The following is a 63,339-nucleotide window of genomic DNA, read 5'->3' as shown; positions in this document are numbered from 1 at the left end:
TAATAATTTATCACTAATTTAATAATAATTTTAAAAAGACAAAAAAAAAAAAAAAAAAAAAAAAAAAAAAAAAAGAATATTCTTTAAAATAATATTTAAATCCTCCAACCGACAAGGCAAGAAGAAGCCAGATTCATTGTAAAGTGCCAAAAACTATCAAGAATTGAATTGGATATTAGTTTCTGTTGATGAGTAAATGCGGAGGAGATGCAGATGCCCGTAACTTGTCTAAAGAAAAGACAGCTTGAGGGTGGGAAGGAAGTGGGAAAGGCTGCCATCCACAGCTCCCATCTTTCCATTTGTTTGTATCAACCTCACATTCAAAGTGCATTTAATTCTGTCTTTTCTTCTTCTTCTTTTTTCTACTTTTTTTTTTCTTTTTCTTTTCTTTTTTTTTTTTTTTTAATTTATAAGTACAATGAGAAAACAAAAGTAAATTATTATATGATGGACATAAAAATTTTCGCTTTGATTAATTTACGAGCTATCAAACTAGTAAAAGATTGAATAATAGAATGTATAACGAAAATATTGATACGTGAATTTTTTATGATAAATTTATAATTATTTGCAATAGGACGAATTTTTACAGAATAGAACTATATAGAGAGGGTGTCGAAGCTCAATAACGGTAGTGGTTGTTTGCTTATTAAATATTTAAGACTTCGTCTAATTCAACTCAAAAAAGATATTGTTTTGTTTTGAATTTAAAACTAAAGTATAAACTAATGACAAATAAAATGAAGATAAAGGTAAAAGGAGAAGTATATAGAATTGATTTCACCCAAACCTCTTGCCAATGGCGAATTGTGTCTAACATGGATTCTCATTATATGAATAATATGGGCGCGTAATGGTTGTCAACCATACGATGACCTCAATACGCAAATACTTTTGTTAAAAGATAACTTATCTTAGTTTTGCACTAATCGTCCACCTAACATTTAATTGTGAAACGATTCGTGTTCTCTAGCATAGCCTATAAAATCTCTTAATAAGTATATATATTTCAAGTAATAACCATAAGTCATCTTAGTTTCGAACTAATCTTCCACATATACTATACTACACTAAGATGTGGATTAATTCGTGTTCCCTAGCATGGCTCATCAAGTTCACATGAATTTATGTAAAAAAGAATCATTGCATAGCCATCGTTCTCATAATTACAGAAAATTGAAATGTTTGAATTCATTAAAGATAAAAAGCTTTATTATAGACAAGATAAACGTTTCTTCATGAATGAATATAAGCTTTAAGAACGATTTACAAATGTTTTGCAATTGCAATCCTTTAGGCTATACAATCATTATACATGTGCAGAAAATCCCAAGAAAAACACAATCCAACTATGACACTTGGAAATAATTACATCAAAATCCTATAAAATGTTTAGTTATTCATGAAGGATTTGGGAATCTCTATTGAATAAGATAAACCATTTCCTAGAGTTTAATTGAGCTATGGGCCGTGATCCTCCTTCTACCATAACACTAATATATGAAAACAAAGCTGTAGAATTAACTAAAAACCAAAAACTTTCCCTCACTCTCACGGGTGTTCTCTTGTATAGGAAAAATGAGTGTCGATTATTATTACAAGATAAGGAAATGGAAGATCTTTAGTCAAGTTGACTAGCTAGTATATCTCTGAAGTGATAAGTCGGCGTCTACAATCGTAATCTTTGATTAATTTATCAACTTTTTGTCATTTGCTGTCTGCAGATATTTTGACGTTCTAGAAGAACCGGGGGCGATCGATCCACAACTTTGGGCGCTCGATCGCCTTCTGTTTCTACAGTGATCGAGTACCAGTGTTGGGGGGCTCGATCCACTTGATACTCTTTAGTTTTCCTAAATGTATCTTAAGCCTAATTTAATTGGTTTTACTTGTGTTTTTCATTAGGACTCAAAAATAAGATAAAACACTAAAACACAACAAAATATTATATTACAATACAAACTAAGGTTTAACATATGTGAATTAAGGGGCTTGAATGCGTAACATTCAACGCTTATCGGAAATAGTGGAAGCAATTCTCCAGTTTTGACTAATGGCGGGCAATTGAAGAGATTTTTTTACAACATAAAGATCAAAAACCTGATGAAACTATACTAAATTCTTAACTGTAACATGCCACCTTTTTAATAGGTTGCATTTTTTCAAGCGTTTTTATGCTTAAAAACGGTCAAAATTACGTAATTTGAGACTTCTTTGAAATTATAGAGGATCATACTCCTTAGAAAATATTATAAATTCTCAAATTATATGAGTTCATGACGTGTCTTGTATCGAATAGCTTGAAAAATACTATACATTAAAAATGTGGCATGTTACCGACACAGCCACATAAATTTTTTCTTTCGAAAATGTTTTTTTTAACTTCTTTATTTTTGAAGATATGCTTATTCTTTAATAAACCAAAAAACAATTTTTTATTCAAAGTTTTTTCCCAACATAAAGCACAATAACTTAATGAAAATATACTCAATTCTTATTGGTAACACGTGACATTTTTAATAGGTAGCAAAACATTTTTCACTCCGTTCGATGCAAGAAATGCCGAAATTCACATAATTTGTGAATCTATAATTTCAAAGAAATTGTAGTGGTGGATCTTTTTTCATTACATATATACATAAAAGGAAGCGCATAATTTTTAATTATATATATATATATATATATATATGCTTAAAAATTAAGCCTCGTTCCTATCAATTGTGAAAGTGCTCGCTCCCCATTTCTCTTTATATTCTCCGCTCCTATCCACCTCCTATTATGGTTTTTTCTTTTGTTTGTAAGTCTTCTCTAACCAGATCAGTAATTTTGACATCTCCGCTATACATCCGTCCATCTACTCCTTGCTGTGTCGATCATTTCCTCCATGGCCGCTGCTGTTGTTTGTTAATTGTGTTTTTACTTTGATTAAGAGTTTCATTCTATTTAAATCTGTCATCATGAGCGATCTATATGATGAATGTTAGTCAGGTTTGAAGGGTTATTTTTCACGACCTGGATAGTTCACGGTTAAAATAAATTTTCATAATATTTGGCTATGACTAGCACTTTATTGTAAGAATTTCATTTGTATTTATAACAATGTAACATCATAGTATTTTACTATGATTTTGCAGAACTTTATACTTTGTGATGTAAGAACTCTATACTTGTGATCTTTGATCAATGAAATATTCAGATATTCTGTTCAAAAAATAAAAAAATAAAAAAATCCAAAATTTAGAGAATTAGTTAGCCATGCATATTGATATTAGTTATATTATATTTTGTTGAATTATGAGTGAGCAATAATTAAAAGCAGCTACCGATTCCATATCAACCCATGAATAAATCAACGTTACTATCATAGACACGTGTGACTCATTGGCGGTACTGTACGTTGCAATCAAATAATTGCAGTAAAACATATATAAATAATTAAAAAGACCAAATTCAGGTGGACTCTTTTTTAAGAATATAATTTGATGAAAACCCTAAAAAATCACTTTCAGCAGCCTCATCACTTTAACAAAAAAGTTTTGGTGAGTGAAAATACTCACCAATTTTGATGAGTAAGAGCATTTCTAGTAGCCACATCAAATTTTGACTCACCAAAGTAGCTAAAAATCACTTTTTTCTATTATAGTGAGCCACTTTTTTCAAATTCTTTCAGCCTCACCATTTTAACTACTCACTATCACTATTCCATTTAAATAATTTTTGTTTTTTTTTCATATTTCTTTATTTTATCTCTATTTAATATTTTCATACAACAAATTATTATATATCTTCATCTTGAGATTAGATCATTGCTAAGAAATTCACAGAAGTTTTTATTTGCTTCTCAACTAAATTCAAGAAATAAAGAAATAAAAGATAAATGAAAGAACCACAAAGTTTCCATGAAATAAGGGCATAGTGTGTGAAAGATGGGAGATGAGAGAAGAAAAGGAAAAAAAATGTGTTGATCATGTGAGAGAGAAATGTGAAACAAAATTGGTGAGTGAGTTGGCGAGTGAATATTACTCATCAAAATTGGTGAGTATTTTCACTCACCAAAACTTTTTGGTTAAAGTGGTGAGGCTGCTGGGAGTGATTTTTTAGTGTTTTTATCAAATTGGCTCACTAAAATAACTAAAAAACTATTTTGGTGAGGCTACTAGGAATGCTTTACTCACCAAAATAACTAAAAATCACTTTTTTCTATTTTGATGAGCCACTTTATTAAAATTCCCCCAGCAGCCTCACCATTTTAACTAGTCAATATTCACTATTCCATTTAAATAATATTTTTTTTCATATTTATTTATTTTTTCTCTATATAATATTTTTACAAAAAATCATTAATATCCATGAAATAAGGACATTATAGTGTGAGATATGAGAGATGGGAGAAGAAAATCAGAGAAAAAAGGAAAAAAATGTGCTAATCATATGAGAGAGAAATGTGAAACAAAATTTGGTGAGTGGGTTGTTGAGTGAAAATGCCTCATCTAATTTGGTTAGTAATTTTAGTCATCAAATTTTTTTGGTTAAAATGGTGAGACTGCTGGGAGTGGTTTTTCAGAATTTTCATCAAATTGACTCACCAAAATAGCTAAAAAACTATTTTGGTGAGGCTACTAGGAATGCTCTTACTCATCAAAATTGGTGAGTGAAATTTTTTTGGTTAAAGTAGTGAGGCTGCTGTGAGTGGTTTTTTTAGTGTTTTTATCAAATTGGCTCACCAAAATAACTAAAAAACTATTTTAGTGAGGCTACTAGGAATGCTCTAATATTTACTCACCAACTCTCTCACCAATTTTGTTTATATTTTCTCTCTCACATAATTAGCACACTTATTTCATTTTTTTTCTCCCATTTTCCATCTCTTTCATACGATGATGTCCTTATTTTATGGAAATCAAGGTTTATTTGTTCATGACATAAATTTTGTGGTTCTTTTATTTATCTTTTATTTATTTAATTATTTGGAATAATTTCTTTTTTGAATTTGATTGAGAAGCAAATGAAAACTTATGTGAATTTCTTAGCAATGATCTAATCTCAAGATGGAGGTGTATGGTAACTTATTGTATAAAAATATTAAATAAAAAAATATAAAAAATATTATTTAAATAAAACAGTTAAAACTGTGAAGCTGCTGAAATTTTTTTAAAAAAGTAGTTCATCGTAATAGAAAAAAAGTGATTTTTATCCGAGTAAAATTTGATTAGCCTTCATGCTCTTTAGTAGGTTAATTAGGTCACGTAACTGATAAATGAATTAAGTAATTGAAAATACATTTCAATTGAATGGCCTTCCACATTTACAGATGGTTGGTGTACGGATAACCGAAAGTAGAAGCTCCATTTGTAAAAGAGAGTAGAAGTCGTTAAAAACTCGTAGGTCACCCCACCCCCAAAAAAAAAAAAAAAAAAAAAATTGGAGGGACTCCAATGTCCAAATGTGATAAAATGTGTAGAAAAAAGAGTGTGGATTATTATTATTATTATTATTATTATTATTATTTTTTTAATTTTTAATTTTTTTTTTTTTTAAGTACGTTTCAAAATTACAAAATAACCAAAGTCAAAAGACATTGGAATCAAACTACTAAGGAGGATCCGGAGATAGAACAACATTGCACAAGGGTAAAGTGCCACCGACCAAAGTCAAGATAAGGAAATGGAAGATCTTTAGTCAAGTTCACTGGGATATCTTTGAAGTGATAAGTCGGCGCCTACAATCGCCTACTTAGCCGTCATCTTTGATTAATTTATCAACTTTTCGTCATTTGTTGTTTGCAAATATTTTGACGTTCTGGAAGAACTAGGAGCGATCGATCCACAACTTTAGACGCTCGATCGTCATCTACATATTATGGTGCTTGATTACTTTTTGTTTATGCAGTGATCGAGTGCCAATGTTGGGGGCTCGATCCACTTGATAGTCTTTAGTTTTTCTGGATGTATCTTAAGCCTAATTTCAATGGTTTTGCTTGTGCTTTTCATTAGGACTTAAAAGTAAGATAAAACACAACAAAATATTATAGTACAATACAAACTAAAGTTTAATATATGTAAATTAAGAGGCTTGAATATATAACATTCAACAATTATTATAAATAGTGGAAGCAATTCTCCGGTCTTGAGTAATGACGAGCAATTGAAGAGCTTTTTTTACAACATAATGATTAAGAACATGATGAAAATATACTAAATTCTTAACTGTAACATGCTACCATTTTAATAAGAGGCATTTTCCAAGCGTTTTTATGCTTTAAAAGGTCAAAATTACGTAATTCTTAACTTAGTCATGCGGTGGCTTTCGGCTAATCCGATGTTTACCGGAGCTTTTATTGTAAAGATAGGCTTTTATTTATCCATGCAATCCTTGTTATTGTTTAGGCAGCTACTCCCAAGTCAAGACTTAGTTTCTGATTTTGTTTTTTCTCCTTGTTATTGTTTAGGTAGCTACTCCCAAGTCAAGGCTTAGTTTTTTATTTTGTTTTTAAGGAGTCTTTGGACCCCTAATCACTGTAATTGGCCATTTGGGGTCTCTATTTTTGTTGTGAATTGATGGTTTATGTGTTAAAAAATAAAAAAATAAAAAAAAAAATAAATTTTTTTACCTCTTTTGTACATCTCTTTTTTTAAATTAGCGATTGGATTCGTTCATTTGTGAATCCTACGGAGCTAATGATTAATTTTAAAAAATATATATATAAAAAATATTAAAAAGTAACATGTCTCAAAGGGAATGAACCACCGACAGCTTGATCTAAGAAAATATCTTCTTTCTCTTGAAAATATATATATATATATATATATATATATATATATATATATATATATATATATATATATATATATATATATATATATATATATCTTTTTAAGAGAAGTTGACAAGGCAATAGGTTAGGTCATCTTGTCGATTTGTCGTTTGATTATGGTTACGTCTTATGACACCTCTCGTGTCAAAAAATTATTATTGTGGGGCCAAACTAAAAATTTGAAAGTAATTTATCACATATTATGTGTTTAACAAAAAGTATATCTCTAAAAGTTCATAAATATGTGTCAAAATTGATATATTAACAACGTAATATGTTGGCACTAGTACAAATTTAAAAAATACAAAAATACAAATGTTTAAAATTACATCATGCGGTCTTTTAGTGAAACAAAATCGTAAAAAAATTCAAAAAAAAAAATTGTGTCTAGCAGTCTTTTAGAATTCTAAAAAATATCTTGTCGTTTCACTTTGCTCTGAGTAAATTAACTTCTCGGCACAGATAGTGTAGGCACAATGAAAACGCCAAAAAAAAGTTCTCGGTGTTTTTTTCTATGCTTAGCACTTAGTGGTGTTTAACAAACGCCTATAAATAGCTTTTTTCTTTGTAAACCCTAGACAAAATAGGAAAAAAGGGGCTCAAAAAAGTTAGACTCTTTGTTATTTACTCCCTGTTTTAGTGTTTTATATTTTGAATTAAAAAAAAAAAAAGAAAAGAAAAAGAAAAAATGAAACGAAGTGGGCTAATGGAACATGATTTTACTCTTTGTTTCATCAATTTAATGAAAAATGTGGATCCAATTATATATATATATATATATATATATATATAGCTTTTGAATCAAACAAAGACTTGCGAATTTTCTTTTTAAAACAAAAAAAAAAAACTTAAGCAACGACCTCTGTTGGCCTTTTAATAGATCTACCAATAGTTGAAAGTGTGCAGTTGAAAATACATGTAACATTTTTTTAAAAAAACTTAAATAAAATAAATAATACTATTTATTAGACTGTTATGCAATTGCTAGAGGCAATGAAAACTAGTATTTACTTTTTTTTTTTTTGACAAATATTAGTTTAAAGGCTAATTTTCATTTCTCCGTTATGAAATTGTGTCTACTAAATAAAATTTATCCTTCTAAAATGAAAAATGAAAAGCCCCCTCCCTCACATGGGTTTGCGGGTACACCTTTTTTCAATTTTTTTTTTTCTTTTTTTTTTTCGGTTCAATCGGAACTTTTGACTTCAACTATTTTATTCTTTTTATTTAATTATTATTTGTACTCGGGTAGAACAAAATTCAACTCAAACAAATTTTAGTTCAACAAGAGACCGACTCCAATCATAATAATGCTATAGGGATTTGATCTTTTATCACTTTAAGATATAATTTTTTGATTACTTAGCACATGTGGTAAAGTGGTCATTTAGCTAGATTTAAAATTTTTTCTAAAAATAAAAAGAAAAAATTAAAGGTGATTAAGAATTGTATCTTGAGAGATAAGTGATTCATATTACACAACTATTTCACATCGAAGACACGTGTGAGATTCATGCATGTGGGTCTCACATGGCATGTAGGTCCCGTCCAATGTGTCTTGAGGTTGTGAAATAGTTATGCACATGTTATAATTTTATTATTTCTCATCTTAGGATGATAATATATCATAACTCAATGCTATAAGAAAATCCAGGCATTCTTTTGAGCCCTAAAATTACTATTACTATTTCAAGTAATATTCTTTATATTATTTTAATCCTCCAACCGACAAGGCAAGAAGCCAAATTCATTGTAAAGTGCCAAAAACAATCAAGAATGAGTAGTACATTGTCACTCCAAGATATAACTTCTTATTATTTTTATCTACGTGACAACTTTTACTTTTATTTATTATTATTATTATTATTTAAAAAAAAATTCCTAAAATTAGGAGGTCACCTTATCATATAAAAAGTGATCAACAATTGTGTCTAGAGGGTGACAAAACATCATTTCTCATCGATTGGGCTTGTTTGATAAGGGAGAGAAAATTTTCTTTCTCCCTCTTCACTTTTTTAAAAAATAATCAACTTCAAAACATTCTATCTTTATATCACATCAATAATTTTTTTTATTACTATTTAAATAAAAAAATTACTATAATACAAAATTTGTTCACTTTTTCATATAAATTTTGTTTACTTTATATCACATCTCTCACAACTTACTACATCACCCAAGTTACAATCCCATACCAAACAACTGGATCAAGAATTGATATTAGTTTCTTCTGTTGATGAGTAAATGTGGAGGAGATGCAGATGCCCATAACTTGTCTAAAGAAAAGATAGGCCATTTTGAAGAGATATACTATATTCAGCTTCAGCTTGTAAGACTGTCTGCGTCTATCTCTTTCTCTCAAATTATTATGATGTGTGAGACTTCGTCAATTCCTGATTCCTCCTTCTCCTTCGCTCTCAAAAATAAAAAAAAAAAAAAAAAAAAAAAAAAAAAAAAAAAAAAAAACTTGTCTAAAGAAAAGAAGTGGCAAAGGCTGCCATCCACAGCTCCCATCTTTCCATTTGTTTTGTATTATTATCCTCTCATTCAATGTGCATTTAATTCTGTCCTTTCTTCTTCTTTTACCTCTACTTTAATGACAGTTGTCTACACAGTTTCGAATTTACTATAATTATTTTTTTAATAGGATCTTTTTATTTTAAAAAAGTTGAAAAATAATATTTATAAAAAATAAAAAGTATGACATGTTATAAAGGCAGTCAAAAAGGATTTTATTTTTAAAAGTCTTCTTTTTTTCACTTTTGTAGAAACATTTTTTCTTTTCAAAAAATCCCCATTAGAGAATCGATTATCCATACATGTTGAAATTAGTTATATTATTATATATTTTGTTGAATTATTAGTAAGCAATAATTAAAAGCAGCCACCAATTCCAGATCAATCCATGAATAAATAATTCAACGTTACCATCATGGACACGTGTGACCCATTGGGGGGTACGGTTGCAATCAATGAGTCACATCGCCCGTTCGCTAGCTAAGACTCGGGGAAGTTTCGGACCGATGTAATTGGTCGGGCGTGTCTCAACAGGTGGGTTTGGGTAACCAAAGTTGATTTGGCCCGCTAATAAAAAGTCAATAGAGATTGATTGGACTTTCTTTAGGGAGGATGAACCTTATTTTTTTTTTTTTTTTTTTTTTTTTTTTGGGTTAAATACATGTTTACCTTGGGTACTTTATGATTTTTATTTTTTGTTCTATCAGTTTCATTTTTTATCAAATTTGGTACCTGTGGTATATGAAAAGACGGAAATGGTACTTCTGTCTGATTTCCCATCTAAAACTAACGTCCACCCATGTCATTTTCTGTTATGTTGTTGTCTGAATGTTTTTGGAAACGATGTGTAAAGAATTGAGTTCTGGGCTTCAAATTTTTAGGTACCCAATGACGTGGGTGGACGTTAGTTTTGGACGGAAAATCAGACGGAGGTACCATTTCCATCTTTTCATATACTACATGTACCAAATTTGATAAAAAGTGAAACTGCAAGAGCAAAAAATAAAGGTCGTAAAGCACATAGGGCAAATATGTATTTAACCCTCTCTTTTTTAAGTAGATAATACTTCTTGGGCCCTACACCAAATATTTTGGAGAAAAATAGGGCTTTCTCAGCCGAATAATGAGAGTGAACCTCATGAAAAAGGAAAAAAAGAAAAGAAAAAAGGAAAATATATCTTCACAAAAAGTTATTGAATTATATATCATTTTGAACTTTTGAGATAAGGATATTAAATTAGCAAACGTTTTAAATTGGGGTATCCAAGTTTTCAAACGTCTCACTTTTCACTTAAAGGTAACTTGGATGCCCTAGTTTGATATGTTTGCTAGTTCAGTATCTTTATCACCGTATAATTCGATACACTTTTGTGAAGTTATTCAAAAAAAAAAAGTAGGAAAAAATACACATATCCCCTCAAATTACTACTCAATTGTTAATGTCCTCTTCAAACTACCAATTGTATTAATGTCCATTTTCAAACTACTAAAATATGTCAATGTTTCTTCTAAGACCAACAAAAATACAAAAATGACCCTAATTTCTTTTCAATAGGCAAAAATGTCTTTATAATTTCGAAAAAAAATTCTAAAAAAAAAAAACTAAAGAAATAATTTTTTTTAAATAAAAATAAAATTAAAAAAATTATATTTTTTTTAAAACAAAAATTAGAAAAACGAAAAAAGAAAAAAAAATGAAAATTATATTTTTTTTTTTGAAAAAAAAAACGAAAAAAGAACCCGTTTTTTTTTTTAGTTTTTTTTTTTTTGTATAACTTTTTGGTATTTTAGATTTTTAATTTGTTTAAAAATTAATAATTTTATGAAGGGTATTTTTTGTTATTAGGGGGGAAATTGACATTTTTTGATAATTTAAAAGGAAGATTGACACAATTGGTAGTTTTGAAAATATTAATAATGAAGTAGTAATTTAAGAGAATTATGTGTACTTTTTTTTTAAAAAATAAAAATAAATAAATCATGCGCGGTGAGTAGTAGACTTAGAGAAAGCCCAGCCCATGGAGGATAGATTTTCACGCAAAGCCTTGCATGCAGCTCCTCCGGCCCAGGCCATTTCATCGAAATTGGATCAGGCCACGCTGCTTATAACTTGCATTGGAATGAAATGAGAAAAGGCTTCGAGCACATTTTGTAAAATATCTAATAAAAATGTTTTTTTTTTTCAAATTTTTTTTTATACATATATATATATATATATATATATATATATATATATATATATATATATATATATATATATATTTTTATCAAAGGTTTATTAAAGAATTAATTCATACTGTCATATCTGTGTTTTTTTTTTTTGAACGAAAAAAACCTTCTTCATTGCCGGAACAAACGCCCGAAAACCACTCAAAAGGTTACAAAGATCAGAACAAATACACAGATCAAAGAAAAGAAGGCATTTACATACGCCTGAAGGCGAAGCTAAACCAAGCCCGAAGGCCGAAGGTAGCGACTAGAGGTAAAGAACCTTTAACCACAAAGCCAGGGGAAACCCTAGCTTAAAGCAGCTACCGAAAACCGGTAGACTGTGAGACAAGTGAAGAATTTACAACCAAAACAAGTAGAAGCTCAGGAATACAAGCACAGGAAACAAACAGCCGAAAACACCAGCGAGTACAGAACACACATCGTCTCCGGGAACCCCCCCATCAACGGGCGACCTTCAAAAGTCCAGATCGGCACCTTGCGAAGCCGAAAAAACAAGCCATAACCCGCACGCGCGAGGGCATGAAGGAAGACTCCCGACGTGTGCTGATCACGCGCCGAACAGGAGAGAGCTACACGGTCCCGCCAGGTGACCATCGAGACCGTAGAGGGCCGAAGACCGCAACAGGAAGATTCTTGTCGAAAGAGAGCCAACCGAGGTTAATAGATCTAGCTTTGAACAACATCTCCACCGACCATTCTCCAACACCCGTCTATCTTCCCCCTGGGTCGTCCTTCCAATGGTGGATGTTGTCTCCAAGCCATTAGGGCTGTTGGAGTTTTCTTCCTCCCAGTGCTGCACTGGTGGAGGTTGTTTTGTCTTTGTTTTTCTTTGTCTTTGATTGGAGCAAGTAGAGGCTTTTGGTTTCTGGTTCGTGGAGATAATCCTTATTCATCTAATCTAAAAGTTAATGTTAATTTTTTTTCTTCTTATTTTTTTATTTTGAGTTGGCAGTGAAAGAACAACTTCCTTCCGTTCACTAAAAGAGAATCAATGTCGTGATTACATTAGCTAACTTAAAGGTATTGTATAAAAATCCAAAAAATGTTTAGATTAAAATTTTTTAAATTATTTGTCCAAATTTTATAAAATTCAAATAGATGATAATTTAACTTTTATTTAATCAAATAAATCTTGTAATCGGTCTCTTACCTGATTGAATTATTTCAAGTCCAAACAAATAATTTAAGAAATTATTTATGATTCGCATTTTTTTCCCAACTTTAACAAAGCTGCGGAAAGCGGTGACGGACAACTGGAGGCCGACAAGGTTCACTTTGTGCCGTCAAACATTCTATTTCAACTCAAGAAATCATGTGACCGCTCAATTATGTACTGAAAAATGATTCCAGTTCACGTGATATCTCACGGTGTCGGATTTTATAAATAAAACTTGGTTAAACAAAGAGATCTGAATATACATTTTAATTTTTATTGCAGCTGCTTGGAGAGAATAAAATAGAATCCAAAGTGTTATATTGCATATAGATCTGGCGATATATATGGTCTTATTTTTGTAAAAGATCAACAGGAATCATCCCATTTAATTAGGCTTAGACTTTAAATGAATAAATTATTTATCATATATAGATCGTTTTATTTGTTCACTTTTTCTTATAAATTCTTTTTACTTTATATCACATTTATATCACATCTCTCACAACTTACTACATCACCCAAGTTACAATCCCATACCAAACAACTGGATCAAGAATTGATATTAGTTTCTTCTGTTGATGAGTAAATGTGGAGGAGATGCAGATGCCCATAACTTGTCTAAAGAAAAGATAGGCCATTTTAAAGAGATGTGCTGGATTCAGCTTGTAAGACTATCTGCGTCTACTTTCTTCTCTCAAATTATCCCGATGTGCATGACTTGTCCCATTTCGCCTTCCCCTTTACTCTAAAAAAAAAAAAAAAAAAAAAAAACTTGTCTAAAGAAAAGAAGTGGCAAAGGCTGCCATCCACAGCTCCCATCTTTCCATTTGTTTTGTATTATTAACCTCTCATTCAATGTGCATTTAATTCTGTCCTTTTCAAACTATTTGTAAACATTAAAAAGCTTGAAAAATAATATTTATAAAAAATAAAAAGTATGACATGTTATAAAGGATTTTATTTTTAAGTCTTTTCTTTTTTTCACTTTTGTAGAAACATTTTTTCTTTTCAAAAAATCCCCAAAATTTAGAGAATCGATTATCCATACATGTTGAAATTAGTTATATTATTATATATTTTGTTGAATTATTAGTAAGCAATAATTAAAAGCAGCCACCAATTCCAGATCAATCCATGAATAAATAATTCAACGTTACCATCATGGACACGTGTGACCCATTGGGGGGTCCGGTTGCAATCAATGAGTCACATCGCCTGTTCGCTAGCTAAGACTCGGGGAAGTTTCGGACCGATGTAATTGGTCGGGCGTGTCTCAACAGGTGGGTTTGGGTAACCAAAGTTGATTTGGCCCGCTAATAAAAAGTCAATAGAGATTGATTGGACTTTCTTTAGGGAGAATGAATCTTATTTTTTTTTGGGTTAAATATATATTTGTCCATGGTGCTTTATGATTTTTATTTTTTGCTCCATCAGTTTCATTTTTTATCAAATTTAGTACCTGTGGTATATGAAAAGACGGAAATGGTACTTCCGTCTAATTTCCCGTCTAAAACTAACGTCCACCCATGGCATTTTCTATTATGTTGTTGTTTGGATGTTGTTGGAAACGATGTATAAAGAATTGGGTTTTGGGCTTCAAATTTTTAGGTACCCAATGACGTGGGTGGACGTTAGTTTTGGACGGAAAATCAGACGGAGGTACTATTTCCGTCTTTTCATATACCACAGGTACCAAATTTGATAAAAAGTGAAACTGAAGGGGCAAAAAATAAAGGTCGTAAAGCACATGGGGCAAATATGTATTTAACCCTCTCTTTTTTAAGTAGATAATACTTCTTGGGCCCTACACCAAATATTTTGGAGAAAAATAGGGCTCTCTCAGCCGAATAATGAGAGTGAACCTCATGAAAAAGGAAAAAAAAATAGAAAAAAGGAAAATATATCTTCACAAAAAGTTATTGAATTATATATCATTTTGAACTTTTGAGATAAGGATATTAAATTAGCAAACGTTTTAAATTGGGGTATCCAAGTTTTCAAACGTCTCACTTTTCACTTAAGGGTAACTTGGATGCCCTAGTTTGATATGTTTGCTAGTTCAGTATCATTATCACCGTATAATTCGATACACTTTTGTGAAGTTATTCAAAAAAAAAAAAAAAAGGGAAAAATACATGTATCCCCTCAAATTACTACTCAATTGTTAATGTCCTCTCCAAACTACCAATTGTATTAATGTCTATTTTCAAACTACTAAAATATGTCAACGTTTCCTCTAAGACCAACAAAAAGACAAAAATGACCATAATTTCTTTTCAATAAGCAAAAATGTCTATATAATTTCGAAAAAAAAAAACTGAAAATTATAATTTTTTTTTTTAAAAAAAAAACGAAAAAAGAACCCTTTTTTATTTTTTTAGTTTTTATTTTTGTATAACTTTTTCGTATTTTAGATTTTATAATTTTATGAAGGGTATTTTTGTTATTCAGGGGGGAAATTGACATTTTTTGGTAATTTAAAAGGAAGATTGACACAATTGGTAGTTTTGAAAATATTAATAATGAAGTAGTAATTTAAGAGAGTTATGTGTACTTTTCTTAAAAAAAAAAAAAAAAAAAAAAAAAAAAAAAAAATTCTATTTGAGTTGAAATGAAAAAGGCATGCAGAATTATAGGAAAAAGAGCCAATCATGCGTGGTGAGTAGTAGACTTAGAGAAAGCCCAGCCCATGGAGGATAGATTTTCACGCAAAGCCTTGCATGCAGCTCCTCCGGCCCAGGCCATTTCATCGAAATTGGATCAGGCCACGCTGCTTATAACTTGCATTGGAATGAAATGAGAAAAGTCTTCGAGCCCATTTTGTAAAATATCTAATAAAAATGTTTTTTTTTTTTTTTTTTTTAAATTTTTTTATACATATATATATATATATATATATATATATATATATATATATATATATATATATATACTTTAGCTAATGTTTTTATTTTTTTTTATCAAAGGTTTATTAAAGAATTAATTCATACTGTCATATCTGTGTTGTTAAATATTTATAACATAAAAAATGTGGTATATTACATGCATTAATCCCAAAATAAAATAAAATACAATAAAATAACATAAAATAAACGAAATATAAAAAAATTGTATAAATAAAACGAAGGATTTTATGCATTTGTAGAGCAGAGTAAAAGAGTGTTCAGAGTTGGTGGCATGAATCAATGGTAAAGGCCTTCCATGCGCTTCCTCGCCTACCCATTGTTCCCTCCTTTACAAGGTGCGCCGCCATTCTTCGCACACTTCTGCGTGTATATATATATATATATATATATTTGTTTCCTATAAAATTCCAATTTTTAGATTATTAACAATTGGAGAAAAGTAAGACAAAGTCTGAAATGATTTGGGTTTCGATTGAGTTTTTAGTGGGAAACGAAATTGTTTTTGAAAACGGTGAATGCTGCTTTCGTAGTTGGATATCTGTGGTGGAAAAACAGGGTATAATTTGTGGTGCAAACTTCACTGATGGCATTGTCCATTGAAACGTATCTAACCACTGGTGGTGTTTTCACTTTGTTCGACTCAAAAATGCATTCCCCATAACCACAATACAGCCGTTTTTCTACAGCTTTCATGAGCGTTAATTAATTATTTTTTGCATAAGTAAAAGTCTTGTAGAGGAAAACAAAGGAAATTGAATTGAAGTTAGAGAATTTTTCTGATGAGTAAGAAGTTCAACTGAAAAATGCTCAGTATAACTCAGTATTTACTTTAACTCAGTATAACTCAAGACCCAAATTCAAATTTTCAGTTCCTAGTGGCCCCTCCTTCCAAAACAGTGTTATGTCTGACAGAAAACATGTGAAAGATAAAAATGACCCTGATAGTAAAACTAAGCCAAGGATTTCCCCGGAAAAGATGGTGGTCAATTTGCATTTGCTGCCTGAGGTGTTGACCAGAAGGACTCGCCAAGGAGGAAGATACACTTTGGTTGACATATGCCCCACCCCTTAATTCTCAAATTTATAGTAACAAAATCCATCTATGCAACAAATTCCCAACTTTGACCTCTAAAACAAGACATTTTTCTTTGCCTCCTGTCTTTCACACTATCACAAAGAAACTGCACTCCTTATGTCTACAAGCATCCTGCAGCTGTGCACCTTGAGCTGCGCACTTCCATGAAAGAACTCCAACAAATCCTGCCTCTCATTATCAAGAATGGCCTCTAGAATGACCACCTATTCCACTCCAAGCTCATCAGCTTGTTCTGTAAGTATGGCACAGTGTAACGAAGCTGCTCGTGTTACATATCAAAAAAAAAATAGAGAAGCTGCTCGTGTTTTTGAGCGATTGAAGTTTGAACCGATTTACTGGTCATTCGCCACAATTATGTGACAAGGCAGCACTGCTTCAAACTTTACTATAAATAGTGTGGGTCCGGTTCCTAAAAGCTTGAGAAACTGAAAAAGTGTATTTAGAATTCATCTAGACGAAACTAATTGACTGGAAATATATTCAAAGTGTTTGGGAAAATCCGGACTTGGAGGGAAAGAAACGATAGAAACTTCGACTACTGAGAGAGGACGTTAGAGGAGCTCAAGTCCTTTTTTTATTCTCTTTATACTTGGATAGCTGCGTATTTAGCCCTTTTGGTGATTAATTTTAATTATTTTTTTGTTCTTTTTTCCCCTTCTAGATAGGTGTTTCTCTTGTATACCTCATGTGTACCTAGGTGGCACTTTGTGATTTTAATTATATGTACTTATAAAAAAAAAATACGGACTTGGATTGCATAAACATAAGAGTTCATGACTAACAAATCTAGACATTTGGGGGAATAATATTATTGGTAGCATACCACCTAAGATTGGAAACTCAACTTAACTACATATTCTTAATTTTTCTTCAAATCACTTAGTTGGGGAGATCCCTAAGGAATTTGGAAGGTGGTTTCTTTGTTGAAGCTTACGTTGGGCAAACAATCAACTTTTAGGTGGTATACCTTCAAAGCATGGGTCCAGACAAACCTTGAGTATCTTGCCCTGTCCATGAACACATTGAGCAAGTCAATTTCCGGATGTATAGGGAACCTCACATTACTGCACTACATGAATTTGAGCCACAACGAGTTCAGCAGTGGAATCCCAACTCAAATAGGCAAGTAAGTTCAATTATGCCTGCTAGATATGAGTCATAATCATCTCATAGGGTTTGGAGGAACATGAGAGGACTTTGAAGGAGATGAAGTCTTTTTTTTTTTTTTTGAACACATTGTATATTTGGGTAACTGCTTTTGTTTCTCCTTTAGTGATTAGTTATCATGATTTTTTTGTTCTTTTTGCCTTTCATAGTTAGGTGGTTTTTTTTGTATACTTCCTGTGTACCTGGGAGCGCCTTACGCTTTTATTGATATTTCGAGTATATATAAAAAAAAGAATACATCTCATAGGGTGATTTTTAATTTAACAAAATTAAGATTGAAAATTAACCCTAAGGGGTTAGTTCAAGTGGCAAGAGCCTTAGTTTTGGTGACATTTCCATCTAGTCTAAGCCTAAGGTTCGAATCCCCTGTGGTGTAACCAATTCCTTGAGGCCAGCCTATTGGCGAATCTAGAATATTACCCGATCCGTGTGAAGGGGGCGCTTCGCACAGGTTCGAGGTTTACCCGATAAAGGTGGATAAGTCGCCCTGCCTTGAAGGGGTTCATTGTCATTAAAAAAAAAAAGCTTGAAAAATCATGAACTTGGTGCAGCCATTAAGATTTATGGGGAGTGGTTGGGTTGAAGTGTAGCGAGGTTCAGTGAGGGGCTAGGGTTGGTGGTTGATGTGGTAAACACCGCCTACCTCTATGGCTCAACAGCTGCCATTCTCTATGTCCTCCAACACTCCTGCCCTGAAAACATCTTATTCCACTTGTCTCCTGCCCTTTAATTGAGGGTGCTGTGGAGAGACAGGGCAAGAGAGACTGGCGGATTTTTTTTAATCTTTTTTAAATTTACCATTTTGTATTAGTTCTGCCAATTTCAATCCAATGCACCCTTCCAACATTAAGGGTATTTTTGTCTTTTTGCATACCTTTTCCTCTATTTTAATAGCTATTTCGGATGGAGAGAGTAACTCAGAACTGAAATTTCAAATAAGGGTCCTAGTGATATTAAGTTAAAGTTTGGTGATGTTTTTGAGAATGGGGTGATAGCGTGGGAGATTAAAGTGTAATTTATCCTCTACTTTTTGTTTTATATTTTTGGGGGTGGGGGGAGGACAATGCAATTGGATCTCATGCTAAGTTCCTATTGGTGCTGTTGATGTTATTTTTTCCCTTATAGATCTCTCTCTCTCTCTCTTGCTGTTTTTTGTTACTATTTTGTAGCTAATCTTTTTTGCACCAAATTGAATACTGGAGTATGCCTTCTCTCCTTAAATTAATATAGAAAGGAGGCTTAGGTCACAACTAGGTGAATTATTTCAAGCTTTTTATGAGAATGCTGGGTGCTGCTGACTTTATACAAATCAAAAATATTATTCAATCACTGTATTTTACCTTCTGTTTTTTTTCTTTGCCAATTTTATTTTCCTTTTCTTGAGAATGATTTTAATGGAAGCACAAAGGTCAAGGTCAGTATCTGTATCTCAGTGTTGTACTTAAACTTGAAATGTCAGTTATGAGGACTGAAAGTGGTTCTGACATTGCTTTTAGTGTTTGTGCCAATACTCGACAGGGATTGAGTGACACTACTGGTCCTAGCTATTGGGGTTTAAACCTTTTAGAAACTCACAGGTAGACCTGGGCTGTGATTCCAATTTTTTTGTTTTCTTTTAAGCCCAACAAAGTGGTTTTCTATTAAATATTATTTTCCAAAATAAAAGGTGTTGGCAGTTCCAAATATGGCTGACAGACCTAAGGTCACTTGATTTTCTTCTGATCTGAACCTGGTTTTCACTTAATACTCTGCCTGACCTGCTTGAAAGGAGTTGTGTTGTTGTTATGCACATTGTCTAACTGAACCCTATCTTTTGTTGGGCCATTTTCTCTTTTTCATTTAATTTCTTAGCTAGTGATAACCATGTAAGATGATGGATGATGTTTTATGAGGTTGCTTTGCCATTTGGAATATTTTTTTTCAGTTGATTTGGGTTGTCTTGGATTATGTCTAAGTGAGTAGTCGATTTGTATGCTTGTTGGTGGACTATTGGCAGCACTCGGAGTGCTGTTGTGTGGAAGATGATGCCTTTGTGCCTTTGGAGGGAAATGAATGATAGAAGTTTTGAGAACCGCGATAAGACTTTGGAAGAGATTAAGTCTTTATTTTTCAACACATTGTATCTTAGGATTGCTGCTTTTGTTTCTCCTTTGGTGATTAGTTATCATGATTTTCTTGTTCTTTTTGCCTCTTCTAGCTAAGTAACTTCTCTTATATACTTCCTGTGTATCTAGGAGTACTTTATGCTTTTAATGATATCTCAATTACTTAGATTAAAAAAAATGATTTTTATTCATGATTGTAGCATGACATCTCGAATGTTATATTACAGGCATCGGATTCCGTCTGGTCTCGTATAATATTTTGGCTCAGGTATGAAAACCAATTATCCAATGCACTTTCTTATGCTATCTTTTCTTCTTTCATTGCATTCACAAGGTGTGCTCTTGGTCTCAATTAGGTCAGCATTAGGTATAGAGAAGCTTGTCAATAGTATATAAATAAACTCAATGTGGATATAGGTAACAGTACAATACCATATTAATTCAGGGAAAATATACTTAAGTCTCCCAAACTACCACTCATTTTTCTTTTGTGCCTCCAGACTACCAAGTGTGACACTTAAATATGCCAAACTACCATCGTTTGACAAAAAAGCCCATCCGTCAGTGTTAGGTGTTAAAATGGTTACATGCGGTGCACGTGACCACTTTGACGAAATTTTTCCCAAAATGCTGTCACTTTTGACCCTTGAAATACCAAATTGCCCCTCTATAACTTTGGAAAAAAAAAAAAAAAAAACCCAAATCTAAACAAAACACAAGGGTGGCCAAACCACCCCCATAGTCTAGCAGGGTGGTTTGGCCACCCCCATTTTTGCTTTTGGGGGCGTGGCCTAACTGCCCCTACAAGTTTTGCTTTTAAGGGTGATTGAACCACTCTTACAGATTGTGGGGGTGGTTGAGCCGCCCACCCTAAATTCTTTTTATTTTATTAATTTTTTATTTTGTTTTCTAAGAAAAAATGGGTATTTTAGGAAGAACACGTGACCACTTTTCCATCCATTTTAACATTTGACGCTGATCGATGGGCTTTCTTTGTCAAAAGTTGTTTTTTTGACGTATCTAAGTGTCATTTGGTAGTTTGGAGGCGCAAATGAAAAACAGGATGGTTGTTTGGGGGCTTAGGTATATTTTCTCTGAACTAATATGGTACTGTTACCTACATCCACATTGAGTTTTCCATCACCTTTTTATCCCACATCAAAATAACCCCACCAGTAGAGCCAACAGCATCAAGAGCTACCCAATTCCTTACTGTTACCTACATCCCTAATGCTTGTTTTGGCTTTGTTTTATATCTCATATTTTTTCAGTATAAAACCACTTATGTTAAATTAGCAGTTGGCCCAAAACCTTAAATTGATAGGAATTAATGAGTTTAATTATTTAATTTAATATTCAATTTATCCCCCATATCATGTGTGGGTTTAAACTCCCCTTAATAAGTAAAACCCAACACATCGAATATTTTAATTGAAATGGGGGATAAATTGTAGGGTTAAGGTTAAGGTTCAAACTTTTAGGAGCTTGCTATGATATCAACTTGAAGAATATAGAAAAAAAAAAAAAAAAAGAGATGAAGAAGAGAGGAAAAGAGGGAAGCTGTCCGAAAGAGAGGACCCAGAATATGGGTTCCAATTCAGCTAACGATTTATTTATATTAGCGTCAAATAATGCAATTACATAAATGCCTCCAATGCATTTATAGTATTAAAATAGATGCAGCACATCAACAACTTACTGAAAAAGTAAGAAGGTGATATGTGACCCTTATGAATCCTGTGCTAGAAAGTTCTGTAGAGGTTATGTTATGGTAGAGGTCCTGATGTAGAGTAACTTCAAATGTAAAATATTCTCAAGTATGCTGTTTTTTTTTTTTAAATGAGAATCTTCAATTGTTAGCACTGATTGGCACCACACTGTACAATATCACTCTTAGTACTCTAGAAGCACTAGATTTATATTTCCCCCCTATTTATTGTAGGCTTATGTGAAGAGTTCTCTGTTTCCACACTCTCCATCTCCTTGTCTTAGGTAAATTTTTTTAAGTTCAATCTTTCTTCTTTTCTACATAAGTTGTGTTGATATTTTCTTTTATTCTTGTTCATAATTTCAATTCTTTGTGGGTGCATCCAAATAGGTATATTATAAATTGTAATTGTCATTGCCTTTGAATGTGATCGTGATGTATAGCATAGCAGACAATGAAAGTGGAAGTAAATGATCAATGGCATATATGCATTTGTAAAATACGAAGAGCTGCATTTGTTTTTATATGAACACACACACACACATATATAACGAAAAATGCATTTGTTGCATGTGGGAATGTGGTAAGTCAGTACTTTGCATATGCCTACTGGCATGTTATGTTACCCCTTAAATTGCCTTACCTTCTTTCCATTGCATAAATGTCGAGTATTTTCATACAATTGGGTGAAGTACAGATTGATTTTGAAACTGACTGCTTTTTATAGTCAATCATTTAATACAACCCAGAGAATATTCACTTTGTTTTCTTCTGAGATTCCCAATTTTTAGGAAGTATGTTTCTCGCAAGATTCATGTGTTGTGGAAAGTTTTTCGCATTTAGATTCTGTAGGCTGTGCTAAGTTGAGGGTTAGGTTGCATGATAAGTCTTATTCTCAACCAGGCTATAGGAGATTTATTTTTTTTGAAAGGTAAGAAAAGAAATAGCATTAAAAAAGCGTAAAGATGCCCCTAAGCATACGTGGAGTATACAAGGACTCCAAAACAAAATAAAAACAGAAAACAAAGGAATAAACACCTGAAAAAACCCAAAAGACAGAAGAAAGACTACTTCAAACCCCAAACCTCTTGCCTCTAACCCGACTAGAACCAACACCCCTAACATCGAAATTGATCGAGCATTCTAGATTCTTGAGCTCTCTTTTCCATTTTTGCTTAGGAACAGAGACAAAGCGCTGCCCCTCATCAAATGAAGTCAAGAAATCCAAAAAACCCTTCTTAGTCCCCTTGAAAGAAACCCCCATCGTGTGAAAACACGACCTAGGATCTTGCACTACCCTGGGGTTACAACAACCCCTCCCTCCGGATCATCCCCCTTCGAAGATTCACCCACCTCGAAGACCCAATTAGACTGCTAGTGCCTCCAAGACATACCGGGTAAAAACTTTGGAGAACACCCATACACCGAGGAGAACGGCCTCGGCGGAGAAATTCAAATTAATTGTTTAAAGATCACTCTTTTTCTTGTTATTGTGCCACCATATATAAGAGAGATCATATACATTCTAAATCAAAATGGCTACAGCCTTGAATTATGTAAATTATTCCCATAAAACTAAATAAAATAATTACAATAGAATCATATCTGATATAACTGCTAATGTTTAAATTGAGAATTTTCTAGCCTACCATTAAATTTTGACAAAAGCTCTACATTTCGCTTTTTTCTTTTTCTTTTTCTCATTCCCATAAAACTAAAAAAAATAAAAAATAACTACAATAAAATCATATCAGATATAACTGCTAATGTTTAAATTGAGAATTTTCTAGCCTAACATTAAACTTTGACAAAAGCTCTACAGTTTGCTTTTTGTTTCTCATTATTTTCCTAAGCTAATATAACTCTTACTGAAGCTCAAGTTTTCTAAAACTGGTATGATATCAACTAGCAGTTGTTAAAACTAGAACCTTTGTCGTTGAAGAAAATATAAAAATTTGCTGTCTGCAAAGATGGCTGATATCTAGAATGACAAACCTTACGTTGATAAGTTTGGCATTTATTACTCTGTTGAGGAAGACTTCCGCAACTTTGTGATTATTGTTCCTTCTCCTTAAAACTCTATTCTCTTTACTTTTCCAGTCCTCTGAAAAATAAGTTGCCTCCTAGAATATGTCCCAAAATACCTTTCATATATATATATATATATATATTTTTTTTATGTCCATTAAATTTCCATGTCGTGTCTGGCTATGTTCTTCTGATTTCTGAGCAATTCATGTGCAACCTACCAAATTAAATGTGCTCTTTTTGATGAAGTCTGATCATATTTCTAGTCACCATCATTTTACTCTGGCCTTCCCTTTTCTCCTGTTCTTTAGTGGTATTTTACTATATTTAAGAACTTTTTCTACATCTGTCTGTCTCCACTTCAGCAGCCTTTTGAATCCTTTAGAAGTTGTACATATTGATTTTATTTTAGTGGTAGCTTTTCACCTTATGGTTCTGTTCATGGTATAAAACACAACTGTCTTATTTCCTTTTTAGCTTTCTTTTCTTTATTTGATTCTTAACAGTACTCTATAAGTTTAACATGAAATACAGTGTTCCATTTTTATTTTTATTTTTTTGTTTCTGACATGCTAAGCTTTTGAAAAAGCAAATGCTTAAGGGATTTTTCTACTTCCAACTGTTTTAGATGTCATTAAGTTGTTGGTTTGTTGTGTTAAGAAGCAGATGTGATTATTCTCAGACAGTTCTTGGACTTGCATCTTACTTTTAAGTATACTTTTTAATGCTACCTTTCCGTTTTGACATTTTCAATGATGGGAAGGTCAGCTGGTGGCCAATATCACAAGAAGAGGCATGGAATGTTTGAAAGTTCAATAATTAGAAGCCTACATTTTTCTCTTTCTTGTAGATGTTGATTTTTCAGCTGCTCTAGGATTGTTGACGTAGGAGTAAATAAATAAGTTTATATACATATACTGTGCTCATTACAGGTGGAAAGCTCGTTCACAGGCAATTTTATCTGTTCTCAAGAACCTTGGGGCTTATTTTCTCTGTCTACAGGTTTGGTATTAGTTGTTGTCTCCCTTTTCTCCGACTGTTAGTTGTTGTCTCCCTTTTCTCCGACTGTTTGATGTCTTCACATATAATGAGAAAAATCTAAAAGTTTTGCTTGATACTTGCTAGTTTGTAAGTTGAGTTTCCTTGATATTTATCAGCAATGATCATATATATATATAGACATATATCTAATTGTTTTGATTTATATCCAATCAATCTTATCTGGAAGTTGATTAGTATGATAGCTTTTACAAAGGAAATATGGAGAGTCATGGATATTCTAGTATTTATGTCCAGAGAAATGGGCAGAAGCGTGACGGATGTGGAATTTTTTATAAGCAAAACAGTTATATTAAACTTCCTCTCTCCTGATTTAAAATGGATGAGCAGCAGTGATTTTGGATTTGTGCGCCAAACTCAATACTTCAAAGAATCATATATTTGAATTTTTTAACAAGAATGATCTACTGGTATTATAATTGACTTTAACGAACTGAAGGAAGCCGTAACCCCCGCAAATGATTTGCTACATTTCTTCCCTGGCCATGTATCACATTTATCGTGTCTTTTATGCATTCTCTTTTTCCACTTTCTTTTGTCCTTTTGCTGCCTTCATCCTGAATTAATAGTAATAAACTGAGAAGGAAGCTTCCTAAAAGTTACCCGATGCCTAATGTCCTTCGCTTGATATCAGTGACAAAAGGACCTTTATACTCTTTGAACAAAGAAGCTGCAACCGTCATCTGGGAGTTAAAGAAGATTCTTAAATTTGTTTGATACTTTGAACTCATTTCAAATTATATACACTGTCTTGGAAAATCCTGCACCATAACAAAGGTGATTTCTGCTGGCAAGTTGAACATTTTCTTGGCCAAATGACCTGGGACCTCAATCCAACAATGATATGATACTACAACTTTGCTTTGAAGTACCAATCATTTATGACTTGTCGTCTGCTCATAATGCTAGTATCAATTTATCATAAATGTATATCTTCTTAAACTATATTTGTGCTATTGATTCAGTGCAGAGTTGGTTTTAGAGGAGAAAATAGAATATAATGATCTTGTAGATTCAATTCAAGATGGGAAACTTTTGGGTGATGACAAACATGATGGTGTGCAGACCAATGGAAATAAAGGAGCTCAACCAAAAAATGGTCATTTGTTTTGGTCCTGTTATATATGTTTCTTTTATTTTTGTTGCATATTTTTTGGTACTGTACGAACCTTTTCTGTTTTTTTTTTTACTAAAATTATTATTATTTTTTTAATTTTTTAATTTTTTAATTTTTAAAATTAAGTTCAATCATCAATATCATAGAGCGATAATAGGCATTATACTATTTTCTTTAGTTCAAACTATACATAAATTTTAAAAGGCTTGTATACCTAGGAAAACGTCTTTTACTTTCAACGCTTTAGTTCAAACCATAATTAAACCATACGCAAACTTGACAGGAAGCTACAAGAAGCTCTAGGAAAATGAGCTCAAATGCGAGACAAATCTTGAAATCATGTGTGGTTTGCAGAAGTTGTGTGAGAAGATATTGTTTCTGATTTATTGTTAATATCACAGAATAAGGATGCTCCTATTTGGAGTCATTGAAAGATGGAGGGAAACAATCGTAGAATCTTAGGTTTGTTCGTGCATTCCGAGACTGGGGATTAGAACAGGTACTTTCCTCTGGGCCTGTTGTATTTTAATATCCCAATGGGTGAAGAGGCTGATTGGCTGTTTTGCAAGCCTAATCAAAATGGGAAGTCGGATGTCCTTTCTTTTAATGAGTGAGAGGATCTGGTCGTGTAGAGTTTCCATGGAAGAGTATATGGCACAGTAGAGTCCCAAGGAGAGTTTTTTTTTTTTGGACAACTGCTTGGTCTAGAATCTTAATGTTGGATGATCTCATTTAAAAGTAATATATTAGTGAATTATCGTTGCATGTGTAATCAAATGGGGAGTTGATTGCCTCTTGTGCTTTTGCTGGAAATGTACTTTTGGGCAGTACAAGAGTAGCTTGATCTGGAATGAATATCCCTTTATCATACGTGGACTACTACAAGAGAAAGGAATTCTGGACCTTAATGATGTAGAGCTTTCCATGATCATGCTTGAGTCTTTCTTCTTCAGATCATTCCACTGGGGGGATGCTTCCTCTGGCAGCATCACTATTTATTCTTTTGTGGAATATTTAGATCTGTTTACATTTTGATTGTAATTTTTATGTGAGCCTTTTGCATACAGCTAGTGTACATAAGGAGGTGGAAGACAGTGACAGAGCAGTGAAGAATTTAAAAGTCAAGGAACCTTTCATCTTACATCAAGCTAAGATTTATCCCCTGCAGCAACGGTTCTATTACTGTTTTTGTCATCGCAGACAAGTTCAATGGTCTCATTGGGGGACGGATCTTTTTTATCATCATTGTTGTATCCAACATGGAACAGAACAGATTTGAAAGCTTTTTTTTTTTCCAATGTTAAAGATATAACTTCAAAACTTAGAATCTTAATGCTTTCGCACTTTAAAAAATTGAGGTTGACCCTACAACTGTTGGGTGGGGGGGGGGGGGGGGGGGGGGGGGAGACAATACAATGATGGAGAATTAATCCTAAAGTAACCTTGGGTTTGTATGTACGAAATAAGGGTTGCTAGTTTTTTAGGCATACAGGTATTATTGTGAATTTTCAAGGTTAATTTGGTCTCTCTTTTTTTTATCCTGCAGCGTTTTAGTTGCCTTTTAGATTCTATTTTGTGGTAATATGTGTCAGGTTGGGTCAGTTTTGTGGATCTTTTGGATTTACTTTTTGGTCCAAATATGTTGACTTGGGTTGGTAGCAGCCTATTTAAGTTATGTAGTAATTCTTTTTTTTTTTTTTCCGTGATGCCAATGAAATATGGCAAAACCACCTCCTTTGCCTGATCTGTGACGTATGTTTCTCTTGGGTGTGATGCTCAAGAACCCTAGTTGTGATGTTTAGGGACCCTAGTGTGATGATGCTAGGTGCCATATACTTATCAAAAAATAGTGTGATGATGCTAGGTTCTATCATTTTTCTTTTCTGGTGTCGTTAATTTCTTTCTCCTTTTTTTATTTTTATAAGCAGTGTTGTTAATTCAACTTGCTGTATTTTTGCTTTATCTAGTTTCTAAGCTTCTAAATGCAACTTATGCTTTTAATGATATCTTGATTACTTATTAAAAATAAATAAATAAATGTAACCCAAAGCCTGCCTTCGTTTGCTAATCTTAGCATCCTAACCTTGTTTCTTAGATCTGCTTCGAATTATGACTTGGATGATGGTCTTATTTGCCATTCTTTTTACTGTGAACCATAATTTCTTATTGGATTCGTGGGAGTTGGTTGTGCTTTTTTTCTTCTCTTTCTTTCTTTTTTTATTTTTATTTTTATTTTTTTTATTTATTTTTTTAGTTTTTTTATTTTTTATTTTTTATGCACTAGTTTTGATCTTCTGGAATGGAGATGGTGTTGAAGTGTTTGCTTGGGCAATTGAACTTTTATGGTTGTGCACGACTGTTGTGGTCAAGTAAAACAATGACAGTTTAGGGCCAACCAAGTTTATATGAAAGAATATGTATGGGCAGTGGAATCATGGCCTCGCTCACCAAAGAGGTTCTGGAATGGTAGTGTAAAGAACTTCCAGCTCATTGTGTGGTTGGCCCACCAGGGTTAACAACTGAGTTTGTGGAACAACCTTTATATTTTTTTGATGAATATGGAACAGCCTCTTTATAGAAGGGAGAATATTGAGAGGGAATGAATAGTGACCCTTTAGAGGGTATCATCAAGATGCTCATGGCAAGGAAGTAGAGAAAAGGCTATATGTGATGATGCTCATGGCCATGAAGTAGAGAAAAGGTTATCTGGGAATATTCAGCTTATTGGGCTTGGTGTATGATGGCTTATGCTGCTGTTGCCAGGATGGTATTGGGATGAAAGAGCTGGCTCTGTCACCAGCGAAGTTGGATGATACAAAGTTGAGGTGCAATAAAGGTTAATTGGAAAGCAAAGAATGACTGGCAGGTTACATATGCTGGGGGCTTGTTAGAGCCAGCACCTCTGGTGGATATCATTGGCTTTCTTGATGATTTTCATATTGTTTTATGTGGGATTCCTATGTGATGCGTGGCTTGCTTAGGTAGTTGACTTTTCACTGGCATGAACAGCGTTTGACTAGATTACACCTTCCAGAGGAGGCTTTGCAAGTAAAGAAACAGATTGAATAGCCTCACCACATCTGATTTAGGAATTGTCAAGTATGTGGATTTGTTATCTTATGTAGCAAAATAAAAAGAAAAGGTGATTTGAAGTATGAGTAACTTAGGAAACTTTTAACTTGAAATACCTAAGAGCAATGAAAGCAATCTATCATGATAATATTAGTCGATATTTGGAACTTTGTATAGATGATGTGGTAGTCAAACAGAAAGGGAAATAATATTGCTCAGCATACTTTTTTCCTTGCTGGCATGCTGGTGCTTGTGATCTGATGAGATTGAGTACAAGGCTTTATGTGGGAACAACCGCGCTTACCCATTTGTAATTCCTGATCTGTGAATTAATGGTGGTTTTACTTCTAGAGTGCCAATCTGTGCACTGTTTACCATGCATATGGGAGTTGTCATTTTGATGGAAAGATAATGAAGATAACAGAGAATACTGTAGGGATTGATATTTTCTTTTGTTTGTGAGTTTTGTAAGAAGGAAAAGGAAAGGAAATGGAAAAATTTACCCCCCCAAACCCTGTTTTAGGGCTTTGCTTTCTGCCCTAATATGGACAAATTTTGGGAAAGGATAATATTTTATGAAATTTCTTCATGCACGAAAATATCATTGTCAGCATAATTTCTTATTGAAGTAAAGAGGCATAATGGTAAAAATTAAAATGTACTTCCTTTTCTTTCCTCTCATCGACCAAATAATGGATGATCAATTTCTTCCACTTTCCATCATGAACATCCAACCAACAAAATGAACACTGCCAATCTTTTCCTTCTTTTTCCTTTCCCTATGGATTGGTCTTATCATTTCCTTTCAATTTCTTGAAAACTCAGAAGCATAATGTTAGTAAGTGTTCTGTCTAGGTCATAATGAAATCTGTTGACATAGTTTCATGGTAAAATTGAGAATGTTTCTATGAAAATCTATTTCTATTGCAGCTTTTATTTCCCTCATTTTCCTTTTCCAGGGATTTCAGCTTTACTTTTCATTGGATGCATTTTTCACATAGAACTTCAGAAGGTTGCTGATTGTATTCTGATTTCCTAACATGTGATGCTGGCAGCTAACATCAATGATCTTCTTTCACATTCAGCATTAAAAAAATCCCCAGAGGATCGTGGAGATCCTAATGATCCTTGTGTGAGACTAAAACGTGATTGTGTTGGAATCATGGCTGCATTCAAACTCAAAGATCCTCCACATCATGTTGTTATTGTGGCAAACACGCATCTTTACTTGTAAACTGGTTCAATGTTCTATAATTTTATGTGATGAATTTTATCATTTGAAGTAATTTTAATGTTTCTGCTGCAGGATCCAGAATGGGCTGATGTCAAGCTTGCTCAAGCTAAATATCTTCTATCACGCTTAGCTCAATTTAAAACATTGGTTTCCAACAGACTTGAATGTACACCTTTAGTAATAGTGGCTGGTGACTTCAATTCCACCCCAGGGGATAAGGTTTGTAAGATTATTTTCCCCTTGATTTTTATCTTTTTTCCTCTTTATCTAGCGTATGGCTTGCTTCATCCCTCTTGGAATTTGATGACTTTAAACAACATAGAACCCAAGAATCCCGCTCTGAATATAAGTCAACTACAAATTTTGCCTCTCTATATCCTCATTAGGTCCATCATTTCCTGTGAAGCACCACTGGAAACCATGCTCGTCTTTTTGCCAGAGAAGAAATCAAAAACCTCCTGACATCCACCACTTCTTCGACAACCACACAGCCATCTCAAATTTTTTATACGCAAACGCTTATCTCAATTTGTAATACACCCAGGTACCACTGTGGCACCCAAGAATACCCAACCAACAAAAGGTCCTTGTTGTAAGCTCCTCATAAACTCTTTAGACATGGCCGCTACTTTACTTTCTGAAAACTTTCCTTTTATCCTCGATCAAATGCCTCACCACCATTCTTATATTGCCATCGTTCAAGCTCTCCACACTCCAAGAAATAATTTTACACTTTATACTGCAGCGACACCCAAATCTACCTCCCTCCTGTACATACCGGCATTCCCATTATTGGCCATTATAGTTCACCTGCCCTCTAAGCTTCTTAACTCCGGTTCACACCTTAGCAAACCATCCACCTTTATATCCCCATCAATACCCTCTCCTCTGTTATGCTCAGTTTCTGTCATAGACAAGGGACGGATAGGAAGGTATTCACAGCCCTCAGCTGACACACCAAAAATCAAGTATAGATCTTCATGTTTCATGGAACCCATTGGAAGACTTCTTCCTGACCCCAAACTTCCTTATCTCGTTGTCAGCTTCACTATCACAGTTTGTATACTCTTTCCAATTTCTGACATGAGTGGAGCCACACAAAGGTGAGTGAGGGCAATTGCCCCACTGAAGTTCAGAGCAAAAACTGGTGTTCATTTGAAAAGAAAATGTTCTGGGGTGTTTTCTTTAATTGCACCAATTGAATTCTTTGAAAATGAGTTTACAGGGTCATATTGATAGAGCAAATGTAGTTCTTTTCTTGAATTCAAAAACCAATTTACACCATTTCATACCACGTAATGACATTAAAAAATGCAGCCAAATTCATAATTGCTTATGTTTCATGGTGGGAAAAATAAAAACTCTTCCACTGGAAACAGGGAATAACTATAATTCTTCTTTCCCTTATTTTTAACATTCTTCGCAACCAAATTAAGAGTTGATAGAAACTCATGCATGCACCTGTACGGGAATGGACCCATCTGATTAGTGATAAATTTTTGTCTAATCCTGGCCTGTTCATGCGCTTTAGCTAGTATGATTATCTGTACCACCTACTGCGCTGTCTGACTTACCATCTCCTAACAGAACTAAATTCCAGCGTGATTGAGTATCAATGCAGAGTGAAAAGAAGGAACCTTATCCACACGATCAGTGCTTCCTGCCTGATCAGTACTTACAACCTCACCTTTCGAACAGGCAAAAAAATTCCAAGTTTGCTGCTGACACTCAATTCATTGTGGTGCTTTGTGAGCATAATATAGATCACTAACCATCTTCTTTGCCTAAACATGATGGCTCCTCCCACCTGAGGAAAAATATTGATCTCAAATGGGTGGTCCTTGGACTCCATAGCATGCCTAAATGTTTCTGGTGGAAGCTGGGGCTTCAAATTGGACCATAACCTCACCAGAATGTAGTGAGAAATCAAAATTCCTTTATCAGACCCATATATTGGCCTCTCCCATGGTCAACACTTCTCTCAAGTTAATCCCAGTTTCTTATGCCCCCAGGCCTGGGTTGTGATAAAACAAAACTTAGGTTCAAATATTACCGACCAAAAAAAAAAAAAAAGGAATCCCGCAGGTTCAGCTTTTTAACAATTAAGCTTGAACAGAAGCTGAACTTGGTCGGCCAACAGCATTCAATGAGCTTAGCAGTGATCAAATTGCAGGCACTTCACAAGTAGTTTGTTTGTTTAACAGGATCAAATAATGTTTTTTTCTTTTTCTTTCCCCTTAGTTCTTAAGCTTTTATAGATAAATCAATATTTTTACTCAGGAGTTCTTGCAATAGCTCTAACCTTCTTGTTTCAGGTTTACAAGTACCTTATTTCAAGTAGCTGTTCATTGGCACAAGTGGTGGAATGTTTAGAAGATAAACCTATTCCCTTGTGCAGTGCCTATGCATCTATGAAAGGAGAACCAACATTTACAAGCTGCACCCCTGGCTTCACAGATACACTTGATTATATATTCTTTTCCCCAACGGATAATATAAGACCAGTCAGTGTTTTGGAGCTTCCGGAACCAGACTCGCCTGATGTTGTTGGTGGATTACCGAACTCTTGCCACCCAAGTGATCATCTACCAATTGGTGTTGGATTTGAAATTACCGGGGAATAAATTATCTCATGGTGCATGTGGTATTTGCATTCCCCATCTCTCTGTCTCAAAGAAAGGGTACAACTGAGACTACTTGAAAATTATATTAGTGGGTTGACATGTTTTATAAGACTTTTTTTTTTTTAATTGAATATGAGCCTTGATAATTTCTTTGTGAATTGGCCTTCAAGATTGTAACAAGCAAATGCTATTGTGTTTTTCCATGTAAATTTAAGGCGAAAAAGGGGAAAGAATCAAGTATCTACCATCTTTTGACAGAAATATTCTAGGGACACTTTGTTTGAAACATTTCTTCTGGTTTTTTATCCACTCTCACAAGTCACAGCTTCCATTGATCTTGGGGGCTATTTGATTTGTGATACTTGGGAATAGTTTTTTAAGCTTTTTGAGTCAACTTCTTGGTATGGTAGCTCTATGCACTGTTCTTTATTCTTTCTTTTGTATTTTCTGTTTCTACAAGACACTCTTTCACTCACACACACACACACACTACAATATTCACAAGAGATTCTTTGATCCATGGTTTTCGTTCCAGGCCCATGCTAACAACTTAATAGCCACGCCATTTTTTAATTAGATGATAGCAGTTTCTGTGATATATGATTTTTTTTTTTTTTTTTTGTTACTAAATTACTGAATTGATTCTTGGGTTTGAATTTGTATTAAGTTGATTCATCTAAAAGATTCTTGTGGTATATTCTTGTATCAAATTGTTCATTTTGTATAAATTGTCTATTTTCTTGATAGAGCTTTTTTTACGAAATTATAACTTTACTCTCAAATAAAAAATATTAAAAAAAATAAAATAAAGGCAAAATATAAGATAAAGGGAAACTACATTTATTTCCCTCGATTTTCAATTTTTGTATTGATGCTTTGGGCGGGCTCTTTAAAGCAATATAAACAGTACCTTTTAACCGTTATAAAACTATGCAAGTAGGAGTGTAAATGAGCCGAGATTGAGTGAGTATTGCTTGCTTGAGCTCGGCTTGCCATAGTGGGATTCCTATGCATGCTCGAGCTTGGCATGAATAAGAATATTTAAATTAAAAAAAAAAAACCTAAAAGTCTATCGGATTTGTAACTTGCAAATTGAAAACAAAAAATCAAAGAGGTAGAGGTTGGACGGTCGCCTCTTGAAAAATTATATCAACATTAATATTACAATTTAGAAATACTAAAAGAATAACTACCAAGTGAAAGAAAAAATAAAATAAACATCAGAAAATGAAATAGTTACTGGTATTTGAAATATGAGTTACATAACTAACTTGTAGTCTTCTTCAACAGTCAAGACTCAAGAGACAGGCCTAGGTGCCCTTTCTTTCTCCACTCTTCAGAATGTTTTTTCTCTCACTAACGTATAGTCTTCTTCAATGGTTTGATTCTCTCATTGAGGAAGAAAGGACTGGAAAATGAAGTTTTTTTTTTTTTTTTTCACTGTGTGCCTTCCAGAAATTAAGTTAACGTATTAGCTAAAATCGATGCCACGTGTGATCTTGACGGTTGATTACTATCATCAATATCATTATTAAAGTTAAGTCGTTGGATTATATCTATGCGAGTGAGCTCATGGTCATTTCAAACATATAATTTTCGGAGAAGGAGATGTGTTACAATTATATCCCATTTTCTCTTTACGAACAACTCAGATTTACCAATAAATAATCGAACGGTTTTAATCAAACTAAACGACACTTTTTTTTAGACTCGATAAGTGTGACCATTAGGCAGTCAGGGTAGAGCAATAAGTTTTGAGAAAAAAAAAATCTCCTACATGTGCGTCTTTGGTGAAATTTGCTCCACGTCACTCGATGTAGTGATGCCGAGCGTAGATTAAAAAAATATTTGATGATTCAATCGTAGTCGTTGAATCAGATGAAGTACTATGTGTGAGAAACACCGTATAAATTTTTGTCTAAGCCGTGCATTACAGTTGTAACCTACGATCCAAAATGAACGCCTAAGATTGAAGAGAAAATAATAGCATGGTTGAGAATTTTCCCAAAAAATACGTAGGAAAAAAAGTTAATAGAATAAATAATCTTTAATTAATAAATATATAATTTAATAAAAGAAATTTTGAAGACCAAAATTTCAACACACGTAACAAACCATTTCATATAATTATATTTAATCATGTATAAAAAGATTTCTATTACAAGTTTATATTTAAGGGTCATGGGATAGTTTGGCCACCCAAATTAGCTGTAAGGGGTGGCCAAAATCACCCACAGTCAAACAAGGGTGGCTTGCCACCCCCTAGGCCCTTGAAGGTAGTTTTAGCCACACCCATTTTGCTATTTGGGATGGTTCAGCCACCCCTTCCAATTTTTTTTTTTTTTTTTTTTTTTTTTTTTTTTTTTTTTTTTAGTTTTAGTTCTAGTTTTATTTATTTATATATATATATATATATATATATATATATATATATATATATATATATATATATATATATATATATTAATTTTTAATGAGTTTTTTTTTTTATTATTATTTATTTTAATGAGGCTTATTGTCACAGGCATAATTTTTCACTTGCTTGCAAGTATATATATATATATATATATATATATATATATATATATATATTTTAATTTTTAATGAGTTTTTTTTTTTATTATAATTATAATTATTATTTTTTATTTTAATGAGGCTTATTGTCACAGGCAGAATTTTTCACTTGCTTGCAAGCACAACTTGGCCACGTGATGGCCCTAAGCAAGGCACTTCTTAAGCAGCCAACAACATCAACGGACGTTAGGGAAGGATATTCACAGCGCAACAAACATAGCTTTTACGGGGCAATACTCCCAACCTTTACACTCTATCTCAATGAATGTACATGAATGACAAGGGCCCTTACAATACAATGGCACCCGAGTCGAACAGTCACCAAGGCTTATAATAAGAATACAGAATACAAGCTCTCAAGCACTCAATGTTTCCTCACTAGCAGCTCTCATACAAGATTCACCCAACCACTTTTTCTGAAGCTCTAGTAGCTCCTTTTATAGGCAACCAACAAGTTTCAATTTTGGCAGTGTGGGCAACCAGCTGGCCTTTGCCCACACTATGTTGCAGCAAGTTCAAATCTCCTACAACTCATTATTGTAGCTATAGTAGCTCAACAGTTCAGCGACCTACAATCAGCCCCTACAGCCTTGCCATATGTCCTCAGCACCTGGGCCATTTTGAATTGCACCAACTGCCTGCTTTGCTTCCCCAGCCATCCTTCAGCATCAGCCAACCAAGTCAATCATGTGGGTCATGCCCACATGGATAATTTGAATTCAGTCAACCACATGTCTGGGATACTGCCACAAGTCAGCACCATTTGAATTCGTCGAACCACCATGCAACTCATCATAAGCACTCAGACAAGGGCAGGGCAATCCCTGGAACCAAAGGGCCTGGGCTAAGCCACAACCCACACAACACCCATGCCCACAGGGTCAAGCACTTTGGCAATGCTTGGGCCAACACCAACTGAATCTGCCAAGCCTTCCAGCAACACCAATCCGGCCCAAGGCATGTCTCCCTCATGCCTGGGCATGGTGGCAAGCAAGGGTGTAAGGCATCCCCTGCCACCATTACAGCCATGTCACGGTTGTGACAAACCACCCACACCACTTGAAGTCGATCACCTCGTCGAGTGGGTAGTGAAATAATCTTGGACTTCATCTTCAAACTGCCACAGGGTGGTATCCCTTTCCCATATACCCTCTGCAGCATGGAGACCTTTCCACTGAACCAGAAAATAATGATGGGCCTTCCCTCTTGTGATCCAAAATCTTCTCAACCTTATGCTCAAACTCCTTCTGAACATTAGGTGGTGCCCTCTTTGGTTTATTTCGGGTAGGCTCCTCAACATCTTCATGGTGAGGTTTAAGGAGGCTCACATGAAATGAGATGCACCTTTAATCTCTCAGGCAGCTTCAACCAATAAGCTACCTTGCCCACTCTTTTCACTATCTCAAACGGCCCATCATACTTTGGAATCAGCCCCTTGTGGAACACACTTCTGCGAAATTTTCTTATAACTTTGGTTGGCAACTTCAGCATCACCTTGTCACCTACTGAGAATTCTAAGGACCGCATCTTTTCATCAGTAAATTTTTTTATACGACACTGCGCCTTGGCCAAACTATCATTGGCTTGTTGTAGCAGCTCCTGCCTTTCTCTTGCAAAACGATAGGCATCAGGGAATTTGCCCCCAGTCTTTTGTGTAGCAATCTCATGATGGGTTAATGGTTTCTGACCAAATACTAACTCTGAAGGATTCATGCTAGTTGCAGAGGACTTGTGCATATTGTATGCAAATTGGGCAACATCCAACAACTCTAGCCAATTCTCTTGGCTAGTGGAGGTAGGGGTGGGCAGGGCGGACCAGGGCGGGTCCGTCCTGCCCTGACTCCCCCGCCCCGCCCCTAGAAATGCCGGTTTTATTATTATTATTTTTTTTTTCAGCGGGTGTGGGTCAAAATATGGGTGATCCGCGCGAGGCGGGGCAGATTGCGGGTCCTGGTTGTAAAAAAAACTGGGGACCCACCCTGCCCCGCATAAGAAAACCCTAGAAAAAAAAAAACCCTACTCTTATACTTACCTGGTGCCGCATCACCCCCCCTTCATTTTTTTCGTCCTTAACTTCTTCAGTCTTATTTTCCTTATGATCTTGTCACGTCGTTTGATTCTATTACTTTTTCACTTAACAGCATGAAATGTTACTACAGTTCTACAAGCTTCTTTCCATCTCTTCTTTGGGAAGAGATGTCGACCATGGAGATTGGAGAGCTTGATAGGCCTCGCCGAGTTGCCGGTCCTGTGGGGACGTCATGAAGCTCCAAAGCATGTATGTGATTTGTTTGTGATTTCACTGATTTCCAGTGATTTGTTTGAATAAATTGAATCTGATTTTCTTTTTTGGTTCCTGAGAAAATCTAGCTTTCTAGATCTAAGTTTCGAACTGCCCCGCCCCGCACAACCCACACCCCCTGCCTTGCATCACCCCGCCCCACATCACCTTGCACCACACAGATTTTGACTTTTTTGTTCGGTGCACGGGTGCGATTTTTGCAACCTGCAGGGGTGCGGGGAGGGGGCAAAAAGGGCAAAAATCTGCCCTGCCCAGCCCCGTGTACACCCCTAAGTAGAGGCATGATGCCTCAAATAATCTTCCAACATCGCATTCACCCTCTTAGTTTGCCCATCTATTTGAGGATGATAGCCTGTGGAGAACTTCAAATCAGATCCTATCATATTGAACAAGGTTGTCCAAAACCGTCCAGTGAACCTGAGATCACGATCACTCATAATGTATTCAGGTAGGCCAAAAATCTTCACTACATTTGCAAAGAACATCCTGGTAACAAGGTCTGCTGAGGAGGCGCATAGCACAACAATGAACATAGCGTATTTGGAGAATTTGTCCATAACCACCATTATAGCTCCCATTCCTTCCGCTTTAGGGAATCCCCCAAGAAAATCCATGGAAACCGAAGCCCATTGCCTGTTTGGTATAGGAAGAGGATGCAGTAATCTTGCCTCCTTCCATTGTTCCACCTTATCTTGTTGGCACACCAAGCAAGTCTTCACACACAGCTCCACATCATCTCCCATCTGGGGCCAGTAATAGGATCGAGACATGAGGGCAAACATCATTTCTCTACCAAGATGTCCAGTCCACTAAGAATCATAGGACTCTCTCAATAGTTCACGTTGAATAGGACCGGTAGGAACATACAATCGACGACCCTTGCCATACAATAAGTCATCCTCCAACCAGTTTGACGCACAACACATTCCTTCATAAGGTCTGCCAACTTCAAGTAGGTAGTATCATTTTTGGACAACTCTCGAATTCTGTCCAGATAGTCAGTTTCCACCCAAGACAGTGCAGCCACTACCACATCAACCTACTTGCGACTGAGTGCATCATCCACCTGATTATGCCTTCCTGGTTTGTGCTCCCACACAAAATCATACTTATGCAGGAACTCTTGCCATTAAGCTTGTTTTGGAGACAACTTCTTCTGAGAATGAAAATAAGTGTTGGCAGCATTGTCGATGCAGACTACAAACTTCCTCCCCTGCAATTACACCATCCACACTAGTAGACAATGAATTACTGCTAACATTTCTTTCTAATGGGCAAAATACCTCTGTTCTGCTTCCTTGAGCTTCCTGCTCTCATAGGCAATAGGATGGCCTTCTTGCATCAAGACTCCACCAATGGCTTTGTCTGAGGCAACCGTATGCACTTCAAATGGGGGCTCAAAATTGGGCAGGTGTGGGATTGGTTCACTTGCAACAGCCAACTTGAGCTTCTCAAATGCAGCTTGGCATTATTCTGTCCAACGCCACTTCACTTCCTTCTTCAACAAATCAGTAAGAGGGGTTGCCTTCTTATAATAGGTAGCTATGAACTTTCGGTAATAATTGGCCAAGCCAAGGAAAGACCTCAACTTCGACATTGACTTTGGTGCAGGCCAGCCACGGATTGTCTTCACTTTGCCTTCATCCATCAAAATCTTCCCCAAGCTAATCATGTGACCAAGGAACAAAATATCTTGGTGAGCAAAGTTGTCTTCTCCTTCTCTACAAACAAGGAGTTTTCCCTCAAATGGGACAATACCAATTTCAAATGATACAAGTGGTCATCAAACGACTCACTATAAACAACAATATCATCAAGGTATACAACTACGAATTTGTCTATATAGTCATGTAAGACATCATTTATTAAATTGTAGAAAGTAGCAGGGGCATTGGTGAGTCCAAAAGGCATCACCATAAATTGAAAGGAACCATACCGTGTTATGCAGGTTGTCTTTGGCTCATCCCTTTCAGTAATGCGCACCTGCCAAGAGCCCAATCGAATGTCCAGTTTGGAGAAATAGGCAGTTTTGCGCAGTTGATCAAACAGTCTTGAAGCAAGGGCACAAGGTATTTGTTCTTCATCGTGACCTTGTTCAAGGCTCTATAATCCACACACATTCGCAAAGAACCATCTTTCTTCTTCTGGAATAGCACCAGGGCACCATAGGGAGCTTTGGAGGTAGAAGTGGGCAAATTATCCGATTTTCGACTATCGAAAACCCACCGACTGACACCGAACTGCCTTTGACCGCCTACTGTGTATTTAAAAATTCAAAAATTGGAATAACCTTTTTTCTTGAATTAATAGTTTGTCAGTAATCGATGAAAAGGTGATTTTCATTGGGTGCTGACCTGACTATTTCAAAATGGCGTCGTTTTGGTACTTTATATATTCAATTGTTTCCCCAAACCGCATCATTTGTTGCTAAAGGCCGACACACACACACGATTCACCTAACCCTAGATCACTCCCTCCTCGCCGCTCACACTTGCCCATCTGCTGCCCTTGCTCAGCCGCCCACAGCCCACGCCCAGCCCACTAGCCGCCTGTCTTTCTCTCTCTCTCTTGCCTCACTCACTATGGTCTGTGGAGTCTTGACGTCTCATCTCTCTATCTCTCTCACTCTCGTGTTCAACTGAATCGAGTCATCGAGGTAACCATTCCAACTCCTTTGATTTGTTTGATTATTGAAGGATGCAAATTGATGAAGGTAATCCATGTAATGTTCGAGGTGGCTCATGGAATTCTGAAAATTGGAAATTTGAAATGGTTGTAATCATATTGTTTAATTTATTTTGCTTTGTTTTTTATTTTGTTTGAGAATGGGTTGAATTATTTGATTAGTCTAATGCATTGATTTGCAAGCTATACTATTTGACCCTTATTGACATGAAATGTTTCTTTAAATTAGCATGCATGTCTCTTAAGCTTTAGATTGATGATTCATGTCATATAGCTTTGCAGTGATATGTTTAAATATTTGAGGTAATCACTTTTTCCCCCATGAACTACAGGCCATTGTCAACATGCCACCACGAATTGACACCTCGACCAGAAGAAAGCATGCAACTACTATTTTTGTACCTTTACCCCATTCCGTTTGTCAAATTCATGAAAAGAGTCAAATACCCTAACTCAAGTATCAAATTTATATATAATACCTTAAAAGTAAACAATTTTTTTTTTTTAATTAAATTACTATTTGAGGGTATTTTTATCTTTAAACAAAATTTAATGTCTAAAAATCGAATATTCCGTCAAATTTAACGAGATTCCGTAATGGAAGGAGGGGTAAAGGTACAAAAATTGTAATTGCATGCTCTCTTTTGGTCGATGTGTCAGTTCGTGGTGACATGTTGACAATGCTAGTAGTTTATGGGGGAAAAAGGTAATTACCGATAAATATTTATTTGTTGTTATTGATTGTTTGTCTTGGTGATATGTTTAAACATGGAATATCAGATTTAGTTGAATTGCTTTCATAATCGTGTGATTCAATTAATGGGTGGATGTTAGATTTAATTGATTTGTTTTATATAGATACTATGTTTTTTACCCTGTTTCTCATACTCAATTTAGTTGAATAGGTATTTTCTGCTTGGTAGCATTCTTCCGTGGAAGCCCGACTTGAATAGTTTTTCTCTTTAGATCAAGCAATTCATGCCTACAGCAGATGAGGAAAATAAAGTAAAAGGCCAATGGGCCATTAAACATGTCAAATTAATGCATTTTTTAGCCTTTTTTTTTGGTTTGGCCCCAAAAAAAAATTCATTTTGGCCCATCAAAGTGGGATTGGCCCAATTTAAAAAGCCCACTAATAATTTGTTACCCGATTTACCCAACCGACAATTACCGATTTATCCAATTTTTCTGAATTACCAAAAAATTTCGAAAATATTCTTTCACGAAAAAAATTCGGGTAATTACTCGATTTACCCGACTATTTCGGTTAGAAATCGGTGAAGGGGTTTTCGACACCGACTTACCCGATACCCAGGCCTATTTGGAGGGCTGAATGAAAGCTGCTTCCAGTAACTCAGTGAACTATTTTTGCAGCTCCACCAACTGTTTTGGCAACATCTTGTATGGAACCTAGGCAGGAGGTGTAGAGCCAGGCAATATCTTTATCTTGTGATCAACAACACGCTTGGGAGGAAGAGTTTTTGGCAGCTCAGGGGGCATGACATCTTCAAATTCTTCCAACGACTCCACCACCTTCTCTAGGACATCAACAATATCTTTCTCCTTGATTTCTCTCAAGGCAGCCAAGTATGTGACCTCCCCCATTCTCAAACCATCTTTTAGTTGCATGGCTGAGAGGAAACCATTCTTCTTGCTACTATCTCCAGTGAACAATTCCTTCTTAATTGCTCTCACAAGGTTGCTTCTTATCCAGAATGTTAGTTTGTGATTGGCTGTATTCTGTTAGACAAAATTATTTCTATGTAATGATGCTTATTATACAAGGATGTTGTTATATTCAAAGTCTACACTTCAGTTATGTTCTTCAAGAAGACTCTCTGCAGATTTCAAGAAAATGAAGTTCAGTCTCTTGCATCCGTTCGGACGACGTGGTTTTCCGTTCGGACCCTCTATTGTCCAAGCATCATCCGTCCGGACAACGAGAACTTTCCTTCTGGACATTCCTTTGTGTCGAGAACCTTCGAACTGTTCCAGTTTGCATCCGTTTGGATGTCTCAGCAACACGGCCGAACACCTTTCAGTGTTCGAGAAGGAAAATGATTTCTTTCCGAAACACACATATGGGAAGACAGCTGCAACTGTCCGGATGATGTGGTGTTCCCGTCCGGACGCTATCCTTTATAAGGCAAGCCATGCAGAAAAAGTTCAACCGTCTGGACGTCAGACTCCATGGTCCAGACGCTCAGAGTCTCAGACCTTATTATGGAAATTGCGTGCAGCAAATGTGCAACCGTCTGGATGTTAGGGTAACACTATATGGACATCCTTCAATATTTTGATCATAACTTTCTGCTCAAATATCAAATTCAGACAAAATTAGTGTCATTGGAAAGCTAACGAAAAATACTACAATTGATTGTCAAGATGACCAATAGAAAAGTCCAGAAGACCCACCGTCCAGATGGAAAGATCAAGCGTCCAGACGGCCCGCCAGAATTCGAGAAGTTTCGGAATTCCTTTTCAGACACGAAAACAGTTGACCGTCCGGACGCCCATGTCGGATGTCCAGACGCGCGTGCTAGAGACTCCAAATTTGAGTTGAAAAAGGATTTGTAAAGCCTATATAAAGAGGGCTCTAGGCATGTATTATGTACAGAATTCAGTAGTAAATTTCTTGTAGCTTAGAGAAAGTGTTTAGGGAGATATTGAAGATGTGCTAGCCCTCTAGCTGTTGCCGGCGTGTGGTGATTTGTTCGTGTGAAGTCTATCTTAGGGGTTGGCCCTAAGGTAAATGATTCCATTGAAGACCCCTTCAAGTAGGTGACTTGGTTGGGAGACGTTCATGTTGGGTTACACGTCAGAGTACTAGATACGATCGCTGCATCGGGTATGTGAGTGAACTGTTTATGTACTAGCTTTGTCTTCTGAATAGTGGATATCTTGGGTTTTACTGCCCCGGAGTGATTTTTCTCTTAATTGAGTTTCTATTTCGTCAACAAAATATGTCTCTTTAATTTCCGCATTATGATATTTTGTTGTACACTATTGCACACACTTGGTAAATTAGAAGTCCAATCATTTTCAATTGATATCAGAGCAGGTACACTCTGTTTAAAGGATTTAATTCGTGAGTGTGATCCTTATCTTCTTGTGACTTCTATTTTTGATTATACCTTTTATAATGAATTTTCCTTAATTATCTTAAGAGAATTCTAATATTGAGCTCTCTAAGGTTTTTGATAAATTGAGTAAAACTTCTAAAAATTCCAATAAAGAGCTCAAAAATGTGAAGTAAGAAAAAGAGTCTTTGATTGTCCAGTTATCTGAATTACATGTTTTGATTGACTCGTTGAGATTTGATAAGACTATGTTACTTAATATTATTGATGCACTTAAGAATAAATTGAAAAAATTCTCTAGTGATAATTTGAAAAGCATGTTTTGTATTCATTCAGATAATTCTAACAAGCCTGCTTTAATTGTTGATGATATGAGTACTTCTACTTCACATACTTCTGATTTTGAATTAGATTCTATTGATATTAAGCCTATGATAGCAGATATAGCTTGTTTAGAAAATTCTTGCTTAAATAATTGTGTGAAGCCTAAATCCAAAGATACAGGTATACAAGCTCATGGTAAGTTTGTCCATATTTGTCACAATTGAAGGAAGGTTGGTCATATTAGACCGAATTGTTTTCTGTTAAAATTCCACAGATCTTGGATTAAGCAGGATGTTCCGAGGAAATTTAAAGTTGAAAAATCTTCCTCATCTAAATATGGTCTGTTAGTTTTTGTGTTGGCTGCATTCTGTTGGACACAATCACTTCTATGTAATGATGCTTTTTAATAGGGATTCCGCTATTCAGAGTGCTTCTAGAAGATTCTGCACAGTTTACAAGTCAAAAAATTTGGTTCCCTGTCAGCCGTCCGGATGACGTGGCATACCGTCCGGAAGCCCATCTGTCCAAAGCATCATCCGTCCGGACGACGAGAACTTTCCGTCCGGACGCTCATCAGTGTCTAGAAGCTTCGAACAAGTTCAAGGTTGCATCTGTCCGGACGTAATGGCAAATCGTCCAGACACTCTTCAGAGTTCAAGAAGATCCCAGTGTTCCAAAGCATCCGTCCGGGCGACGTGGTTATACCGTCCGGACACGATTCAATGTTTGACAAGCATTAAGGTTTCTGCTTCAAGACACAGTTATGGGAAGATGGCTGCTACCATCTGGAGGATGTGTGATCTCGTCCAGACGATGTCCTCTATAAGGCAAGACGTACATACAAAGTTCAACCGTCCGGACATCACCCTTCAGGGTCCGAACGTTCAAAGCCTTATTATGGTAATTACGTGCAGCTGAAGTGCAACCGTCCAGACGCTAGGGCAACACCGTCCGGATGCGGCCTTGATATGGAAGTTTTCAGTGCTATTTTAGAAAGGCAGTCGCAGTTGACCGTCCTGACGCTCGGTCAAGCCGTCCGGACACCCTCGAGTATTTTGATCATAACTTTTTGGTCAAATGTTGGATTGGGTTCTATGAGCCAATTGATAGAACATATACTTAACTAGAAATAAATTAGGGAATGAGTAAATAGTGTAGGTGAAAGGGGTATAATAAATAAATGGAATACATAAGAATTATATAGCGTTAGAGCCATAGCTTATATACAAGGAATCACTAAGCCAATCTTTATGCGTATTCGGATTAGGGTTTAGCTTGGTGAGCGTTTTATATGTGTATATATACATATATGTATACACACACACACATGTATACATGTACATATACAAGTATGTAAGTTAGATATATATATTACTAACTTGGTAAATAAATAATATGTTATAAAGGGAGGGTTTGCAATGATAATGTAATGCAACAACAATAGATACGCTAATAAAATAATAAACATACCTTAGTATTAATAAACATGACATAATAGGAACCTAAACCTAAATGTTAATTTAATAATAGTTTATGATACATAACTGTACTTAGAAACGGGTAATGCGACGTGAGAACACGCGACTAGTCTATGAGTCATAGAGTATAGAGTTCCATAGCGTTGTCTAACGTTATAAGTATTTGCAAGGTCATGTCATAATTGGAGACTTCAATGGGTTCTTCAACGTAGAGTTTGAGTCGTGAGTCCAATGTAGCCAGGTGATATTGTACTCACTGAGAAACTATTATTTTTATGTATATTAGAATTGCAAAATATATATAGTGTTTCGTAAATCCAAACCAACTGTATGTTGAATATATCTGTTTTGGTTGATTTGAGTAGTGTTGATTATGTTCAAATAATATAAATGATGTTATGAAATGATGCATAAATGAAAGGTGTTGAATTGATTTAAAGTGTTTGAATGTGTGCTGTGGTTGAGATTTAAATTATGCAAAGAAGAATGATAAAATTACATATTGATTAGTTTATCGTATTTGAAAAAAGCATGATTTGCAAAGAATATGAGTATAGAGTTTGAATTGTAAAGCATAAATCATGAACATGATAATGAAAGAGAGGGTAAGCCTCATAAGAATGAAATGAAGAGTAAGCCTTACAATGAATGAAAAAACAATCATGAGCATGCATATCATTGTTTAAATTGTGTGATGTTTTCATGATGTAGAATATTGTAGTTTTTATGCTAGACGTATTAGTATGCCTAAGAGTTTTAATGGCAAAGAGCTGATGTATATTGCTATTGTCTAGTTGCATGATTTAAGAACATTGAGCTTGGACGTACAAAGGTATTTTCATTGTTCCGGTATGATGAGTAATACAATATCCTGGAAGTAGGTAGATGGATTGTCGTGGTACATCAATAAGAAATGCTTGGATATCAGAGTTTTACTCTAGTAACCACATGGACAACTATGTGCCATAGACATAAAGTTGTAATGCCCTAGAATTCGATGTTACTCGTATTCAGGGGATGATAGTATGTTCGTACTAAAAAGCAAAATAACATGTTTTAAGCTTGGTGTATTTGGATGTGACGCTATTGGTTGGGATATCAGTGTGTTTTGGGAGTGGGTAGATGGATTGTCGCAGTACATCAATAAGAAGTACTTGGATATCAGAGTTTTACTCTAGTAGCCGCATGGACAACTATGTGCCATAGACATGAAGTTGTAATGCTCTGAGGCATGGTGATATCACAGTTAATAACGTTAGATCTCTGTGCATTTGAGCTACCAACATAAAAGTATTATTGTAGATGGGTGTGTACGTAGTTGCTTCCAAGCTATTGGAACTTTTACGTATGGGTCCAACTACACAGTATGTTTTAAATGTTTTCTGATAGTCGGTGTTTGTTATATCAGTTATGGGGGATTTCAAACAAAAGTTCTAAATTAGTAGCTGTTATAGTGTACGCGAAACTAAAAAGGAAAAGTTGGTACATTGTGAAAACTCAGTTAGTTTGATATCACTGAGGTCTCGGTATTATGTACTGAGACGGTGAACTCACTCTTTCAACTATACGGATGTGGCAAACCCCCATAGCCGTATAGATGATGTTCCTTTGGCTGTAGGTACTCTGATCGTAGGTGATGGGGTTGTAGATGTGCATTTTGGATATTATGACTGAAGCTCGCCGCAATGGTCATAATTGCGGGACCATAGACGTCCTCAGTTCTATAGGTTTTGTTTATGGTTTGTGACGCCTATGTCACTTGTTATTGTATAAAGCCATCTCTATTATGTAATTATATTAAGGAAAGACTTAAACAGATAGATGTTAAATAGCTCTTGTTGTAATTAATTTGTTATGGATGTTTAAGATGTGATTTCCGTTGTTAGATTTATGTTTTTCGTTACATAGTTAGATAGATGTCATACTCTGATTTACCAGGTACATATTATGGGGTATGTACCATATGTTAGCTTTGCAACATATCGTCGTGCCATTGTGAAGATCTATTTGTAAGTAGTTAATGTTTATATGAAATGTTTTGTATTAAAAAAAAAAAAAAAAAAAAGGGTCGTCACAGAGTAACTGGGGAGGAGTAGAAGACACGAGAGAGTGGGTTGATGGGGAGCGTGCGTAGAGGAGAAGGGCTGAACATTAGTTGCAGAAAAAATGAAAGAAAAAGTAAGAGGAATAGCCCTGGCTCAGATGGTCAGGACCTAGGACGGTAAGGCATTTCTCCATTCTGATCCTAGGTTCAAATCCTGATGGGTGCTACCTCTTCTTGGGGCCAGCCACCCGGGCATAGCCCGTAATTCAAGGCCTCATCCCTAAAGTGGCGTTGGGGATAGGGATAGGGATAGGGATTAGTCTGTGGATTATTGCTGGGCCTTTACACTCGGCTACACTACCATTGTATGCGGGCCAGCATATTACGAAGTACTGTTCGGCTATAGGTGAAGCATGATACCTTGTATAAAAAAAAAAAAATAAAAGAAAAAAAAGTAAGAGGAGTAAAATGCAAAAAAAAAAAAAAAAAAAAAAATCATAGAAACAAGGAAGGAGTTGGTTCCTCCCCCCCTCCAAACAACAACAAAGGGATTTCTGCAAGGCTTTCATGTGGTATGGAAAATTAGAGGAGAGAAGAGATGGAACTCTCTAGAAGAGATGGAACTCTCTAGAAGAGAGAGAGAGAGAGAGACGAAGCTCTCGGGATTTTTTATCTTATTCCGACTTAAAAATAAATGAACTTCAAAGACACTACTTGATGAATATCAATCTCTATTCATTTTTTTTTCTCTCATAACTTGAATTGATGATAACATTTTAAAAAAACAAAAGTCACACCAATGTTGTTTCTTCATTTCTCATTAGTATGACTATACATATGGGCGGTTATTAACCATTAATAGCCGCTAACCGCCTAAGACAGTGCAGTTAGCGGTCGTAAAATAGTTAAAGACTGTTAATAACCGCTAACCACCTATATATATATATATAGCAAAACAAAGTCATTTTGATATAGGGTTTCATGCCAAAACACTAAAAATGACCAAAACAGTCTAAAACATGCCCAACAAGCTCAAAACACCAAAATAGATCTAAAAGGCTCGTACTTGACATGCGGTTACCACAATGTGGTTTGAACATAAAATAATCTCTAACCAAATATAAATTAAAACTACTAATCACATAAGGCAGTGCGGTTAGAGGTTAGAGGTTAGAGACAATAACCACTAACCATCACTGCTTGTACAACACTACTCATGAGGATACACTCCAGTGCTTTGGCATAGCCACTCAATAGGTAAAACCGATATGCCATGTAGAGTTTATTTCACAAATTACTTGTACTTTTACATGTTCCTGCAAACCCACTACCTTATAAAGGTTAAGCAAGAGGCATTTTTTTTTTCTTTTTTTTTCTTCTCTTTTCTAATCAATATGGGAAAAATGGATACATCGGAACAAAAAACTCAAAAGGAGTGGGCACCCATACGAAATTACAATGCCGCAAATAAGAACAATAAATAATAAATGGGTCCATAATGATCCCAAATAAACCATATAAGACCCAATCCTTTGTATCTTGGACAAAAAGCCAAAAAATGGATCGCATAGGGCGGTATTTGAAGCAAGCCAAGAATTTGACCTGCTTGAACACTGCAACAACCGCCAAAAGGAAGCTGTTAACGAAGAGGCACTAATTTCCGATCAGGAGACGTCGAAGAGGAATGAATTCCGATTACAAAATTCTCCACAACAAGATAAAACCACATCGGGACAAAGAGGTTAGGTGCTTAATAGTTAGCAAGACCTTTTTTTTATGCCTAAGCATTAGTCCTCAAGGTTGAGGTTAAAGCAGATGCATCTAGGAATCCTTTTACCAGTTAATTCACTGAATATAAAAGATCATCTTCAAACATTGTTTTGACCATATAGATGCTCAGAGTAAGATCAACAATGAACGCATTTATTATAATGAGAGTAATAAGTTAATACATAAACAATGATGGAAGACTCCCAACACACAAGTTTGGTGAAGTAGCGCCTTTGCTTATTTCGAAGACTCCAATCAACAGTCTTCTTTTCTTTTTACTTATTTAAGCTCATTTTACCAAGAACTATCATTCATAAAAATATATATATCTTGAAATAATAAATCTATAATTCTGGGTGTTCTTTTGGATCGAAAACACGGTTATGGCAAGTGGGGTTGCAAGGGTAAAGGCAATCTATCTTTTGGAAGGGACTCCGGTCATAAAACCAGTCTCCAACTGCCTTTGCAATTGTCTGCAGAATATTTTAATGTAAAAATGGGATTAGTTTCTGCAGAGCGACAAGGGAAAAACAGAGAAACAAAATAAGAAGATTAAGAAAAATGTTAACATAAATAATGACAAATAAAAAAATAATATAAAGAACAGATGGAGAAGAGAAAGGTGCATCTTACTGTTCTACCCAGCAATGGAGAATCAGTCCTTAACCATGTCTCCTGTGTTTCGGTTTGGCAGTGGGCATAGCAAGAGTCTATGAATAATCCTCTAGATGAAGAGGTGCCTAGTCCATTCAATGCACTTAAGAATTGCAGCCTGAAATCTGCAAAATAAACATAAAGATAACAAGTAAAATTTTTGGAACCCAGTTCTTATCATCGATACTGTACCTTATGACGTAGAAATTCTATTCTAGTTTGCTCCCTGAAAGCTTTTGTATAAATGGCAGAAAGGGCCAGCCAGAAAGAGGCAATTCTTTTTGCTGATAATTTGATCCAATTCTCAGATGATGACTAAAATCCTTATACTTACCAAAAGAGAGAAAAAAAAAAAAAAAAAAAAAAAAAAAAAAAAAAAAAAAAAAAAAAAAAAAAAAAAAAATGAAAAAAGGATTCTATGCTTGCCTCCTTGAAGAATTGTTTAAGGATATAAAAGAGGCTACTGGTATTCACCTTGCATGGTTTGGATTTGACTGGGCGAGCAGTTTTTTATATCAATTTTGCAGCTATGCCAGTGGCCATGGGGATCAGCAACACCTGGTGCCAAAATGTTTTTTATCTGGAAGAAAATGATGAGTTCAGGTATTAGAAGAACGAAAAGTGAATTACTCTAAATAAATAATGAGTTCATTTATAAAACGTGTTACTATTTATCAGCAGTATTTAAGGTGACAGATAATGCTAAAAACACAATCAAATCAGGCAAGTAGGCAACTGAAGGTAGGCAACCCATCTTCAAAGCTTAGATGATCCTGTTTTTAAGATGTTAAAAAGAAATAAACTCTTCCAAATTTTAAACAATTAGATCTGGCAACATTAAACTACATGCCTTGACTCCACGCCTCGGGGTTGCATTCCATAACAAAGTTGACATCATGATACAAAATTTTCCACCACTAAAGATCTAACCAGATCAAATTTCACAATGCACAACAAAGACAAACGTTTCTAGGGAAAGAGGATAAATTACTAGAGGCTCCAACCAAGTGTTGGCTCAGGCGGCATAGAAGTTGGCTTCCTCAAAAGTTTAAATTATATCAGCATTGTTGCTTAAGAAGTTTACATCCTCTAAAATGGATATTCACACCAATATTATCCCCCCTTTTAAATATTGGGGGATGAGAAATGAACTGGTCTCAACGTACATAATTCAATAACAAGTGAGACGCCAAGTGTAGAAGATGTTCATACTTCCTATAACAAGCTAATGTGGCAGGTTTTCTAATTTTCAGTTTACTCCTTAATTTCATCACCAAGGCAATGGATCTATCATGTGTATCAATTTCATGAAAATTACAAAAACAATCAAGCAAGAAATTAGTACCAGAGGAAGAAGGGCAAATGCAACACATGAGATCAGAAAGAATTTCGAAAAATAGTTATCTTTATCACGATTAGAATGAGGTTACCTGCCATGAATCATAGGCTGCATTTACGAAAAAAACCGGTGTTCGGATATGCTGTGCAACGTATTGTGGAAAGAAACACTACAATATAGTTGAAAAGTATTGGTGACATTGAAGAGGAAATGGTGATATATGAAACTAATACCAAAATAGGCGCGCTTACCAGCCCCGGTCTCAATTTTGAAGTGCAAGATAGAGGCAAATTCTTTGCTGAATTCTACAGAGAGATTTACATTAAGAATCAGGTATTGCCTTTTGAATTGGACAAAAGCTTGAAAAACAAAAAGGAGCTTTCCTTTTGTTGAAAGAGAGACACAAGGAAAGAATAGGTAACATTTTTTTCTTTTTGATGAATAAGAATAGGTAACATTTCCTTGCTAGACAAATAAAAAAAAAGAGACTTGAATAAGTGAGCAACTGTAACAAGATTTTTTTTATTATAAAGTAGGAAATGGTAGAAAGAACTGAAAGGTAAATTGCCTATTCAAAGCAGTATACAAAGCTAAAATCATAAAATTACAACAAAGATGTTATAGAGAGGGAGAGAGACAGAGAGAAAGAGAGAGAGCATCAATACATGTGTTGCAACCACTTCACTATAGAATGCTTCAATGTGTTGTGCTCCAGAAACATCCCTCCTGTTATGCAATGTTTCAGAGTCAAATTACATGAATGTGTAACTTCTCGCACCGTTTAGAATATAAAGTAAAGATAGAAGGAAAAGTATATGGGCTTACGTGTTAATAAAGTAACCAGCATCTGCCAGGCATTTAACCTTAGTACCAATAGGAACGAGAGCTCGGAAGCTATCACAATGCAAAATAGAAGTCAATCCACCTGCTGAACAACCAGAGAGAACAGCCTGTAGGCAAAAGTCCTAACAAGTTATAGGAACGAGTAGCAGAGGATTAAAGTTGACAAATGATTATAGGATATACATTTTTAGCATTTCTCATTCCTTTTGATAATAGATCCTCAATGACAGCAAGCCAAACCCTTGCTCCTCTGAAGTGAAGATTAGTAGCCTGATCAAATTATAATCTAATTAAAACCCAACCAAAACAATAAACAAAAATTACAGTGGAACCCGGTTCTGCCGCAAAACTAAAACTTCAAATTCTCTCAGAATTTCAAATAACTTACTGGATTGACTGCTTCCACATCGCCTGTAAATGATGCCCCATCACAGTACCTAACCTTGATTCTGTTCCAGTTGTAAAAGTCTGGATATTAAAACAGATTCTATTAATATCGTTGAAAGGCACAGCTCAGGAGCATGGGGGTGATACAAGCTGGAAAAGTATAACTAGATCAATAACTATAGTCATACCAGGATTAAACTTTTGATATCGACTCAAAAGGCCAGAGAAAGCAACGTCCTTGGCCATTAGCTTAGATGAACCCAAACGAGTTTTCTTGCGAGCAAGGCAAGTGGTGACATTGTTGCACCATGCACCTCCCTATGAACCAGAGCAAAAGACCGGATGATTACAGAAGAAATATATAGATAATAGACAGATACTAGAAAATTAAAAATGTTTCCATTATTTTATAACTAACCAAAACTATTAAAGCCTTTGAGAACTAGATTTGAAAGAAAATTGTAACATTCAAGTGTCATAATATTTTATCAAAATTCAATACTGAGCTTTCTCTAGTCCTTTTATTTATAATAAGAACAGAAGAATTGGAATTATTTTGCAATTTGGCATTAGAAAAGTTGCTTCAGTGTCAGAAATTTTCCTGTTTTCTTCTTTCTTTTGGCAATCTGTCCAAGCATTATGCCATTTGTTCTTTAATTAGTAAAGAAAAAGTTAAATAGGGTGTGACAAAAGGACAAACCTCAATATGAACCAACCAATTATTAATTCCTGCACCAACTCCCTTATCCCAGTGGTAAGCTGGCGGACTTCCATCCAAACAAACTGCAGAATAGGTCAAATTTCAGAACACAATCAAACGAATATTTGAAAGAGTTATTATTTATGGGAAGAACTGAAATCTGAAAGGAAGAAAATGAAAGGCTCAATTTTTAATCAGTTTTTTTTTTCTGGAAAAAGTATTCTCACCAGCTCCTTTTGCTACTGCATCCTGGACATAAGTAATTCCTACATTAACGCCTTCTGTTTTGAGCAATAGCAGTGCACATAATAGAAGATTTAACGATTGGATTAATCTTGCACTGGCCATTCTGCATGTATAAAATTTTAGTGATACAAAAGACAAAAAAATATTGAACAAAATTTAGACAAAACAGAGGAAAAACAGATCAAAAGACAAAAGATATTGAAGAAAATTGATAAACAAGTAGCTTCTATTGTGGATCCTTAAAAGACATCAATGTCAATGTGTAACGTTAGCATTTACTTTAACGTAATTTACTCTTAAAGTTTCTTGTATTTTAAATTCAAACTTTCCTTCTAAATGCTAGTTATATCATAGTGTGCCGACAAAATATTATCCTGCAAAAAAAAAAAAAAAAAATTACCCTGCAAAGTTGGGATAGATGAATTTGGGATGAAGGACAGAAACTCTCCCAGATCAATGAGCAGCGAGTTTTTTTCACCTTTTTCCACACTTACATCAATCGATTTTTTTAAGAAAAAAAATGAGAAAAGACAGAAAAAATAAAAAAAATAAAAAATCTAATAAACAAGTTATATGTACAAAAAGGAAAGCAGAAGATAGTATGCAAGCCATTGTTATCTCTAATGAAATAATAGATTAAATTGGCACTCATGCAATCAGTGATGTATCATATTTCATGATTATAATTCAGAAATCAACCACTTCAATTAGCTAAAGCAACTTGATGAGTTTCTCTGACAAAAAGAAAAAACTCCAAATGCATCTTAACCAGTGTTGCTTCCTTCAATGGAAATATCCAAAATAAATATCCCCATACATCTGAAGATAAATTAATACAACAGCCAGTCATCATTTCCCCATTATACACATATATAATCACAAAATGCAGATAACCAACTTTATTTAACATCCAAAACCAAAAGAAGAACAATACACGATACCATATTGAAAAAAACCAATTTTTTTTTGTTTTTAGAATAATATTAACTCTTCAAAATAAAAATAATAAAAAACATAAAAAGATTCCTAATTTATGAACCCAATGATCAAAAAAATAGTATTTATTATGAGAATCACAACCAGTACCTGAACTAGAAAACGGGGGGAAATCTTAACCAGCTTGTTTTGAAAGAATGTGAGAGAAACCCAGTTCAGTGCATTGCTCACTAGAGCTCCCAAAAGAATGCAAAACCCAATTCTAACGATTGTAGAGACTGAAACCAATGAAGGGAAATAATGGGTAGTGGCTTCTACAAGGAGGAAGTGCTTTATATATATATACACACGACACGCGAAAGCGCTCAAACTATTTACAGTGAAAGAGCTGGAGCAGAGAGCCGACACACATTCGCTTCGGACGAATCACCCAAAAAAAATCAATTTATTTATGTGGGCATTGTATCGGGTTTGTGGTTAGACCCGACCCAAATGTGAGAGCCCACAACGAATCTTATCGCTTTACACGTTCTCACATAAAGGACTGACAAGTATTTTGAGCTACTTTACGATGAATCCGATTAAATTATTTGTTTCAATTTGAATAAATTTATGTAAATTATTTGTTAAATGGGTATGCTCTTCAAATTATTGTTCAAAATTTTAGAATATTAAAATACTAAATTCCTATTAACTTAATATTTTGAGATAATTAATAATATTAAAACAAAGATTACAAGTTAAAAAGAAAAAAAAAATTTGTTTATATTGTTTAACTCTTATTTTAATTAAATATTTCGCGTAAATAATTAAGTCAAACGCAATTCAAGTATTCGATAGAGGTGTACAAGCAGTTACGATTAGCTATTATTGGATAAAACCACTATCCACAACCATCTAAGGCCGTTATTGAATTTTAACAACCGTAACCGGTAGGGGCGTAACTAGGTGAAGACTTGAGGTCCATTGCCCCCCCCCAAGTCTCAAGCTTTTCCAAAAAAAATCTTTAAAAAAAAAAAAGGTTTTACCTCTAATTTTTTTTAATTTTTTAGTTTTGGCCCCCTCAAAATTTTTTTTTCAATTTGGTCCCCCCAAAGTCTAAAAGCTAGCTCCGCCCCTGGCAAACACTTAAGTGATTAGCGGTTATTATGTTTATAACAAGCGATTTGAAATCACTTTTTAATTTGGGCTTATGGTTGGATTTTGGGCAAGTTCCAATTTTTTATTTTTTATTTTTTTAAAAAAATGATAATTTTTGAACCTTCTTGTACAAAATTAACCAATCTAAAATACAAATTCAAAATTTCTATTAAAAGAAAAAATACAAATTCAAATTACCAAATACAAACAAATTTTTAATATATAACGGTTACAACTGCATTTATACAAGCCAAGTATTCCGGTTCTATCCACACAAAAAAAGAAAAAAAAAGGATAGGTTTTGCACGAGGCTTCCCCGTTACCCCCCTAAAAAAAAAAGTGAAATACAATCCTTTTATAGTTAGAACTTAAAGTTGACGAATCTAATGGTGTACATGATTTCGCATTATTTAAATTTTTAAAAAACGTGTCAACATCAACTTCATATAGACCGTTAGACGCACCAATTTCACTAAACGGAATTAAGAGGATCCTATTCCAAAAAAAAATACCCACCATTTTTTTATTTTTGTAACTTTTTTAACAAGTGAAGTGAAGAGGGAAAAAAATGGTAATAAATCCAAATTTCAGTTAGGTTTGCTGACATGCTAAGATGAATATTTGTGGGACTTTATGAATAAATTATTGAATAAGGGGACTAAACAAATAGTATAAAATAATATGTGCAGGTTTAATTGGTAGATTCACTCTTTCCACGTTACTAAATATTATATTTATATAATATATACATATAATATAAATAATATATAATTAACACAAAACTTAATTAAATTCAATAACATTTTCTAGTTAAGATGATTAAGATTAATGATCAAATTCAGCTAAAGCTTTGGAAAACAAAGTTTTAAAACTAACTTCCAATCTTCATCCACGAATTTACATTCATCTAACTTCCGGCTCATTTGGGTGTCCAATTTTTTAAAAAATTACAAATACCAAACAAATTTGTTTTTAAAATTATGTTTCGATAGTTTAAAAAACTTAAGATAAAATTAAAAAAAAAATAGATAATATCTAAATAAACTGTATAATTTTATATTCATGTCTCGACCTGATTAGAACTCAACACGCAACATAAGGACCGATAATTAAATTGGTCGAATTTATTTGAAGTTTGACCGACAAAATTAGCGAGTTAAAATTAGATTTGACATATTTAATTAAGTTGGTTGAATTAAAATTAACTTATATATTTTAATATTCATATCTATATATCGATACGACTCAAACTCAATATAATATATATAAAAATTATTATGATAGCATTTTTATTTGTACAATAAGACATTAATGGGACTTATGCATATAAAATTTATGTATTAATTTCATTAATGCGTTTTGTTGTGCAAATATTATCCGTCTAATCTTTACGTTGTGCAAGTGCAACCAGCACATTCCGGAGCGTTTTGCCCATGTTTGTCGGTCGCCGCCGGGGTTGAATACGTGGCAAATGGCGACTCGTCTGGGCTGGGATTGGTGACGGTAGTCCACCTACGAACTGGGCCACGTGAATGACGGTGATAAGTAGGAGTGGGACCCAGTAAAGTTGTCAGCATATATGCACGTCAACAACTTGTTAGGTGCACGTCCACATGGGTTGCTTCTAAGCTGTCATCCATCCAATCAACTTTAATTGTTTAAGGGCCTAGATCTAATCCTCAAAAGTTTGCAGTACATACGCTTTAGCGGGGAAATGCTTTTTCTTTTTTTCTTTTTTCTTTTTTTTTTTTCTTCGAAGGAGAATAACATGAGTTACCTTTCAGGTCACGAAACCCCAAGATCCGACCTGTCTTAAGAAATAAAATTAGAAAAAATTACATTATTGATCTCAAAACTTAGTCTAAATTACAAATTATTCTTTAAAATTAAATTTTGTTAAAAATTTTGACAGATTTCGTTAAAAGTCATGTCATCACCAATAAAATGACGACATATGTCAATACTAGTAAAAAAAATCAAATATATTAAAAATATAAAAAATAATACTTGAAAAATTATTTTGTTAAAAAAAATAAAAAAGGGTCGGCTGCCCAACTGATAGTCACCCATTTTCTCTCTTCAAATTTCTTATATATTTTTTAAGTATTATTTATTTAAATTTTTATATATTTTTTATTATGATCGATACATGTCATCTTATTGACACTTAACAGAATCTGTCAAAATTTTTAACGAAATTTGACTCGAGTGAGCGATTCGTAAATTAAGCCAACCACATGGATTTATGAATTAATTTAATAACAGAAAAAACGATTTATAATTTATGTCAACTAAAAAACCAATAGTACAATTTTCCCATAAAGTTAAATAAACAATTCATACAAAAAGTTTATAAATTGAGTGTAATTAATATATCAAGGTGGAACTGCATGTGTATACAATGTTTATGGATTGTTTTTGTAAGAAAATTTTGCATGATTTTTTTCTTATACAAAACAATTTCTTTTCAAAATTTTAACCATCCCATACATAATTAGTTTTATTATTATTATTATTTCTTTCTTTCTTTTTTTTAATGTGTTAGAGTTAAAATTGGGGCCAGGGGTGCGATAATGGAACTTGAGGTTTTTTTAGTATATTTTAGCAAGAAAAAAAAAATATTAACAACTAATATTGAGCATTGTTAAGACCATGTCATATTAATAATGAAACTTTTATTTTGGCCTTAGCAGCAAGTCAATATGGTCCCGTTCGGCAACCCTCTCCTCTTCTCTCTTTTTTTATTCTTTTTCACTTCTCTAAAAAAAAAAAAAAATCAATTTTAAAACATTATAACTTTTTTCATTTTTTACATCACATCAACAATTTTTTATTACTATTTAAATAAAAAAATTCACTACAATACAATTTTTTTTTTCTACTTTTTTATATAAATTCTTTCTACTTTATATTACATCAATCACTTTTTACTATCACTCAAATAAAAAAAATAAAAAAACATTTCCCTCATATTTAAGGGAAAGGGGTTGCCAAACAAGGCCAATATTTCCTTGACAGTTAGTTGAGTGAGTTCAACTTTTTGGACCTTTAGTGATTCACCAAAGAGAACTTTGAAAAATAGCTCGGTTTGTTAATGCTTTTTTGATGTTTTTATTTGAAAAAATGTTTTCATGTAACATAAAGATGAAAGTAGTTTTGAGTATTTTTATATTTTGAATTTGTTAATATATTGAGAAAATTACATTTAAGCCCCTCAAACTATCAGCCGTTTTGGGAGTAGCCTCCCAAACAACTAACTCTTAGATTCTGGCCCCCAAATTATCAAAAAGTTTCAAAAATACCAATTTTGATTAAATATGCATATAATATCCCTGCCACATGTCATTTTTCGATTAAAAAATAAAAAATAAAATAAGGGGGTGGCCGGGGGTCTTTGAAACTTTTTGGTAGTTTGTGAAGCTAGAGTCTAATGGTTGGTAGTTTGTGGGACTACTTCCAAAACGACTGGTAGTTTGAGGGGCTTAAATGTTATTTTTCCTAATATATTTTTTTTGTAATGAGAAAAAAAAAATTATTATCAAACAAAATCGTATCACTAAAAAAAAAAAATTAATTATATCTAATTATTGAATTATTAAGTCATATACATCACACCCGCCTCCTATAAATTTGGCAATATGACATGCATATTGATGTAGATAAAAATAGGCCTAGGGCCACACAAAAGCCACCAAGGAGGCAAGGAGCCTTATAAGAGAAAAGGAACTCATCATCTCTAATGGAGGGTACCCTCTTTCATAACCAAATATGAAGATGATTTGAATATTTGAGGTTTTGGTTTTTTATATTTAAAAATTATACAAAATATATAGGATTATAGATTTTTTTTTTTTTTTTTTTTTTCTCTCTTAGGTCATAAGTTTATGGACTTGATAATAAATAACAAATGATTCATAATAATAATAATAAAATGTAAGAGAGTTTATCTCTCTTTTTCCCCTAACAATGAGATTTCATCCCTATGAGTGCCTTAACCTTCTCTAGTGACTGCCGACTCGGGAGGACCCCTCTCGGGTTCTTATTTCTCATTTCATTTTTCTTTCTCCTCTTTTGTCTACAATGTAAACGCCAGATATACCGCACCTCCCTTTCTCCTGCTGCCCATGCGCCACCCCACCATCATCACAGGCCTCCATTGCATCCATTAGTACCCTCTGCTCCAACACGTGTAACTCATGCCCCACTACTACTCCTTTTTTGTTCATGTGGTAGATCCACGACTTCCTCTATCCTCCATTTTTGGATCTCAATAGATGGTATCCACTTTTTTAATTATGGAAAACCCTAGATCCGATTGCAATCAATATGCAGTGTCCATCAAGCCTACATTGTTGGGTACCTCTAACATCGAACATCGGTTGGTGCTCCTATTCAACAACTCAAGTCCAGCCACTACTTGGTACCCCTCCTTAATGCGGTTCTCAACTTTGCTTGGTGTTGCAACTAGTGCTATTTTATGTAGATTTGCCTCTGAGCTACCCTTTCAAATCGTCATTTCATGTGGCCTCTTTATTAGCTAGTAAGCCAAGAATCCAATAGGGGAGAAGGATTTTTTTTTTTTTTTTTTTTTTTTTTTTTTTTTTTTTTGTACCTTCAAACCATCATTTCTAGCGGCCTCTTTCTTGGCCAATGAGCCACGAATCCAATAGGCCGGCCCAATTATTTGGCACATTCTCAATGGAATTTATGTTTTTTACGCATTGTATTATTGGTTGTATTAGAGTCTTTGTTGAGCCACCTCACCCATTGGCATTCTCTAATTAAACGCAAGCAAATATAAGTAGTGCAAAGGCAATATTATTTGTATTTGAATGAGGCCTGCCTCCAGTAACTCTGTGAGCTATTTCTGCAGCTCCACCAACTCTTTTGGCGACATATGGTATGGGGCTCGGGCAGGAGGAGTAAAACCAAGCAGCAACTCAATCTTATGATCCACAGCATGCTTGGGTGGAAGAGTTTTGGGCAGCTCCACAGGCATGACATTTTTAAACTCTTTCAGCAACTCTGCCACCTTCTCTGGGACGTGAACAACATCATTCTCCTTGACTTCCCTCAAGGCAACCAAGTATGTGACTTCCCCCCTTCTCAAGTCATCTTTCAACTGAATGGCTGAGATGATATCCTTCTTCTTGCTACATCCTGCAGTTTCCTTCTTGATTGCTTTCACAAAGCATGGGTGCTCCTCATCCATAATTAGCAAACCATCAAGAAAAGGCACAGGCTTTGCTTTGGCCAATACAAAAAATACATTTCCAAGTATGATATCAAAATCATCAAAAGGCATAACTAAAAATATTACATTTTCAGACCAGTCTTCGACCCTCAAAGAGATAGCATGAGTCTGAATTCACCGCCTTCAACCATTTGGGCAGTTGCTCACCTTCAACCCCAATATTTCCACCATATGGGCAGCCACAAAGTTATGAGTAGCCCTGGTGTCCAGCATGGCAGAAGCACTCTGGGAGTCTGCTTTTATGAGGATCTATAACAGCTCGCTCGATGCTTCACTTTTAAGGGCATTCAACCAAATTTGGAGAGGTTTCATCCTCACCTGGGTGTCACCATCCTCACTCTTCTGTTCCACCCTAGCAGTGGAAATGGCATACAACTTCTCCTTCTTGGGGCAATCATTCGCGCTGTGAGGTCCGTTGCAAATAAAACAACCACTGTTGCTCCTATTGGGCTGCTTTTCAATAGCATTGATCTTGCCTTTGTTGTTCGCTTTGCCCTTAGGTTGGGACTTCTTCCCATCCCATTCCTTCTTTTTGCCTTTGTCCTTGGACTTTGGCTTGCGTTGTTCCTCAGCTTCTCGATTCTGGTGGAAATCCACAAAAGCATCAATTTTTATTTTTTATTGTTTGGCAAATCACACTATATATATTCACATAGAGCCGGCTCAATAAATTTTGAGGTCTAAGACGATAAGATTAAATGAGACAATTTTCTTATATTTTAATATTAATTAAATTAAATTAATTTAAATATTTATATTATTTTTTTTTTTATTTAATATATCAATTAGAACACTTTCTTCTATTTGTATAATGTATTTTAAAACTTTTTTAATAACTTATTAGATATAGAGTGACTTAACACTTGATTCAAATACATGAAATAATAAGATTTAAAGAAAAATAAAGAGAAAAATAGAAATAAGTTATATAAAGATTGATGTGTAATAGAATATTATGCGCAAAAAATTGTTGGACATTGAAGACTCACCGATGGTGTAATTATATTTATTATGCACAACGCAAACAATGAGAATTTATGTACTTTGAAGAATTTTCATACTTTTCTAAGCATTCAATTCAAATAAACGTTGGAGAAATTTTTTTGCATGTTGGGCTAATTTCATGAATATAAAAATTGGGCTTTCAAAAAGAGTAAATAAAAATTGGGCTTTTTTTTTTTTTTTTTTTTTTTGACTGAATGTGAATAATGAGATTTTCAATTTATAATTACTTTTACCATGATTGAGAGCCTTAGTTATAAAATATTTATTAAATTTTTACTATATTAGAGTCTTGAAATTTGTTTTAGAAATAACCTTTATTGTATAATTATTAAGTGCATGCCTTAATTAAAATAAGGTTTAACATAGGTGAATTAAAGGGCTTGAATGTGTAACATTCAACGCTTATCGAAAATAGTAAAAGCAATTCTCCAGTCTTGAGTAATGGCGGGCAATTGAATAGCCTTTTTTACAACATAAAGATAAAAAAACCTGATGAGAATATACTAAATTCTCAACTGTAACATGCCATCTTTTCAATAGGTGGCGTTTTCCAAATGTTTCAATGCTTAAAAACGGTCAAAATTACGTAATTTGAGAATTCTTTGAAATTATAGAGGATCATACTCCTTAAAAAAGATTATAAATTATCAAATTATATGAGTTTATGACGTGTTTTGAATCGAATGACTTGAAAAATACTACACATTAAAAATGTGGCTTGTTACCGACACAGCCACATAATTTTTTTTTTTTTAATTTACTATTGAAGAGATGTTTATTCTTTAATAAACCAAAAAACAGTTTTTTGCTAAAATTTTTATTCCAACATAAAGCGTAATAACCTAATGAAAATATACTCAATTCTCATTGATAACATGCGACATTTTTAATAGGTAGTATAGCATTTTTCACTTTGTTCGATGTAAGAAACGCTTGAATTCACATAATTTGTGAATCTATAATTTCAAATAAATTGTAGTGGTAGATCTTTTTTCATTATATATATACCAAAAAGGAGGCGCAGAGTTTTTAATTTTATATATATATATATATATATATATATATATATATATATATATATATATATATATATATATATATATATATATATATATATATATAGGGTTAAAAATTAAGCTTGGTCCCTATCAAAATTAAATTTGACCTATCATTCACATTTTGACTCATCAGAATAAAAAATCTTGATTTATTCATGTTTCACTGTTGAAAGTGCTCCCTCCCCCTATCACTTTTCATTTTTACTCTCTGCTCCTACCCCCTCCCCCTTCTATTATGGTTTTTCTTTTGTTTGTAAGTCTTATCTAACCAGATGAGCAATTTTGACTTCTCCACTATCCATCCATCCATCTACCTCCGTGTTGTGACGTTCATTTCCTCCCTGCCCGCTGTTGCTGTTTGCTGATTTTGTTTTTGCTTTGAATAATAGTTTTTTTCTCTTTAAATCTACTCTCATGAGTGATATATGTGATGAATGTTAGTCAGGTTTAAAGTGTTATCTCTCACGGCCTGGATAGTTCGGTGTGAGAAATTATCTCTCACGGCCGGTTTAAATACATTTTTAGGATATTTGGCTATGACTAACACTTTATTGTAAGAATTTTGTTTGTATTTATGACTATGTAACCTCATAGCATGTGACTATGATTTTGCAGAACTGTATGCTTTATGATGTAAGAGCTTTATACTCGTAATCTTTGATCAATGAAATACTTAAATCTTTCA

At 34.4% G+C, this 63,339-nt stretch overlaps 2 protein-coding genes and 1 pseudogene across 2 annotated transcripts; 2 read left to right on the top strand and 1 right to left on the bottom strand.

The window, feature by feature from the left end:
- Positions 1–15,887: 15,887 nt before the first annotated feature.
- On the top strand, positions 15,888–27,278 carry LOC133854186 (carbon catabolite repressor protein 4 homolog 4-like; annotated as a pseudogene).
- Positions 27,279–30,154: 2,876 nt separating this feature from the next.
- LOC133854184 (carbon catabolite repressor protein 4 homolog 4-like) lies at positions 30,155–32,956 on the top strand. The gene is made up of 2 exons (XM_062290264.1): positions 30,155–30,430; positions 32,527–32,956. The coding sequence occupies exons 1-2, from the start codon at positions 30,269–30,271 to the stop codon at positions 32,833–32,835; spliced, it is 471 nt and encodes a 156-aa protein (XP_062146248.1). The 5' UTR covers positions 30,155–30,268; the 3' UTR covers positions 32,836–32,956.
- Positions 32,957–49,224: 16,268 nt separating this feature from the next.
- Positions 49,225–54,598, bottom strand: LOC133854229 (pectin acetylesterase 8-like). Its single transcript, XM_062290319.1, has 13 exons — positions 54,348–54,598; positions 53,243–53,364; positions 53,016–53,098; positions 52,504–52,633; positions 52,317–52,396; positions 52,112–52,198; positions 51,911–52,035; positions 51,751–51,811; positions 51,337–51,390; positions 51,177–51,254; positions 50,221–50,326; positions 49,726–49,871; positions 49,225–49,565 (listed from the first exon to the last, which is right to left on the bottom strand). The coding sequence occupies exons 2-13, from the start codon at positions 53,361–53,363 to the stop codon at positions 49,437–49,439; spliced, it is 1,200 nt and encodes a 399-aa protein (XP_062146303.1). The 5' UTR covers position 53,364; positions 54,348–54,598; the 3' UTR covers positions 49,225–49,436.
- Between the last annotated feature and the right edge of the window lie 8,741 nt (positions 54,599–63,339).

Source organism: Alnus glutinosa, chromosome 13 (assembly GCF_958979055.1).
Source record: "Alnus glutinosa chromosome 13, dhAlnGlut1.1, whole genome shotgun sequence".
Taxonomy (NCBI): domain Eukaryota; kingdom Viridiplantae; phylum Streptophyta; class Magnoliopsida; order Fagales; family Betulaceae; genus Alnus; species Alnus glutinosa.
This window is presented reverse-complemented; position numbering and strand designations above follow the sequence as displayed.

Excerpts from the sequence above, each read along its gene's own strand:
- LOC133854184 (XM_062290264.1), top strand. The coding sequence starts at position 30,269 with ATGTTTCTGCTGCAGGATCCAGAATGGGCTGATGTCAAGCTTGCTCAA. Across the intron at positions 30,431-32,526 it reads ATTCCACCCCAGGGGATAAG|GTTTACAAGTACCTTATTTC; the intron begins GTTTGTAAGATT and ends TTCTTGTTTCAG.
- LOC133854229 (XM_062290319.1), bottom strand. The coding sequence starts at position 53,363 with ATGGCCAGTGCAAGATTAATCCAATCGTTAAATCTTCTATTATGTGCA. Across the intron at positions 52,036-52,111 it reads GAATGAGAAATGCTAAAAAT|GCTGTTCTCTCTGGTTGTTC; the intron begins GTATATCCTATA and ends TTTTGCCTACAG. Across the intron at positions 49,872-50,220 it reads TCAAATCCAAACCATGCAAG|ATTTCAGGCTGCAATTCTTA; the intron begins GTGAATACCAGT and ends TTTATTTTGCAG.